The sequence below is a fragment of the Trachinotus anak genome, unplaced genomic scaffold (genome assembly GCF_046630095.1).
Source record: "Trachinotus anak isolate AG129_WGS33_773 ecotype Australia unplaced genomic scaffold, CSIRO_AGI_Tana_v1 ptg000011l, whole genome shotgun sequence".
Lineage (NCBI taxonomy): Eukaryota > Metazoa > Chordata > Actinopteri > Carangiformes > Carangidae > Trachinotus > Trachinotus anak.
The window spans coordinates 22,425,714-22,486,661 of record NW_027273862.1 but is presented as its reverse complement, the minus strand read 5'-3'; the positions used below and the strand labels follow the sequence as shown (position 1 = coordinate 22,486,661).

Below are 60,948 nucleotides of genomic sequence, written 5' to 3'. Positions count from 1 at the left end.
TACTTAATACTTCTAAAATAATGTACATTTTACTTAGTTTGTTTTACACCCATAGTTACTTATTTTTCAGATTAAGATTTTACATAAAACACATACTGAACGATGAGTTTATCAAGTAAAACAATTTGTTAAAAGATTTTACCAGTTTTCACGACTGTTTCTCACGACCCTTTAGAGCAGCCTTAAGTTGGGAAACACTGGACTAAACTAACAAACTCACTGTATATGTACTGTATAAGTAGTTAAAACTAGCTCCACCTTGACCAGCTAAAACAGGACGACACACTGGTGAACCCATATTCACTCTGTTATGTAATATAATGTTCAAATCAAATTTTTCCGTGGAACCAATAGGCTACTTTTACTTTTGATGCAGGACACAATATTTTTGTTGTTTGACTTAAGCAGGATTTTGAATGCAGAACTTGTACTTTTAATTGCGTTTTTTCACATGGTTGTGTTGGTACTTTTACTTTATTAAACGGTCGAAATGCTTCTCCCACCACTGGCATTTATCTGTGTTTTGAGCTGTTCAACCGAAGTTAATGTCCCTAAGAGTGTTTTAAATAATTAAAGGCCTGAAGAAAAAAAATGAAGTTTGAGCAAAAGAAATATTTTTTTTCCCTTGATCATCTCAGTTGGGATCCACTGGTCTATCCTCCCCACTGTGCGGTTAATCTGTTCAGCGGTTTGATAGCTCACTGTATAGACTATCTGGCGTCACCTAGTGAGAGAAAGAGGAATGATAAACAATTTCCCCAAGACCAACTTCATCTGGAGTTTATCAAAGGAAACAATCTTGCTTTGGTCTTACCACGTTTTATTGCCAAAAAGCTAAAAATAGATTTTGTTTTTCATTTATTTATTTATTTATTTATTGTACATATTAATTAAGTGCTAAGCAAACATGAAGTCAGAAAATACAGCTTGTACCACTGGCAAAGTTACACAACACACATGGATCTTTAACCCAGTGCCAAAACAAAGTACTTAAAACACCTGCTCAATAAATGATAACAGTGCACAATAAAAAAAATATGCAAATATTATACTTTCGATAAATGCATCGGCAAACACTGACAAAATAACAAAATGACATGGCATCAAACAACAAATGGTAGCTGTCTCTGTAGTTTCACTCCTGCAGGATAAACTCCTGCACTGGCAGCTTGCTGACAACAACACACACACACACACATACACACATACACACATACACACATACACACATACACACATACACACATACACACACACACACACACACACACAGGACATCAGTATTTAGACCATTTCAAACTGATGATAAAGTTTATGCTCAAAAAGTGTTTTTTCACACCAGAGCTGTTATTGTCCCACAACTCAGTCTGTTTACACATTCCCGATCATGTCTGTACAACCCTATTGTATAGACAGATACGCGCATAGAATGCATGCGCACACACACACACACACACACACACACACACACACACTTGATTCCAAGGGATCATGAGGCACTACGTATATCTCTAGCAATCCAGTCTTCCCAGCAGTCTGAGGTGTTGCTGGTTCAGTGTACCTGCATGACACTGTGTTAAGTCTAAGTGTAGTAGATGATCTCTGGGATCTGTCCGTCCTCCACTGATGTACCATTGTTATTTCCAGGTGAACTGAAAAAGAGAAATGTCGTCTTGGTCCCTGTTGCTGATTCCTGGGTCACTTTCTTCAACCCTTTTGTGCCATAATGTGAGTCTGAGCCCTGAGTTGTGAAATAAAAAAAAAAACAGGTGCTTTGTTAATTCTACTCATGGGTAAAACAGATCGTTTTCATTCATCTGATTTAGGACTTTTGAAATAAAGCAACTTCACACTGACCTTTAAGGTGGCACATGCAGTGTAGCTGACACTGGGCAGGATTTCCACAGGCTCCTTGAACATCACTCTGAATGTGTTGGCTGTGCCGTCACAGCTGAAACCTGTGTCGTTCTGGCCCAGTGTAATGCGTTTGTCACTCTCTATGATCTACACAATGGGAAGGTGCAAAGGAAAAATCAATCTTTATAACAACTTTAAATTGTTAAAACACAGCTGGCAGGATACTTTGCGTTTCTGAGTTCATCTGTTTGGCTGTGTGTTTTCCTGGTTTGTAAGTAGAACTACTGGCTGTACACAAAAATCATTTATTATCCATTATATATTCTACTGTGTCAGTTTTTAGTGTTTCCAGTTTTAGTTGACTCAAATTGTAGCAAATGCAATATAAAAAATAGTGAAAATTATGTTGTGAAATCATTCCCATGTTCACTCATTTTAGTATTTTCTTGAGCATCTATTTTGAATTGGGTTAGTGTTCTGATTTAATTGTATAGTGAAAAGTAAGCATATTAAAAATGTTTAACAATTTCAGGAGCCTTTAGCTCTACCACTGCAATTTGATTTAAGTTTGGTAGTATTTTTTCCAGTTGAGGTCTTGGTATGGTGAATAAATCATGATGTACATGAAACATGTGACTACAAGTCCACTGAGGAAACAAAAATAGCAGCAGATGAAAACATCACATCTGTGTGGGGCCATGAGGAGATGGTAGTGCTCCATATATTATTAGAAGAAACAAACATAAACGCCATATTTCCATCCTGTTTTCTACATTTTTTTTTAACAATTTGAGGTCTTATTGGCACTTTTTTATTATCTTGTTGCACCCTCTTCTTCTACAATGGTTTAACAGCACATCACTGGAGAATTAGCACCACCAGCTCCTGATATTTGCAAAACGGTTGTGGATGAAAATACACAGTAATTAGCATGTTCTTTCGCTGATTTTCTCACAATTCTATACGCTACAACTTAAAAGAAACCCAACGAAAAAACGTGCTGTTTTGCTCTGTCTGCAGTTCCTCTCCTCATCGTCACTCATGCAACAAGTTTGAACTTTTGGCCTGACAATTTAGTTGTGGGAAATTTAACTGAAGATGAATTACATGATACACAGGATGAGTGAAAAGTGGATTTATCAGAAAATAGAGCTGGGACTCAAACCTCAATAGTTGTTTGAGTTGTCCAGTATCAGCACTGGTATAAAATGCTTGCTCAAAGTTGTACTTTTATGTACTGGTATTTAAAAAAAAAAAAAAAAATCAGCCTCCGATTTAAAATATAATTTTGTTAAAAATTATATGGGTTTTGCAACTGGTTTATTTTATTGGTATTAATAATTTTTTTTATTAAAGATACCCAACGCTACAAAAAAGTGTATTATTCACTCTCCATCATAAACACACTTATGATATTAGCAGTGTAATAGTTTTTGCTTCCATCATCATTATGCCATATCAAGTTACCTGTATGTTGACTTGATAGTCAGTGGGTCCGTGTATTGAACCATACAAGCCAAACCCCACTATGGATATTCTTCTGCTGACATTGAATCTTTAGAGGGAGAAAGACAGAGACAAAGAAAGTGAGAAAAAACATTTACTTCAAATCAGTTTGCTCAGATTAAATAATTAATTATTAACCGCCCACCGATGTTCATCATCTCACCTGATTCTGTCGCTGGTACCACTGTACCCCCATCGACTCTCAACCTGCTGGAATCTATTAATGCTGCACTCCTCCCCCCTGAGACAGCAGCGGGGCCTGTCAATGTAGTCGACCCGTGGTTTGGGGTTTACTGTAAAGTGTAAAAACAGATTTACCACCTCCCGATCGAACAATATTCCAGACTGGGCAGGCCCTGTTGCACAAGAAAGAATATTAAACTGGTTTCTGTGGGTTGAGTTGTATGGACACATTAGGAACATAATGTATATGTTTAATAATGGCTGAGTTGGTCAGTAGTGTTGAAAAACCATTGCAGCATGAGAAACAAGTTCTGTTTCTGTGATATGCTTACCTGCAGCAAACTCCTCAACAGTCATGAGTGGGAAGCGGATGAGCGGGAGGGCTTTCCCCAGAACCTTCTGCTTGTTCTCCGAGGTCAGGGGAAGCTGTTGTCTGTAACACTCAGCCTCTGCCCAGCGTACCACTGCCCCAAACAGACGGTTCTCCCTTATGCTGAGCGTGTCTCTTTCTAGCACTGCACATAAGGTGTCTACGCATACACATACACATACACATACACAGAATATTCATTAGTTACAATCGGTAAAGCTGCAGAAAAGGAAATATGAGGAGGGTAGAACTCACATACCAAGGTCAATATCTGTGAACCCCTCTGCGTTTATTGCGTCTGCAGTGCTTTTATCTATGGTGTCTAAGCAGAGACTGGCAAGTTGAGGCTCATCAAATAACCTTGCCTGTAATGAAAACACAAAAGAAGCCATATGAACATCTTTTAGTCAATTCAGTACCAAAGAAGAAAAAGGTATGAAAAAAGTCAAGGCCTTCTTTATTTACCAAAAGATGTTTAGTGAAATCAAATGTTAACTTTCATGAAAACACTGTAAGCTGATTTTTTTTCCCCCATATTTTGTATTTTTACAAAATAGCCTTCAAACACTTTAAAATGTTAATGTAATTCAAATGAGTAGACAAGCAATGACACTGGTAATTAATAGTGCAGCTGGGGATGTGTCTTTTGATTTAGGTGGTTTATAGACAACTGTTCTTTCTGTTGCCGTGTTGGTCGAGGAAAAAAGGAGTGAGTTTTGATCAGAAAGTAACTGAGCGTGCACACTGAAAGCATAGCAGGGAGCACCAGAACAAAATCCTGAACCCAAACAAACACCAGCACAAACTAAAAATAGAACAGCTGATGTCGTAAAACTGCAGCCATCGATGGCTCTAAGATGGTCCTGACGGTCCTGAAAAATTGCTTTATCTTGCATGATAAGGGCTGTTGTCGGACAGTTTGCAGCAGATGGAAAAAGCAATGCAAAATTGTTATTAAATCATTTCATACATTGCCCCAGGAAACACTTTTAAAAATCAGATAAACTTTTATTGAAACCTTCTATTAGTGCCAAGCTCTAAAATGCTGTTATTTTGGTGCCTTATGTCTTTAAGGATGAGTTCACCTAAAACACTACGAAAATATTTTCTCACTTTCTCCTGGTGGTGTCTGGCCAACCAGAGTTTCAGTTTCTGAGTATTAAATTACACTGAATTTGTGCTGCTCAAAGCATCAAAGTATCACATATGGAAAACTGAACAGCAATGTGTGATTCCAGAAAGTCACAGTGAACAGTCACCAGCTAACAGTTCTTTCAGACACTACTTGTTCAGTAGAAAGTAGATCAAGATGTGTTGCTGTCAAATGTAAATTTTCAAGGCTTTGAGCACTACAAATGGAATTCAAGAATCTCACAGACAAATAACTCAAAATCTCTTCCCATGAAAACCAAAAGCACCTGATGTGTATGTGTATATATCTCTATCTATTTTGGTTACTAAAGAGATAAATACGAACTTCATAATTTGGGTAAAGTGACATTTAAGGTGGCAAACCAAAGGTGCACTTCCAAGTTGTTTAATGCCAGACAGAAGAAATGTCAAGCACAGACTATACAGTAAATGTGAGTGACAATAACCTGAGTGAGCAGCATGAATGCATTGTCAGCTCTGAGGTGCTTGGTGAGGAACTCCACACAGTGACTCTCCAGGGCAGGGACCGCATACTTCTTAGCTGTATACAGCGTTGTCATCACAGTCTCCGGACCAATATGGACCTCGTCAGAATACAGGAACCTGTACAGAAGAAACAGGTGTTCATGTTGTTGTCCGTAATATAAATTCAGAAAGGTTTAGCCATCACATTTAAAGTCTAATAGTCTTTCTGTTTTTGATTTAGGAATTTTCGCCTACTCCTCTATGTCAGTACATTGTGAATCCCTCTTTGCCAACTGTTAAATATGCAAACCTGCATACACCTTTGTATTGTGATTTAATACTAGAAAATTATAACCGTCCCTGAACAGATTTTTTTGTTAAAAAAAGAAATAAAAGAAATAAATAAATAAAACTTCAATAAACCAAACATAATGTTAGATTGAATAATGTAAATCTTGAGGGCAAGCCTGTTGGGATAAACCAGGAGTTGTGTTTTGCATACAGAACACATATGTCTACAATGATAAGAGGGTTATATTGATAAAATTACAGACTGTAACTGTTATGATGTTCCCATTTAGCTATTCACAGGGTGTGTTGTAATAACTACATCACATTCTCCTTCAAATGCAACTGAGGCTAGAGGTTGCTGCACGGCCAGATGAACTACTGGCTCGGTGGGCCTTAACTTGTCCAGTGATCACCTGTCCTACCTGAGCAGGGCGAGAAAGGCTGCCGGCTCCACATCAGGCAGCTCTATTTCAGCAGAGGTGGTGGCCATCCCTCCGTTAAACATGGCATCAAAAACGGCACTGCCAGCGGCCAGGACAAATTTATGGGCCGGTATCCTCTGGGCCTGCCTGCCCTTCCCCACTATGAACCTGACGTCGCTGAGCAGCTCGTTGTTGAAGAGGAAGGCGAAGCGCTCCTTCAGGGAGCTCTTCGTCGCCTGCCAGTTGTACATGGGCTCCCGGTGAAGGCCGAGGACAGACGGGGAGGCTGACGGTGCAGTACCGGAGGCTGGCAAGCTGGAAATCGCCGCTGCGGCTGCAGACTGAGCCGAGTTGGATGCTGCCTCCTGACCGTCATGGTTTGACGCCAAGCCGCCGCCGACAGTACCGCCGCTCCCGGTCGCCATAACAACACACTTCTATGTTTTTTTTATTTTTTATTCTACTTGCACAATGTACCGCTAACGACACACGAACATACACCGACCGTACCGTGTGTGTTGTTGTTTATTTACGTGGTATCCATCGCTGCAGACGCCATCGCTCCAGGGTAGCAGCTACCTGCTAGCCTGCGTCTCTCCAGATATGACGCAGACGTACACTTCCTGGAAAACACTTTTTTTTCCCCCATAAAACTTTATTGCTCAATTCAAGAGCGACAAACAAACAAGTAATTACATTGAACAGAAATTTAGGTATATATTCGATTTTTTTTGTGATTATAAAATCTTTTCACTTTCTTATTTATTATTTACAATAAACAGCAACGTTTGCTTTAATGTCTGAATTAGCATTTGTGAAAGTTTTCCATCATAAGAATTAAATTTATCTGGAAAACTTCTTCACATCTTCACTGGTGGAATGTCTCTTCACACCACTTCCTACTTCTACTTCTCCTAGGGAAATTGTTAAATTACATAAACTACCCAGCAGTAAATAACAAATGCCAAAAATGTTCATGGTTCCAGCTTCTCAGATTATAAACATGAACATATTTATATTACATTTGCATACGGAATTTGTTTTGTGTTTGATATTGCCCTGTAAATGCACATTATTTGTTATTAATTTTGTAAAAACATTTCCTGCTGCCTGCTTGACGTTTTCCATATGACTCCTAGCTGCACTGTTAAGTCCTTACGGTTTCCATTTGTACCATGGGCGGGGCTCATGCATTTAATTATCTATTCTACTGCCTCCTTATAATGGTAATAGAGTAAGAATAACTAACAATGGCCTATTATTATCTTGTTGGATTTTGACTTGTCCCTCGTCTATTGAGTCTTTGAAGTGGAATTCATGGCTCAAAGTAATTTGTCTGACATTCACCACAACCTCGCAGAGCAAGCTTAAGGGTGTAGGCTGAGCCCTAAAAACTGGTTTGAGGAGAAGTGTCCTTGTAAACAACACAAAACTGTGTGTGTGTGTGTGTGTGTGTGTGTGTGTGTGTGTGTGTGTAGGTGGGAGGTAGAGAGGTGGTGAGAGAGGGAGTGGAGGCGAGGAAGAACAAGTAAGAGCCTGCTCTCCGGAGCCAGTGTTTTTCATTGTCTTTTAAAAATATGACCCGCAGACTAAACAAAGTTATTTGCGGATGAATTATTTTCAATTCTCAATCCTCGGAGGTTAATCAGTCCTGCTCCACAATGAGCGCGTCTGCTGGGACGGGGGTGTTTGTGCTCTCTCTGATGTCCATCCCCATCTGCTACTTGTTCAATTCCCTCATTTACAACAACAGGTGAGTGAGAATAGGCCTGAATCTTTTAATTCTATGAATGGTTCCTCTAATTTCTCTGCTGATCAAAAATACTGTTACCACCAATGGAGTAGGCTAATGACTAGCATCATTTGAAAACTATTTATCAGCTTTTTAAAAATATGTTTTTTTTTTTTTTTTGTTTTTTTTTTTACCTTGCATGTAGTGCTGAAGCTTTCCTCTTCGCTGGGTGTATGACAGTCCTTATCCTGGCCATTTCAGCCCGTTTTATGATCAAGAAGAAGGCTCCAGCAGATCCTCTTTTCTACGGTATGAATTTTCAAATGCATGTTTCTTCTTGTGGCCAAAACATTTTTAATATTTGTAGTATTCATACAAAGCCATGAGCTAGGAATCATAGGATTCTGTTTAACTTTTGTGATGTGTGTATATTTGTGGTCTTTAGATGAGTATGAGTGTGTGCTGTTTTATAGATAAAATCTTGTACAGTTAAATATTAAAAAGTAATACAAACAGCACATTATTTTTGCATGGTGTCCACTTCAGGTAGCAATGTGTAACTCCGGACTTCGGAGCCAGTGAGCTCCAATTTGTCAGACAATTGAAATAAATGAAATGCATCCCACTATCTGTGCAGTGTTTGCAGTGTATGCATTCTTCAGTGTGGGGAATCTGATCATTGGGCTGGAGCAGGACAACATCATTGATGGATTTGTGACATTTTACCTCAAAGAGGCAAGTGTTGTGCTGCGTGTCCTGCTTGTGAGTGACCTATATGTTTCTCCACACATTCCTACTGATAAATCTACCCTGTGCTTCAGGCAGATCCACATATTAATACAGCACATGGGCACATGATCTCCTATTGGGATGGCTGTGTGCACTATCTTATGTATCTTCTCATGATTGCTGCAATTACTTGGGGGTAAGTGCTGCAATGTTGACAAGGCTATTTACCACAGCTGTATCACCAATGCCCCACACCCCCTTACTATTAATAGTTGAATTTCCCCATATTCATGCTAAGTCTGAACAAAGGAGAGTGTTTTTTATCTTTAAGTATAGGCTACTAAAGTTAAAACCTAAGTCAAAGTGTGAGTCTTTGGAAGTATAATGTGTTCATCTGGCCTTAACAATGGCAGTGTTACGTGGTTTGCACAGGGACAGTTACCGAGCCATTGGACTCTACTGGGTGGGATCTTTTCTCATGCGTGCCATAGTCTACATTCTTGGGAATGCTGTGGGTAAGTACACTAAAAATAATGGGATGCTTTTAGATGGCTAGTGTAGGGTAGGGTAGATGGCTCCCTGCACATACTCCCCCTGAGAATACTACAACGGTCCAAACTTTGCTTATTTTTGTAGACTAGAAATGAAACAGGCGCACATTTTTCTGTGAATACTGCCACATTTGGTGTTTTGCCCTGTGTCTTTCCCACAGTGAGTTATAACCTTGGTCTGTCTTTTCCCAGGGAAATATGGGACCCAAATTGGTCCTCTGTTCCTCCTCCACATGCTGTATATCTCAGTGTCTGTCTGGGCTTGTTTCCGCATCTTCAGCCAGCCCCCCACACAAGACATTCAGCTGGCAGTAAGTCAGGATCAAAACTGGCAGTTACATAATAACATAGCATTTCCATCGCTTTTAATTGACTGTTATATATGAGGAAATACAACATGTGCAGAGCAGTTTTGAAATATGAGACATCACAATTTGACCATCTTTTTTTCAAAATTCTATTTTGAGAACATTTCAATAATCAAACATCAAAGTGAAGCAAAACAATTTTGCTCTCTCTCCGTCAGAGCAGCCAGGAGGCTGAAAGAAAAAGTTTACTCCACAGACCTCTGGACCTACTGTTCATTATATACCTCATCCCTGCTTTGGCTTTCTGTGTGTTCAGAGGCCTGGTAAGAAACCCTAAACTGATCAACTTCCCAGTGCACACAAATTCTTTATGCAGAGTGCCTCTCCACTTCAAGCTGTCTATATTTTAGGTTGTTCTGGACTGTTCCAGCAAATCTTGTCAAGACTACACCCAGCAGTACGAGCCTTACCTGAAAGACCCTTCAGCCTATCCTAAAATTCAGGTAACTTAGTGACGTTAAACATGCCAAAACTTCATCCTAACACTGTAACTGCACAAATCTCTGACGCAGTGAATTGTATCCATGTTCGTCAGATGCTGGTGAGCATGCTGTACTCCGGCCCATACTACATCATTTCCCTCTATGGGCTGTTGGTCCCAGGATGTGAGTGGATGGCAGACCTGACACTTGTACACTCAGGCGCACTGGCCCAGGTATGTACAGCCTGTTATTCCTATCTCTTGGCCGGTGACCAGGCCTTTGTTGTTCAAGACCCTGCACACCCACACAGGTGTTTTCACTTGTTCGGGCTGATTAGTGTGTTATTTCATCTTTAAAATCATTGTCACTTTATCATTATTTATACTTCTCTGTAGTATAAACATGGAAGGAAAGCACTTATTTTTCATTTCTATTAACTGAATTTCTTCACATTTGAACCACACTGGGGTGGTTTTCATCCTTTACAGTCACACTAAGGTCTTCAGTATGGAAGAGGTCTGTGCAAAATATTTTCTTCTCCTGAATGACATCATCATTTCAGGTAGATTCCAGGTAGATTAGATTGACTAGGCAGCAAGTCTAGACTGCTCCCTAACTTTCTCTTCTATATAGTGGTTGGAGATTGGTCTCTGTTTTGGCCATTCGTCTGAGCAGTCAAACATCAGTGGCTCTGCATGAACAGATATATACAATCTGTTTACATCTAAAGATGGAAACTCTGAAGAGTGGTGGGAGCGGCTAGTGTGTCAATCACATCTCTACAACACAAAGCAGCTATTGTGTTGCAGGCCGACGCATCACTCATCGGCAGGATAAGGGCAGAGGCTGACTTCAGACCAGGAGGAATGGTGGTACTGGTGGTATTCACTTAAATGTCAGCTGTTCAGAAACAGGCTATAAATAGGATGGCTGATGCTCCGACAGCCGTGGTTGCTATGAGACACGTCATGTGTCTCTTTTCAGTGGCTTTCTATGAAAAGATAACTGGCAGGTGTCTGTTAGATTGAAAAATATTTGAGGATGAGTGGCAATACTAGAATTTGTCTAGACTTTATGGGTCACCAGTCCATTAAAGGAGCAATCCACCCTAAAACAATTGTCACCTAAGCTTATTTTATTGTTTTACTTGTGGTTTCTTCTACTGTTAAATGTAGACAATGTGATATCTTGTCAAGATATTTCAAACAGTGCTCAAAAGGGATTCAATAGCATTTTTTTTTAATAGAGGATTTGGTATCAAAGACTTTCCTTATAGATTCACAGTTAGGCTCGGATGTTTAACACAATAAATCAGAGATAAACTGTTCTGTATAAGATAGCAAACTCCACAAATGATCTCATTAGACCAGAATACAATGCGGCTACATGACACAATACGTTTTGAATAAGGGTAATAATGGTAGTTCTGGGAAACCAAAATGAAGTGTGATGACATTAAGGGTGTATCAGGGATTGTGTTTTTTCTTAATGCAAATGGGATCCTCATAGGAAATTCCAGTAAGACTTTATTTACTGTAAAAATAATTGTTAATACAATATTTAGAAAACCTAAAAATCAATTTAAACTTTTGTATGATAAAAAGGAGTTTGTTGACTCTGATATCAATGAGACCATCATCTCATGTAGTTGTTACATCAGGAGCACAAGCTATCACCAAAAAATATGTGAAATCTTTATGAGCGAGTGATGGAAGAAAACAATGTTCTTGTTAGTGTTAATATACTAACTATGAAGCTTTTAGTCATGGCCTTCATTTTTCTCATATTTATCTCTTTGCTTTAATTCACAGGCCCAGTTCTCTCATATCGGTGCATCTCTTCACACACGGACGCCGTTTTCCTACAGAGTGCCTGCTGACAGCCAGCTGGTCTTCTTGCTGGTCAATGTCCTGTACACTCTGGTGCCTCAGGCTCTGTGCTACCGCTGCTGCACCAGGCCTGCATTCTTTCGTAGGCCAATCCCTGAAAAGAAAAGTGAATGACACAGAGTGTCAAGGTGAGAGAGAGTGCCGGGGATGACAAAGATGCCTAAATAAAAGGCTGAAGTATTTGCAAAGTACTACTGTTTATTAGCAGTTGCTATTTTTGGAGATGGAGCTGCCACCTGTAACCTTAATGAGGGCTAAGCAGGAAACATGACAAAAAACTCCAGTGTCAACCGAGTTTGTGTCATCTGGTATTCATATTGTACTGCCTATTTTGAAAATGTGACAATCAAATGTAAAAAAATTGTGTTTGTGTATTTATAGGAACAGCAAGCACAAGAGGACACACAGTGTCACAGATAACAGACTTGTGTATGGGTTTAAAACAACTTAACAATACTTATGGTTCTTATATTTTTGCAAGGATTTTTGGTTACAAAAACTGCTTTGTCGTTGACATTGAGGTGTCTGTGCAGGGCCTTTTAGACAATGGTTTGGCAAATAAAGAACTCATTCATGTGTCTGTGTGTTTCATAGTATGCAGTATTATTTACATAATATATACGTAGATAGATATTCATCCATTTAAGGTCTGTCATCATCATATCACAAATTATTCTAAATTACAGATTTTCAAGGTACTTGTCACACTGAGAGAATATGCATTTCATTCATTTTTTTTTACGTCTCGGAGTTTTTTTTTCATTGGGACTATATCTTATTATTAGGTCTATGGGAAAGTGTTAGAATTAATATGTACAGCTTCACTAACATTCAGAGATGCTTTAAACTTTACAATTCTTATAGCAAAATATGGTGTTTATCTATAACTTACACAGTGAAAAACAAGTTTTACTATATCAAGTATAAGTACCAGTTCAAATTATTACATTGAATTTATCCCCCAAACCAAGGGCTGGAAAGATGTAGAAATCACATAAACTACATAAACTATGTATACGTGCCAATACTTTTTCATGTCCCTCTGAAAATTGCATTTTTATTCAGTACCACTGTACCACTTTACACAATCACTTATGCAAATGTATGTATTTCATTTATAGTTATCGATTAAACCCTTGCTAGATATATTTGGTTTAATTTCAATAGAGAGAGGCAGTTCTTTTCAATTCCTCTGTTAAACCCTTTTAGGACATAAAATATATTCAATATCTAAATTTCTCAAAATTAAAAAAACGAGGTAAAGACACAGAGAAAAAAATACCGGGGTTTGAACCGGAAGTACTTCATATTAACTCCGCCTCTTCCGCTGCCTCTCTGACCCAAACAACTACGCATTCAGCTAGCTAACATTTCCAATAAACAGAAAGTTTTTGGTTATGTCGCTGCCTTGATGAACCAAATCCACGCCGGAAATCACTCGTCCAGTCAGACAATATTTGGTCGTATTTAATTTTTTTAACTAAACGCCGATGAGAAGAAATTACTGACAAAAATACGCCTTCGTGCTAACTGTGTAGCTACGGTTAGCTGTGATGGCAGCATCCACTCCACTGAGCTCTGCTCCTGTTTTAAGGTCTGTGTCTCTTTCTTTAGCGTAAGGTTTTTATTCAGAGTACAGACAGAGCATTGAATATTTTGATAATTTTGAATCCACATTGCTCTTTGTACATGTTTTGCATTTAAAACCCGATTAGTGGATTAGTTGACCGACAGAAAATGAACCGGCAACAGTTTTGATAATCGATTCATCTATAAATTGGTATATTTTAGAAAACAAGAAGGTTCCAGCCTCTAACTAAATTACCAATATTCTGTGGCTTTCTTTATTAAATTGAATATCTGCGTTAGTTAGTGAATCAAACATGTCACTGGACACTATAGGCTCCTTACTGTACACTGCAACTGCTTCGACACTATTATATTTTATTATATCAGATGTTGACACGGAAGTTGATCTATTGACCTATTGTTCATTTTAGCATCACTTACTGTGAAAGGATGTCAAGACATAGTTAAAGCTTTAACACTGTTTAAAACCCACTTTTGGACGATGTATTTAAAGTAAAATTATTTCACTTCTTTCTCCATCCAGACAACAATAGAGCAGGTATATCTTAAAAATCCCAGCCCTTACAATATTTTTCATTTGGTGTTTGCTAAATGAACATCACCAGTTTAGTCTTTTTTCCCCTCGTACAGTTTGCATGTTTCCCCCGAGGTTCATAAGATTTATAAAGATTTTTCACAGCTGCTCTGTTCTGACAATAATTGCAATACAGCAATTTGTGATGTTAGTATTTACACCACAGTACTAGACTGTACAGGTGTTAATGTGGTTGTGTCCATGTTGTGTGTGGACGATTTGCTGGATACACTCAGAGGGCAGCACATGACACTGTGTCACCGGTCATCTTTTTCATTTTAGTCAAAAGAAACGCAGAGCTGCTCAGAGGAAAGAGAGAAGAAAACGGAAACGCCAAGCTCTCGCCCAAGCCAGAGAATGTGGTACGGAGATACGTAGTGTCTCGTTGGTGTCGTTCTTAAATGTGAGGGGTTGTTGCATCATTTGCCAGATTAATTACAACATTTGCTCTGTTATAGGTTTAAAAAATGGCACAGGTGATACACATGGAGAAGACGAAGAAATAAATGATGAAGATGATGAGGATAATGATATTGCTGAGGAGGAAAGGTAGGTCAATATTAATGTCATTCTGTCTGCTGTCCTGTAGCTGCACGTTGAGTGATGAATAGCATAGACACCTTGATTGCACTGCTTTCATTTATCTTCATTGTGTTTGATTTCTGCCCCATGTGTTTTCTCAGATTGCGGCTACATGAAGAGTGGCTGGAAAGAGAGAGGCTTGCTCAGGAGGAATTCAGGCTGAGGTCTGAGAGGGAGGAAGCTGCACGGAAAAGAAAAGAGGAGGAGGAGGTAATCTACTGTTTGTATCCATCATAGAAAACATGTACAATTCAAGGAACTCAACATTTTTTAAAACATATTTGTGTTCACAAAGTTGAAGTACTGTAGAGGTTTGCTGCTTTGGAAGGTTATTACCGAGGTGGGTTGTCTGGGCAGGACACAGACACTGAGCTTGGTTTTATAAAGCTTTACTGAAGACAGAGCAGAACATTCAAGAGATATTCTTTTGTATGTTTTCCAGTTGTCAACAAATTCCATGGAAAGACCAAAACCTACAATGAAATGATCTTACAGAGTTATATCTTCTGTGTAGCCTCTGTGCCATAGTTGTTGTGGATAATTACTATTAAAAACACATTAATGAGTCACACTAGGTGACATCTTCCTTCATTACAAAGAACGTGCACACTGTGGTTAAGTTTGAATTAGTCCCACGTACACCACCCTGCTGCTGTAAATACTCACTGCAGCACCAACTGTGTGTTAATCTGTGAGTGAATATAATCCCCAACAAATGCACAGTTCATTTCCTGTTTGCGCAATGCTTTCTAACAAAACTACAGTACCCAGCTGTTCTAGGAGATTACTGAGCCTTTTTTTTTACTTTTTACATAATGTAAACTTTATATTGTGAGCCATTTATAAAGATTTTCAGCTTTGCCAGGAACAAACAGGGTTTGGGTCTGAGTACCACAGACAGGGTAAGGAGATAACAAATTGTTGGTTTTGGTCTTTTCGTGGAAAATATTGACAATGAAATGTAGAATGACTCCATTAAGACATTAGGTACCAAGGCACCGATTTGTTACAGTCCTTCACTCATATCAGTCTAACACAAGGCGTGGGTGTGTGTGGGGTCCAAATACAGGAAAGTAATCCTCATCATTACAATTTACTCCCAGAGAATATGACTAATTGGAGAATGACACAGGGGACTGGACAGCCTGTTTGACCAATTATTCTAAAACGCATTTTAATATTGACTGGCTATATGTCTTTTTGTGTTCACAGCGGATGATAAAGGAGGAATGGGAGGCCCAGCAGAGGAGAGAACAAGAAGAAAAAGAGCAGAAGCAGCAGGAGAAACGAGAGAGAGAGGTGAAACGGGCCCCAGGAGGATAGAAACAAAAAGAAATATATCCTCTTCTACTTTTTCATGAATATTTACACTGTCCGCCCAGAAGTGAAGATGAAGACAGTCATACGGTTAAACATATCTAAGTGTCATATTATAGTGTTTCTTTTGTGAAATGTGTTTTTTGCTTTGTGCATGGTTCTTTAAAAAATGTTTCCTTGACTGAGTGGCACAAGCAACCATCCGGCTCCTTAACTAATCCTTACAGCACCTTCAGCTCTCCCAACAAGGATGTATCTTTTACTTTGTCTGACAACTGTCTGTGAAATTGCTTTACAGAAGTTCAGAAATCTGGATTTGGTCCATCTTAAATGCCAGTCTTGTTTTGTGCCTACGAGTCCATGTGAATGTGGTCTTAACCCACGAAAACAGACATGCTGCAGTATGTTGACCTCTACACATTTTCACCAGCCGTGTCTTTACACCATTTGTAGGAGGCTGTTCAGAAAATGTTGGATGAAGCTGAAAATCAGGTAGAAGCACATAGAACGGGATCACACAGATATCTATATATTTGATTTCCTCCCAATTCATATGATACATGGGTAAAATGTTAAAAGACTAAAAGCTAAAAGTTACATCAAAAGTTTTTTTCCACATCTCATTCTTGTTTAAAGTCAAACTACACAGTACATAGACTACTTTGTTTACATTCTCACATCTAGCTTGATAATGGGGGACCGTGGATGAATCCTGAGGCTCCAGTGACAGAAAAATCGAGAATCGAGAACTTTGGGACAGAGAGCGACGTAGCAAACTGTCCGTTCTTCCTCAAGACCGGAGCGTGTCGATTTGGAGACAGGTACGATCTGTCTCCTTCTATTTTCTTTTTTGATGTGACTCGCTACATTCAATTCATAAACCTGCTATTTGATGGCGTTTGAATGGATGTACATTCACATTTTCCCCATATCTTTGTATATTCTCCTCTTCTCTGTCTGTGTGAGTCCAGATGTTCTCGGAAGCACATTTATCCCACAACCAGCCCGACTCTGATGATCCGTGGTATGTTTACGACGTTTGGCATGGAGCAGTCACGCCGCGATGATTACGACATAGACGCATGTTTGGAACACAGCGAGGAGGAGTTACAAGAGTCTTTCCTTGAGTTCTACCATGATGTCCTGCCAGAGTTCAAGAGTGTCGGCAAGGTGGTTCAATTCAAGGTAAGGTTGAGATCAAGACAGTCAGTTTGTTTACAGTAAGCTTTCTGCAGAAATCTGATTTCTTTAAGTCATCTTCTCTTGTAAATGAGAAATGTGGTTTCAAGACCCAAATTCTAGGTCATGGGCAGCTGGGCTCACTCTGCCTGTCTTAAAATCATTTCACCATTCTTCTATTTACTCATTTGTATTTCAGTATAAAGTAAGATTTTTTTTTTTACCTTGGAAATGAAATAAAATGACTGTGAAAAATCATTATCAAGTAGAACTACAAAATCAGAACTGTAGTAACTATTAAATAGTCTTCATAGTGTGTCACTAGATCTCTTACGGTGGCAGGAATGTCAAAAGCACCCTTAAACTGCACTTGAATGAATGACCAATGAATGAATGAATGAATGACAAAATTATTACCTTTAAAAAAACACACTTGGTTTGATATTTTTTTTTTTCTCAGGTCAGCTGTAATTATGAACCACACCTGAGAGGAAATGTTTACATCCAGTTTGACACGTAAGTTGTCACACTATCCCTTTATGACTTTTCCCAAATAAATGTTCTGCACAGTGTTTGAATTCTTGGATAAAACTCTTTGTCCTCTTGACTACCTGCTGTCTGTCCAGAGAGGAGCAGTGTAAGGAAGCCTTCATCAAGTTCAATGGGAGGTGGTATGCAGGCCGGCAGCTTCATTGTGAGATATGTCCTGTTACACGGTGGAAGAACGCTATTTGTGGTAGGTAACTTCATCATACTGATTTCCAAGAGCAGTTTCACTTGGTAATATTACCATAGAGATACAAGATTCAGCTGAGTGTATTTACTGTCTTGCTTGTGTTGGTTTTTCCTGTCTCAGGATTGTTTGACAGACAGAAGTGCCCCAAAGGGAAGCACTGTAACTTCCTGCATGTATTTCGAAACCCTGGCAACGAATTCTGGGAGGCTGACAGGGACCTGCACATGTCACCAGACCGCAGCGTCAGGGGGAGTCGCAGAGACGGATGGCATTCAGAGCGATATAGGGACCGATCGTGGAGGCAGCATCACTGCAGCCGTAGCCCTTTAAGGTCGGAGAGATCCCACAGCCGACGAGAAGACTCCAGACGGAGGAGCAGGAGTCGAGAGAGGAGGGTATCCCACCAGGATAAAGAAGACAAATGGTCGTCCAGGTCCAGACACAGCGACAGCAGGAAAGATAGGTATCTGAGCAGAGACAGGTCAAGGAGTAGAAGTAGAGACAGAGAGCGAGACAGGCTAAGAACCAGGAGTAAAGATGAAGACAGGCAGCTTAAGTATAGGAACAGAAGTGAAGAGAGAGACAATAGAGACAAAGATGAAGACACCCACAGAGATTCGAGAGAAAGATCAAGAAGCACAAGCACAGAGAGGAAAAGAAACAAGCAAAGTAGAGAAAGGAGTCCCGAGAAAGCAGACAGAAGTAAGAAAACACCAGGTGATGATACCAACACACAGCGCCGCCACAAACACTCCAAAAAGAGCAAGAAAAAGAGCAAGAAGAAGCATAAGAAGAAAAGCCATTTGCCTGAAGGGACAACCTCATCAGAGTCAGAAAAGGAGGAGTCAGAGGAAGAGACAGGGAACCATTCTGCAACGGGTCCCAGCGAAGAGGGAAATAAAACTAATGAGCTAATTCTGAAAAACAGTGACATAGATGAGAGTGTTGACACTGAGAAGTTTAGTCCTGAAAGTAAAAGTGAACAGTCTAACACAGAAATCAATGAGCCTGCTGGAAACGGTGACATGAGCACCTCTTAGTGGCCTCCGTACCTTAATCATTGTGGTCTGTGACACAGCACCCGTCAGCAATATCTTCATATGTGAATATTAAACTGGACCTGTGGCTCTACGTGGTCATTGTTAATGAGTAAAAACAATATACAACAAAAGATCAACACACGGGTTTTTCTTTTTGAATACATTTATTGTTAATAACTTTCAAATATAAGAAAACAATGTTGGCAAATGTGTTGGCAGTGTTTAATACAAAAGTAAGTGATTTTGTTTGCACAAATCAAAGATGAACTTCTTTAATAATTGCTTACTGATGTTCAGCAAAAACACCTGTGGTTTAAAGAGTGCAGATAAAAAAAAAAAAAAAGGACTGCCATAGAGTTTGGAATGAGCATCTGTTCATAGCTTGTTGACTTGTTGACTTGCAGCTTACCGTCAAGTGAACAAGTGATTAATGTTAATGATGTACCCTGATATGTGCAGTTCATCTTGCTATGTTCCTAGTCCATAAAGAAACTCAGGATATGCCTGTCTTTACATGGACTGGAATAATTACATAATACTGATATTGTGGCCAAATAATCCCACATACTTTTCTTTTTCTCAAACATCCTGCCATCCTGAATCCCTTTTCTGCCATGTTAGCCTTCCATAGACACCATTGAGTAGGTAAAACACAGTGTTCTTTGGTCATAGGTTAGTATTTAAGAGTAAGCCAAAGTATCATAGTATGTGAAATAATATTTCTTGTATTTGGGTCACTATCCTATTCTTACCTAAGACTAAGGGAGAGACTGACCTAAGATTTATTTTCAGAGGCCATGACAAACTTGAATGATAAAGCCTTTGTTAGGAAAATAAGTCAAATGTCAGAAAGACGAGACAAGAAAAACATTTTGAACAAACATGACTCTACATACACAAAAACAGCTGGTGCGTAAAAGTAAACATTTAGTCTTTAAATGGAAATGTGTAAAGGTTCATTTCTGGAGAGGAATCGCCAAACAAACCTACTGAATGTTTACACTGATATTATAGGTATTTGTTTAATTTCACTTCATTTGTGGGTTGAATTTACCCATGTAGAAGTGACTGTAAGAGTGTCAGTGATTCCTACAATAGCACTAGCCACAGTTGGTGCATCTAATGTATTACCATTACTTTTGAATCACAGAGCTGAGCATCAGATCTTGATCATCTTGAAAAAAAAAAAACCCAGAAGACCATTTAGCAACACTTCCTACTATTCAGAAGGTACGTGTAGAGTCCTCACAGACTCTTTTACCCATCTGGATGGGAAAAATATTCTGTCCACTCCACATTAAAGATTCTTGCTCCATGCTCAATTTGAACGCAGGCCAAACTTAAAACATTTATTATTAGCTACTATCCGCAAAATAATGCAGTAATATTTTGCTGTTTAGCAAAAAGACCAAGGACATGTCTTTTACACTTACTCTTAAGAATTGAAAGTGGAAATACCAGAACAACTTTTGCTGAATGACCATGGTTTTTCAGAGCTCGCTGCGTATTCATTCTTTCATGAAAGAAGATGCTTAGCTCTGTGCCTCGAGCGGTTCCACCAACTGCGGCTACAACAGCACCTTAAAAAGTCCTTGAAGCCAAACAGCACATACACACTGAATTCAGTAATGATGGATGATCTTAAAATGATGCTGGAGTTTTCATGTCGTCGCTACATTGTTCTCTGTGGAGTTTTAAGAAGTAAGGGGAGTGAAGTATGCTAATAGTGCTGCAGAATACAGTGAGGGAGCTTGCACATAAGGACACACATTAAAACCACAGTTGGCACCACATTGAAAGGACATTACAGGATAGTACAGTACAGAGTAATACAGTACAGATGGTGATTATACACACACACACACACACACAACACTGACACAGTGAAGGAAAAGACAGGACAGAGACATGGAGGTTGCCAGATCTACATCTGCGATTCATGATTTATGTCAGCCCAATTTCTTCTAAGACGCTCCGTGGTGCCTCGGCCTCCTGCAGATGAAGAAAAGAAAGTGCTTCTTGTTGTACTGTCAGTTTGTTCATCAGTCACACATTCTGTACCACTCGAAGCTATAATTAATAGTTCGAGTCGTACTTACAAGTTACTACATTTCTGGCAGGAACAGGAGCCCTCTCCAGTGAGTTGAACCTTTTACAGGCCTGTACAGTTGGTCAGGCTTTTGTAACAATAGTGCGGCATGCTTTGCTAAAAATAAATCACTGTGCAGTGATTCTGTCGACTGCAAATGGCTACAGCTAGAAAGCAATGCAAACAAGCAGGACTGTGCTTGCTTTAATGAACTGGCACAAGGGAGAGGGGGTATTAATCAAGTGCTGCAGGCTTAAAAATAAACAGGTGACGGCAGGTGCAGATGGTCGTGAGGTAAAAATAAAAAAGGCAATACGTCAACAATTTTGCTCTCCTCTCTTTCTCAATCTGGTGAAATTATTTCTACATTTATGCCAAGTTAAAGGTGCAATGATTACTCGAGTAACAAAATTTGTCTGATAAACAAAGAGTTTTAAGAATTTTTTAAAGCAAATATGCCATAAATGTGCTTATAAAATGTCAAGACCAGCTGCTTTTCTGTAAATATCTTCATCACCTTTGGCACTGAAAACTTGCGATGGGCATTTTTCCAAAATTTAGAACATTTTAGAAACCAAAGAATTAAATCGATTAATCAAGGTTAACTGACAGTGAAGATAATCCTTAGTCACCACTCTACTCCAGGTGCTGTTCACCTGACACCAGCTGGTCTGTCAGATGAGTTCAATTATCTCTCGAAGAGATGTGCTTACCTCCTGCAGCAGGTCAGCCTGTTCGATGGCCTTCAGCACGTTCTTCTTGGACGTCTCCTGTGCCTCTCCGCCCAGCAGGAACTCATCCAGGATGAAGTAGGCCTTCTCAAAGTTGAAGATAATATCCAGCTCACATACCTGTGAGGCCACAATACCACAGAGAGCAACAGATCAGAGGAAATACTGTCCTGACTGAAACCTTTGGATTCCTGCTGCGAATCCCATGTTACATGTCTGATGTTTAACTCACACTGCCAAAATATTTGTCCAGCAGCTCCACATATCTATGGATGATCTCCAGAGTGATCAGCTCATTATCCTGATCCTCTACTGCACAGCAGAAATACAGGCTCGCATATCTGCAGCATGGAGAAAGCAACAGATTGATATTAGTGACATGAGTGTATTAAGAAATCTGTCATCACTGCCAGGTCTGCTAATGTCTAATAAAAGACAGTACTGAGACTTCAGCTGGTCTTTAAAGAAACTAAGTATTTGGTGCTTTTTTGTTTGGCTGAAAGAAATTTTTGGGTACTAGGTAACAAGAAAAACCTTTTTAAGACACATTAAAAATGCCAAAAATAATCACAACTTTATTTTGCACTTTGGCAACAACAAAACAGTTCAGTCAGTTTTAAAACAATCCATCTCTGAACAAAACAGGAACCTTCACACAGATGGAATTTTATTCCAGGGATAATAAATTGTATTGCATTAGATTGTACATGTGTGCAAAATAGCCAGGGGACTCAGTGTATATCATCATGAGACCAGAAAACACCTCTTCCAGCACTGTGTCACTGTGTCCTGGCTGTTTGCTGTTTGTTTTTGTCTATTATAGTGGACACACTAACATGTGCCTTATGTATTTTCATGACTGAGTCATGTGTCCAAATATGACAAATCAGTCATTCTTTACATATTTGTATCATTGTCCTCCATTGTTTAGCAGTTGTTATTAGAGAGTGGGTGTTTCTGGATTTCATAACACACTAGAAGGTGAGATGTAAATGCCAGAAATCTCAGTGCTTGACAAAATAATCAGTGAATCATTGGTTCTCATAAATAAGACCAACCACCGATATAGAGGTGATGTAACAAACCAAACATTAACACATACTGTTACTTCGATTGTGCTCTGAAATACCTGCCATAAGTCAAATGTTTGAAGGTTTAACAAAATAGTCTAAACTCAAAGCCTTCCTTTTATCTATTTCCAACACTTTCAATCACATCTCACAGTCTTCATCATGTTCTATACTTAGATAATATTATGACAACTAAACCATCTCCATGACAACTGAGCAAACTCCATCTGCTTTGAGTTGCAAGCCATGAGTTGCAGATGAAAGGAAAAGGTTGACCTGGATTATTATGATATCCAACTACTGTTTCCATAGTCAGGAACCGACTTTAATACATGTTAAAGGTATAGTACTGTGCAAAAGTTTCAGGCACTTCATATGCTTTCATTCTTAAACATTATGAAACACAATCTGGGAGGTGTGTGATGAGTCCTACATTCATTCTGCAGCATGACAATAAGCCCAAATATCAGCAACAAGAAGAGCAACTGTTAAGTCCTGAACCTCAACATCATGGAGACAGTCTGGGATCATATGAAGACACAGAAGACACTGAGACAGCCTAAACCCACAAAAGGACTGTGGTAAGTTCTTCAAGATGCTTGGAAGAATCTACTTGGCAAGTACCTTGAAAAACTGTGTGCAAGTGCACTGAAGAGAACTGATGCTGTTTTAAAAGATAAAGGGTGGTCACAGCTAATATTGATTTGATTCAGGTTTTTGGGTTTTTTTTCGATTTACTGCATTTTGTGTGATGTCAACTGATAAATAAATAGCATTCATGGCAATATTTTTAAGAGCATGCTTACTTGACATTGATGCCCCAAACTACAACTAGTACAGTACCGCTGCAGTATCTCATGATAAGAATCTGTTTGGCAGCTTTTTCTAGGATTTAGTCATTTGAATGACAAAAATTAAGCCTGCTGCTGTTAATAAGTAACTTTCATAGCAAGTCACGAGTGAAGTAACAATTCTGAAATCAACCTGAGGGATTGAAGAAGAAATCCTGCATATGTGAGCATGTGCTTAGAGTATGTACACTCACTTGTCAGTTTATTACAAACACCAAGCTAAAACTAAGACAGTCTAATCCAATAGTCCAGAAATAGATCATAATCTTCATGGAGGTAGGATTTATTGCAGTACTGTTGAATTAGACTGCATTAGTTTTAGCTAGGTGTACCTACTAAACTGCCAACTGAGTGTATGCATCTAAGTATGAAAGTACATTAACTGTTAAGAATACTGTAGTCACCACCTGGGACAGACAAACTGAGGGACTATAAGGATATCACAGCCCAATAATTCAACTTCTCTTATTCTCATACCTCTTGTACACAATTTTGAGGTCCCTCCACTCCAAGAAGCTGCACATCTTGGGCTTCCTGGCCAGTATGGTCTGGACCAGGTCTCTGGAGATCTTCTTCCTCTCCTTGTCTGACAGAGGCACATACCATTTCTGTAACCGCAGCTTTCCCTGCCGGCTGAACAACAGCATGAACTGCATCTAAGGGAGGAAGTTCAGCTCACAGTCATTGATGGTTGGTTTTGAAAGAGGAACACTTTATCAGGATGTGAGGACGATGAAAAAAGTGGGTCGGAGGTGAGTAATCAGCAGTCGTGTGACATCTATGAAGAACATTATTTTTCCATTAAAAGTAAGTTGATTCGGTACATCTAATGGAATAACAAATAAGAGACGCCCAATACGTGAACACATGCATTATTCTCACGGATAATACGACCTAAGCATGTGATCGAGTTTATTTTACAACTGGTGAATTTTACGTCCAGTGGGCTTTAGCACAAAGTTTCATTTCATTAGCTTATGTTAGCTAACCTTGCTAAATGACCACATATTAACATCAACAACGCGTTATGTGTCATTTGCGCCCCCTCCTGCGACGCTTAGCTAGCTACAGCAGGTACGAGAAGTAAACACGACTCTTTACCTTGCACCGGGCCTTCGGTTCAGTCACTCGGGCGATTGGTAACTTCAGTGAAAATCAAGCGAAACATATAAGCAAAAGAGAGTTAACAGATGTTTCTGTGTTTCCGCGGGTTAGCTTCTCCTCCAGCTTTATGCTAAAGTAGCTAGCGGTTGGTGGTTGCTGGTGAGACAACGATTAAGAGAGCGGCGCTGTGATTGGCTGGACAAGCCACAGCGGTGGAATCGGATTGGTTTAAAGATTCCGTTATCTGTGACGTCGTTCCCAACACGCAGATATGGCTTCTTGTGTCTGAAAGTTTTGGTCGTTTTCACTTCCCTTTTATTCGGTGATCAGGAGTGTAAAAAAAAAAAAGGGTTACACTGCAGTAAACAGTATGTCCATATTATCTCGATCTCTTGTCCTCAGTCAAATGAGCCAATGATTAAGCCATTTTTGTAAATAAATGAGTAAATAAATGAAACCTGGCTTTTTTTAGACCCCAACACAAGTTTGAAGTTATTATTTTGCAATCAATTGTAAGTAGGATAGTAGTAGTAGTAGTAGCATTAATGAATATTGTCAGTCAGTGATATTTTGTATAATGAATCAAGAATAAAATGCTCACAAACATTGTCAAAATAATTAAATATTGCAACAAACTAGCCTATTAAACATTGCCACACTGTAAAAAACAAAACAAAAGTTTCTCACATAAATTGTACAAGTATTTCAAAATGAAATGACAGGAAAATCATATTCAAATTACAAGAATAAACAGTTTATTTAAATGGTTCGTGTGATTTAAAAAGATGATTTTGCACAAATAGAAAACATCCAATATTTTTTTTTAGCAGCTTTGAAATGACAAATCATCTTTATTGTCTGGTCATGCTGGAATATTGGCTTTATGATAAGGTGCCATATATAAAGAGATTATACGATATAATATAATAAGCTCCATGAATGGTTAATAAATCACCCAGTCGTGTAGCATTTAACAGTGTTAACAATGACATGCATACTTTTGGGGAAAATTGGGAATTGTGCCTTGAAACCTACTAGAAACCTTGCAAAGGCAAAAATATAAGTCATTTAGCGCCTCCCGCCGTCAAATAATCAAACAACAGGGACATGAAGTATTTTTCCCGGTGGATCGTTGTGGATGTACAGTTGCAATCCGACGTACTGACACCTTAACGTGTCCTTATCCGCAAGTCCTGACTCTGCATATCAAGCACTTTGACCGGGACATTTCTCTCTCTGTGTGTGTGTGTGTGTGTGTGTTAATACAGGCTGCGAGCTTAATGTTAAATGTCGTTAAAAACAGCTGGATGCTACTCGGCTAGCAAGCTTTAGCAGAGATCAGCCTCTGCAGATCCAATCCCCGCTGCAGGACCGGAGGGATGGGTCACTGCGTGGTAGGTTACCGCCGTGTTTATCATGTAGCATATGTACAGACAACCCCGTTTTTTAGTGCTGTGTAGTTGCCCATACATAATTTGTTGTGTCGTGTGTGCAGTGAGCAGTGAGGATGAGGAGCCGCAGTAACTCAGGAGTGAGGCTGGATGGCTATGCCAGGCTGGTCCAAGAGACCATCCTGTGCCATCAGGTGAGTTATAGCAGGCAATGCAGGGCTACCACCCACCCAGGTTTACCACATATTATTTGGGTCCACATTATTTGATTAGTCACTAATTTATTTGAAAATTTCTCCACTGAAGTAGGACATCCTCAGGTCTTCAGTATTGGGGACCCAGTCTTGTAGAGACACTGTGTCATAATCAAACTTTAAGACCTAATTATTTTAGTTAATGCTTGTTAATGCTTCAATTTTTTGCATGTCAAGTAATTAACACATACAAACCCTTAGGCAAGGCAGTATTATAACATCATAGAAGAATGGTTAGGCTGCAACCAACAGTTATTTTCATTATCTATGCGTCTGACAATTATTTTCCCTAATAACTGATGGATTGTTCAACGTATAAAATGTTAGGAAAAAAGTAGAAAATGGCCCATCATTATTTCCTGAAGCCTGATTGAGCATTGTATTCTCTAAGAAACAGTCAAAAATCTTAAGATGTTGAGTTTACTGTCATAAAACACTTGGATACTAGCAAAAACTCACATTTGAGAAGCTGGTGTCGGTGAATGTTTGGATTTCTTTTTTGCATAAAAATGACTTAATCAACTAATTAACTGGTTGGTTTTTGGGTGCCTTAATGAAAATACAGTGTATAGTAGAGGTCAGTAGGGTCCCACCAACAGATGTTTGACAGTGAGCCCCCCAGGAGGTGAAAACAGCCATGAAAGTAGCAATACCACAGAGTAAAGAAAAAGAATGTATTACATAGCATTCTTCATTTGAGTATAATGTAACTGAATTATAATTATGGAGGCATTACCATGTAAGCAGCTAATGAATAGCTTAATCTATAATAATAGATAACGATTCATTTGTTGGTTATATTTTGTATTTTATTATATTAAAAGAGAGGAAAAAATAAATTGTTTTTGACAATGTCTAAAGCGAGGTCACTTCTGGATGAAGGTCTTTGAATGTATGAGTCATGTATTTGATAAATCAGCTCTTTTAGGAGCCAAACTGTGTGTATTTAGAATTTATGCACCAGACTACATTGTTACCTTGAAGCACTCATTGCTTATTGAGTCTGGACGATAGGTGCACTCATCTGGCAAATTACAGAAACACCTTCTTCAGGAATGTGGACAAAGAAACTTGCTTTTTAAAGACACAAACTTTACTATACTTAAGAACAGTATACTTGAGTTACTTACCACTGCATTTACAAGCATAGAGGCTTTAAACTGTGTCTAGTTTTGTGCGCTTTTTGTGTTTCTGTAATGAAATCCTCCATCTTCTCCTGCAGAAACATGTTAGATATGTCGATGTTATATATGTAGCCTGTATAGATTCAGGTTAGACCAGATTGAGCTGCACTGAAATAAACAAGGCCTGAGCAAAGTTCACCCTCAGGAATGGGCTGAGCACTGGGAAACTATGTACCTTTATCTCTCAGCACTTGAGTTCACAGTCTACAGCTGTCTAAGTTTAACACTGTGACCCACAGGGTTCACAGCTGATAGAAAACAGAGCCAGCAGTCCTTACAAGCCACGCATATATGCTAGGCTGCAGGTTTGGTGTCAGAGGAGGGGGGTGGGCACAATGACGTTTTAGGTGCTTCAATTAAAAACTGAAACTGAAGGAGTGTAAATAATTCACCAACCATCCAAAAATCATTTACTTTGATTGATAGAGACCTGATACTTTGTTCATGTTTTAGTTACAAAAATGCAAAATGTATTGTATGGGAGTTCCAGCTTCTCAGATGTCGCGATTTGCTGCTCTTCAACAGTAAAGTGAATATCTTGGACTGTTGGTCTGACAAAACAAGTAATCTGAAGATGTTACTATAAGCTCTGATCAGCATTTTAAACTTTTACCTTGTATTTTTATAGAAAAAATGATGAATCAGTCAATCAACAAAATAACTGCCAGATAAATGGATAATGACTATTATTAGCCGCAGCTCTATTTATTGTCACATTTTCTACTTCCCCCAACTTAAAGTGGAAATCAAGTAAACCAAGAGAGGGTGGCTTGTCTGCCCCGTCCGTGCTGTGAATGAATGCTGTGTGTGTCTGTGTTTATTTCAGAACCCAGTGACAGGACTTCTGCCCGCTAGTACCCAGAAGAAGGATGCCTGGGTGAGGGATAATGTGTACAGTGTCCTGGCTGTGTGGGGGCTGGGCATGGCCTACCGCAAGAACGCAGACCGCGATGAAGACAAGGCCAAGGCCTACGAACTGGAGCAGGTGTGTTTGTGACACGGAGAGAGAGAGGGTTAATGTGTACACCAGTGTCTGTTTGTACTACCTGTTAGGTTTCATGAAATATTTTGGTGCGTGCCACATCACAAATATCTGATGTTTAAAACACTGATCTGCAGGAGAATATAAAGTAAATTCAACAATTCTTGCTAAACAGTTTCTCATAAAACCTGGTAAAATGATTAAGTCCGTGCTAAAACATGTTCATTAATCAGCTGGTTTATTGAAAGAATTTATACATAACCAAATTTGCCATGTAAGACATTAATGTAATTGAAGCGCTTATAAAGCATTTCCAGGCTACAGATCATATTATTGCAAGTGAACTCATTTGGAATTTTGGCTGTTAGAGTAATTACACAAATTATTCAATTATAGGAGTTATTTTATAGATTTAATGATTAACAGAAAATCAATAACTGTCACACAATTGGATTGTTTACTCTGTAATAAAAATGATTAATTGCAGTAGATGGAATGAATTATTACCGGACTGTAATTTAATAACATTGATTAATCTAGATTATGATTCCACTGAAAGACGCCAACAACACAGTGCATGTAAAAAGAAATCTGAAGACATGGAGATGGAAAGTGTGGAAATAAAAACAGCCACGGAGATTACCGTGGCCGTCTCCAGTTCAGACCTCTTCACAGAATCACAGAATCTCAGTCCACTGATCTAAAAACTGTTTGGATTATAGTGACGTTTTGTTTGATTTTTACATCTGTAGTTTACTGATGAGGTGTCGCTGTTTGTTGGCAGAGCGTGGTGAAACTGATGCAGGGGCTTCTACAGTGCATGATGAGACAGGTAAGGTGCACCTGAGCTCACATTAAGTGTTTACACGTTCATTCGTGTTTGCACACATTAACATCATATTGTGGTTGCAGGAAATCCGATAAGCCAGTGTTCTGGTTCGGAGAAACCAGGTATATGTTATCTGGGTGGCGCATGTTTTATGCAAACAACTGTCGGCTACGATCTGCACAGGCAGGTTGACCTCAGGTTATATAGGTGGTTAGTCAGAAAACCAAACAAACGAATGATTATCAATATGTTTGCGGTCTACATGTGGCTGATAGTGATAGTGAAAGCCTGACTGCAGTAATATTGTGTACTGTTTTTGCTCTCATTTTCCATCACAGGAAATAAGATGAAGATGCCAAATGCGCAGTAGAGTGTTAAAATGCTGCAGTGCTCAGGGAGCCATAAAGCAAAGAGGCGTCATCCTCTGCTGCTGAGATATTGTTGTGGAAATTGCATTACATAAACATCATCATCAGTAGACCTAAAGATATTATTCTTGAGTCTCACTGGGATGTCGAGGAGTCAAAAACAGCAGACATTGATAAGAAACCTTTCTAAAGCTGTAATCACAGATAAAAGGAAATGAGTAACGTGATCAAAAACAGGAAATGGAGAAGAAGCGGGAGTCTGCGTATGTACAGAGATTTATCTAATTGTGAATTAATGTTCATTTTCATTTCTGAAACAATATATAGCCAGAAAACATTGTCAAAGGCTGAGGTAAAATATTTACTTAATTTTAAAGCTGCAACTATTATGAGATTGATTGCTTCGTCGATTTCACCGATCGACAGAAAAATAATCCATTTTGATAAGTGATTAATTGTTTTTGATTAATTTCAGCTTCTCAAATGTGAATGTTTTCTGGTTTCAGTAGAATTCTATTACAGTAAACTTAATATGTTTGGGTTTTGGACTGGTTATCGGTCAAAACAAGACATTTGGGGACATTGGGGAAATTAAAGGAGACATTTTTCTCAGTTTTTCGGACATATTATTGACGATGGAGAATGGAGAAAATAATAAACAGATTAATCAATAGCAAAGATAACTGTGAGTTGCAGCCCTACTGATTTCGCATGAAACTGAAATGGGGCAGTTTGAAAACCTTGAAGGCATCCTGTCAATATAATAACGGCTAAAATGCCCCCAAAATACTTATGATTTAAAAAAAAAGAAAAAAAAAACTCCTATTCAGGATTCTGTGTTTTATAGCCCATCCCACCACATTTCTTTTTTGGTTCCCTCTGGCCCAGACAAACATCACTGAGCTGTCCGCCAGTATTTTACATGTTCATGTGTTTTCAGGTGGCCAAGGTGGAGAAGTTCAAACACACCCAGAGTACAAAGGACTGCTTGCATGCCAAATATGATACTCCCACATGTGCCACGGTGGTCCTGGACGACCAGTGGGGGCATCTCCAGGTGGATGCCACCTCGATTTACCTGCTGATGCTTGCACAGATGACAGCCTCAGGTACAGCAGTGATGCAGCGTGCTGCTCCTATTTGTTGCCTTTTCTGCATGTTGGTGTTCTCACAGTGAATTATTTGGGAACTATTACTGAACTCTTGAACTGAACAGATGTTCATTATGCGATAAACAGCACTGAACATGAGCTGGTCGCTGAGTGTGTGACGTTATCATGCAGGTCTGCGCATCATCTCAAACCTGGATGAAGTAGCCTTTATCCAAAACCTGGTCTTCTACATAGAAGCTGCCTACAAAGTGGCGGTGAGTAACACCTTCAGAGGTTTTGGGAAGGGAGGTTCCTAGAAAGTTGAAGGTGCCTTGGTTTTGGTAATGAAGAAGAATGTGTGGAATAAAAAAGTTGATATCTCTACTTCTGCTGCATAGATTTAGATCAACTCTCCATTATTAATCTGACAGGTGACGTAGTGCAGTGCTAACTCAGTGCAGTACTCTTAAATGTGATGCCCAGAGCAACAGTGCAGTTTAAAAACTGGAGAATGTGCTAAGAAATGACATCATGACCTTTTCCCCCCCTGTAGGATTATGGGATGTGGGAGCGAGGTGATAAGACCAACCAGGGCATCCCTGAGCTCAATGGCAGCTCTGTAGGAATGGCCAAGGTACAGGAGCCACATATTCCATTTATCATTGTCAGCATTTGTGGTGTACAATATATTAAAGGCCAAAGGAAGACAGTGTTGTGTAAAATGTATACTGGTGCATGGGGGGGGGGGGCGGTCTGCAGGCAGCTCTGGAGGCCATAGATGAGCTGGATCTTTTTGGTGCCCATGGAGGACCGAAGTCAGTCATCCATGTTTTGCCAGATGAAGTGGAACATTGTCAGGTACCGGTGGCTTTTCCTCCACCTGTCTCAGCATCGGCTCTGCTCATTGTTTTTTTTTCTGCTCAGCATGTCTGTGTGATCTCCCTCAGTCCATCCTGTGCTCCATGCTGCCAAGAGCTTCAACCTCGAAGGAGATCGACGCTGGTCTCCTGTCTGTCATTTCCTTCCCTGCTTTTGCTGTTGAGGACGCTGACCTGGTGGCCATTACTAAGTCAGAAATCATAAGCAAACTGCAGGTACAGTCTAAGCATGAGAACCACAGATCATTTGTTTAAGATGACTTTGAATAGAAACTACACAACTGAATATTTTACCCTATAATTCTCCCTTGTACATAGATGTAAGTCAGTCGGTATAATTTCAGGGTCGCTTTGGCTGCTGCCGCTTCATCAGGGATGGATATCATTGTCCTAAAGAGGTGAGATATTCTGTATATTGAAAACCTGAAACCTGGTGTTTATATTGTCATTAATTGCTTTTAATTGCTTTTTGATTAATTTTAAGAGAATTGTGTACTGTATAATGTGAGCTGGTAGGTTCAAGTTCCCTGCTGTTGTCTCACTAGGACCCATCTCGGCTGCACTACGACCCTGCGGAGCTCAAACTGTTTGAGAATATCGAGTGTGAATGGCCTGTGTTCTGGACTTATCTTATCCTGGATGGTATCTTTGCTGGAGACCAAGTGCAGGTAATGAAGCCAAGAGTTACTACTGCATCATGGAGTCACGTAGAATGACTTGCGCTGCAGATGAAATATTGAACCAAGTGACTGTGTGCTTTGCACAGGTGCAGGAGTACCGTGAGGCACTGGAGGGCATTTTGATCAGAGGGAAGAACGGCATCAAGCTGGTGCCTGAACTTTATTCTGTACCACACGACAAGGTATCCCCCTCCCAGAAGAAAGACATGACAGATACACCCTCTGTTCTAGACATATTGTAATTGCATGGTCCAACAAACCCACCAAATCAATCCTCTGCAGCGCACTGCTCTCTCTATGAATCTGCAGTGGAGTTGCGCTGCTGCCTGTCACCTGTGGTGATGATATCTGCTGTGAATCTTGATTTATTTAAATCCGTTTTATACAGCCTCACAGAGCAACTGGCATGACTGCAGACTCTCAGCCTTGTTCTTTTAAATATCTACTCTGATGTATCTGGTCTATTTTTGTGTCTAGTTCATCAATTATGTATTATTATAGTACATTGTATATCTATAGTATGGTAGTAATAATAATGGTATGGTAGGGTAATCTGGAAGTCTATCGGTAACAGAATAGTGTCAGGGAAGATAAGACTAAGACCATGTGCCTCTATATCAGGCAACCAAATAAGACTGAGAACATATTTTGCCTCTCACAGGTGGAGGAGGAGTACAGCAATCCTCACTCAGTGGACAGAGTGGCCATGGGGCAGCTGCCGCACATGTGGGGACAGTCACTCTACATCTTGGGCTGTCTTCTGGCCGAGGTATTCACACGGCCCTTCTACACCACCTCAGATGTTGCACCTGTCACAGACAGTGGACAATGTCACAGAAGGCACCGCCACAAGATGCCCATGAAGCCACACACACACACATACACACACACCACATCTCCTTTGTAAACATGAACATACAGTAAAACCTCTCTGCCTCTGCCTCTCTTTTTTCTTTCTGCTATAGGGGTTTTTAGCACCAGGAGAGATAGATCCTCTCAACAGGAGATTCTCCACAAATTTTAAGCCAGATGTTGTGGTACAAGGTTGGTGATAGATGAACAGTTTGGGGGAAAATGTCCTCAAAAAAAAAAAAAAAAAGTTGTTATTTGGAACTATGTGATTGTGTCGCTCAGTGAGGCCCCTGTGAGTCTGAAGTGCTCATCATACACCTGGAGTCATTTGTTGCATGGGTGGTTTCATTTTCATACATGCTTACCACTTGTAGAGCAGTCATATAAAATCTGTCGACAGCCGTGCTCAGCTTGTTGTAGCTGAACAACCTCTGTAAACTGACCTTGTTTACTTGGACTCAACTCCTCATTGTCAGATTGGCTCAACTTTCATCAGCCTCAGTAGTGTCTTTTTAGTCAAGTTTTGTTTATTTGACCGTATGAGAAAAGTGCATAACTCGCACTCAACTTTTTGCTTGTTCTTCTATGTTTATTGTTATGCACCAAAACACCAAAGCAAATTCCTTGTATGTGAAAACCTACTTGGCAATAAACCTGATTCTGATTCTGGTTCAAACATATCAAGGATGTCCAGGATGTATTTTGAATGTTATTCTGATGTTTACATTGTTTTATGTACAGATTTCCTTGATGTATTTCTTTTTATGTGTGTGTGTGTCAGTTTGTGTTCTAGCAGAGTCGGAGGAGATCCAGGAGTTGTTAAGTGATCATGGGATAATGGTCCAGACCATGTCAGAAGTTCTGCCTATCAGAGTCATGCCCGCTCGCATCCTGAGCCACATCTACGTCAGACTGGGTAAACAAGCACAAAGCACTCATTTCCTTAGCCTACAGGCTTGTGTGTGTCTGTGTAATAGCAAGAATACATCTTGTGTCATTGCTACAGGGAACTGCAAGAAACTGAATTTGAGTGGGAGGCCCTACAGACACATCGGAGTTCTGGGAACATCCAAATTCTACGAGATCAGAAATCGCTCCTATGTGTTCACCCCCCAGGTAAAAAAAAAAGCCTGAGTTAAAAACCACAATGACAAAGCTATTTAGAGGGAGGTAGTAATGAATACCAACGGTTAACACCCTGGTTTCTTTCTTGCTGCCTTCTCTTCTGTGCTTTGTGTCCAGTTTTTGGATCAGCACCATTTCTACCTGGCACTGGACAACCAGATGATTGTGGAGATGCTACGAACAGAGCTGGCTTATCTCTCCTCTTGCTGGAGGATGACAGGACGACCCACGCTCACTTTCCCCATCACCCGCAGCATGCTGGGTAATAAGGCTCTTAACCCAAAGCAAATCAGTCCTTTAATTGTTCCATATAGTACACATATAGTGTAGTGTATTTATGGTTAGCATTAAAAAAATGAGCATACAATACTTGTGCCATCGGACGTTAATCAAACTACATCAAACAAGGCTACTGTCAGTTACATTTAACTTTCTTTAAAAAAAATTTTATCGCTAGTTTTTTTTTTTGTTTTCTCAGATGTTTCTGGAGCTGATTAACTACCATCCACAGTCATGGATGTATTATAGGAACTGCTCTCAAAGGCAGCATCCACTCTCTCACCCAGCACATGAGCCAATAAAGTTTTCTTACAGCTTTGCTTCCACACAGTGTTAGACGTTGCATTGGAGTAGAGTCACCCAAATGAAAATAGCTTTTCTAGGCTCAGAGAAAGTCTCACAAATAGATTAAAAATTCATTATAGGAGGAGTTTCCTGTCACAAGTTCTACAAAGGTCTCCGTTGTAATGGTGGGCTATGGGCAAAATGCTTTTTGGGCCACAGGGGATTATTTATTGCAATATCTGAGTCACCACTGGGATTTGGCAGCATGACTGAGTGGCTGAGTGCATCCAGCTCTTTGGATACATCCATGCCCACAGTTCTAATCTATTGGCTTCTCCATGTCCTTTCTATCTGCATTCTGACTGTTTATTTAAGTTTTGATGTGTGAAACCTTCTGGCACTTCATTCTAACTGGCATTTTTCATTCAAAACATGACTGGGGAATCATTTAGATTTGCTAAAGATGAAATAATGAATGTCTAAAAAAAAAATCAGATGTCACATTACTGCATGCTGTGTAATAAGGATACATTTAATATGTGGTATCTATGTCTCCCTCACGGTGTGATGATGAATGTATGTTCTGTATATTTCCATGTCGCCATTTTGTCAAATTATTTCACTTCGCCGCAAAGCATTTATATTCTTTCTGTGTCCAGTTGAAGATGGAGATGCGATTGATCCGTGTATCCTAGCAACACTGAGGAAACTACAGGATGGCTATTTTGCTGGAGCGAGGTCTGTTTCCATCTGTGACACAGGACTTCATACAATTACTGTTAAGAGAATAATGATGTTTTTACAAGTGCATTGTGGGTATTTTGTGTGGGTGTTACCTCAGGGTGCAGATGTCAGACCTCTCCAGTTTCCAGACCACTTCATTCCACACTCGTCTCAGCTTCCTGGAAGAAGAGAGCGATGACAATTTACTGGGGGATGAGGATGAGGAGGATAATGACGACTATGGGGAGGAGTATAACAATTGTGGGCCCTCAGGTAGTTCATGACGAACAAAGAGTGTGTGTGTAACAGTGTGTGTGTAACTCTCAGTCATATTTGATTAGTTTAGTTGAACTGTAAGTAAATGTGGAGTGTTATGTATTTGACTGCAGAGGGCTCAGAAGACATGTTTGACCAGCACCTGACGCAGCTGCTCCACAGCACCAACACCAAGAGCCACCTTCCTCCCATTCAGAGGGGGCAGCACCATGTCTTCAGTGCTGAACACACCACAAGAGACATTCTGTCTTTCATGGCCCAGGTCCAGGGCCTGAACATGCCCAGTGAGTGTGATGAATTTAATGAATTATCTTAGGTACAGGGTCGGGGTGGGTGTTGCTTTAAAATTTTTAATTCTAGTGCTCATACCATACCTGAGATTTGGTACTGATATCAAAACGATACTTATTTAATACCTTCCATTGAGTAATATAGACATGTTTTCAAGTTCTCAAATGTTTAAGGCTGTCAAAACAAAAGGTGCAGTACAGGAGGTTAAGTAGTAGTTGTAAGTTCAAAGTTTGTTTGCAGCTTTATTATCCTCTAAAACATACAGATAACAGATAAAACATACAACCTTTATCTAGCCCCATTTTTACATTCAACACACAAGAACTTGTATCTTGTCAAAGTGTTGTGAAAAGGCTTCCTGGAAAGGTAGAAACCCACACACAAATGTAATATATGTACATATATTGAATTTCCATATATGAGATTGCAGTACAGGCTGATTGTCTGCCTGCTGGGGATTTCTGCCTGCCACACCTCCGGCGGTGGCTTAGGGTGACCCTCCGGCATGTTCTCCTCCTCCTGGAAGACCAGGCAATGCCACAGGTGTTTCAATGGGCGCTGAAATATATATATGCATATAAAATAAAAACATATATGGAAAATGTTATATGAAACCTATGAGAAAACTGTCTCATATATTGACACTTATGTCTAGCCCATATAAATATGTATGTTTATGTATGTATGCTTTTATTGTAGACACGTTACATAAATATATATCTATCCCAAAGCTTGTCAATATATGTTGATGTTATTACAGTAGGGTCCAAAAGTCTGAAACCATTTTCCCAAAATGGGTATGTGTGTTGTTTTAATAAACTTGCATTTATAAATAAAATATATGTTGTTAACACAAACATGGTTTACCACATAAAAAATCGTCATATAAATGTTGTTAATATATGTACGTATGCAAATTTTACTTTGGGTATTTCATATATGGTATAAACATATCTTCGTGTATCCAGAGGATGTATATATGTGAAAATAATATATCCCCTTATAGGTGATATTCATGGAAACATAATTCTTGATATAGGGACACATATGTCATATATGACATTTCTGTATGGGAAATCATTATAGGTAACTGAAGAAGAAATGTTAAGTAAAATCAAAACTATTCCTGTAGTTTTTTTTGTGATACATTGTTTTAATTAGCGTGTATGTTTCAGAGTCCTCCATGTATCTCCCTGTGGCTCCCATCATGAACAAGCACCGCAGATCTCTTAACCTTCTTGAAGTTCCTCATCCTCAGCACGGCCCACATGCAAAGCAGCACAAGGTAGGCACAGCTGATCCTTCCACGAGCAACCTTGTTTCTCTTGTGCTGTCAGTAATCCTCTGAAATAGATTTGTCTGACACTGACATCCCCCCAGAAGCCTCACAGTGCTGCTGATCTGCACCTGCCTCGAGACTCTCAGGGCAACACAGACTTTGCGACGTTGGTGAGGCAGCTGAAAGAGTGTCCCACTCTGCAGGACCAGGCCGACATCCTCTACGTTCTCTACGTGATGAAGTATGGACATGGAGACGACTACAAACACGCACTCACACACAGCTCGTTGGCAGCTTTGGCCCACTAATAAGTAAACAATGTGGTTTTCTTCTCATGACCAGAGGAGCTGATTGGCAGGTGGAGTTGTCAGGTCCTGGGCAGGGCGGGGTCACCGTGCGTTCACTGTTGGAGGAGCTGTATGTACAAGCTGGAGCCTGCAAAGAGTGGGGTCTCATCAGATACATCTCTGGAATACTACGCAAGAGAGTGGAGGTCCTCGCTGAGGTCAGTGACAAATCATAGTCATTTTATCTCAAAAGACAAGACCTGATACTAAACTGTGCTGTGGAAAACCAATTCAAGCAGGATGTGCATTTATAGAATTTAAAACAAAAGAACTTATCTGACAGGGATACAAGGATAGTTAGATCCAATCCAGACTAAAGTTTGCCTGAACTAAATAGAGACAGAACACTTACGTTGGCAGCAGCATGATGCTCCGATTATTAACACGTAGCTGCCAGCATTTGGCAGTTCATACTCTCTGTCTTACCTGAAAATACACCTTTTGTCCTGTGATGATTATGAGGCACCATGTAAGAAGAGCTGATAGCGAGTCCCCTCTGATCCACTAGAGTATTAGACATATCAACTATCAAAGCTGAGACTCCAACCATCAAGTGAGACTTAATGTAATTTGGATCAACTCAGGTCTAGGATTAAATCTCAGTTACAAGGATCTGAGCGGACCCATGAAGACCTCTACTTGACTCTCTTATCTTTGATGTCACCCACAGAGGTTTGACCCCCAACGTGGCTCAGTGTTGATGCTGGAGTAAGAGGTGTTGAGGCAAATATTCAATCCAGCATACTTCTCTTTAGTCCTTAACAGCATCCTATTGAACAATGTTTTAAGCTTTTTCTTAGCGATACCATCTGAAGCAGCAAATCCCATATTCTGTAATTCTAAAAGCCAAGCATGTTAGTTTTGCTGGTGATGGAAAGAAAGATTCAAAAAAGTTATACAAAGCCTTCCCAACTATTTCCATAAGTAGCAAAACAAGTCGCTTATAACTCAGCCACTCATCATATTTACATGTTTAAATCAAGTTTTTAAAGAGAGTTGAATATATAAAGAGCAATTCCAGAAAGAAAAAATGTTTTGTCTTCTTTTCATTTTTCATTTTTCTCTTGCTATCTCTTTCCCACACAGTACACTTTCAGACAAAATATAAAACTGACACACACTCACATCCAAACCACCTTTATAGAATCTGTCCTGATCTAAAAAATAAGGTCCCAAATATGGGATAAGAAACTTACACAATTCATGGTTAGAAACACTCGAAGTCATTCTCAAATCACGTTCTTGGCATCTTCCATTGCGTTTAATTACTGGACAAAAACTCACATATTAAAATAGACAGAGACTCTAACACCATCTACTGGCCATTAGAAAAACCAACTCAAAACACACTAACTTCAGTACCCAGCCATGATATGACACACTGAGCACCGGCTGAATAACTCGTGTAGTCAAACTGGGGGAAAAGCACAAAGTGTCTCCTCCACAGAATCACGTTATTTGTCTGCTCCTCAGGCCTGCACAGATCTTATTTCCCATCACAAGCAGCTGACTGTGGGTCTACCTCCTGAGCCCAGGGAAAGAGTCATCACAGTGTAAGTCGAAGTAACAGGCGTGGTTGTGCTCACATTAAGGCTTTGTTGAGTTAATAACGACATAATGATCAGCTCCTCCTCCTCACTGTTTTTTTTTTTTCAGGCCACTTCCTCCCGAGGAGTTGAACACTCTCATCTATGAAGCCAGTGGTCAGGACATCAGTATAGCTGTACTCACTCAGGTAAGTCTTTAACCGTTCGGACTGCCTCGGGACTTTATACAGACACTAATCTTACAGCTGTGAACCGTGTGTGTGTTTTTCATACAGGAAATCATGGTCTATCTCGCCATGTACGTGCGCTCCCAGCCCGCCCTGTTCGGGGACATGCTCCGACTCAGGATAGGACTCATCATGCAAGTGATGGCCACTGAGCTGGCTCGTAGCCTGCACTGCTCTGGTAGGAGAACCAGGCACCAGCTTACACACAACTGTGAAACATGCACACACCACAATGCACAGTAAAAAAAGAAAAAGAAAAAAACCGTGTTAACACCTTTGTAGGGGAGGAGGCGTCTGAGAGTTTGATGAGCCTGAGTCCGTTCGGCATGAAGAGCCTCCTGCATCACATCCTCAGTGGCAAAGAATTTGGGGTGGAGAGGAGCAGTGAGTTTTTTTTTTCTTTTTCTCTCTTTGTGTCAGTGCTCACGTGTTGGCGTGTGTTGAAACATCAGTTCTGAGGGAGAAGTTTAAGAGAAGAAATAAGGCAATGAAAAAGATGGTCAGTATGAGCCAGAATCAAGTACTACTGAGAAATAACTGGACCAGTTCATTTTTAGTTTTTAGCCACACTAGCAGAATGACTCAAGGGATGGCAGTGGTGGTCGGTCGGTCAGTCCACCACCATATTTCAGTCCAGACTGATTTTCCAATTTCATTAATTGCCTGGATTGCTTTTTTTTTATGGCTCTGACAGAGGGAGATGCCGTCACGATTAAAAATCCCACCTCAGTCTGCTTGATCTGGTTGCTTTCCATCTAGGGAAAGAGCCATCAAGCACAGAGCACAGAGAGGAGGAGAGAAGCAAATCAAGTAGAGGGGCTGAGACCGGCAGAATGTGAATGACGTCATGTTAGTTATTTACAGTGGTTCCACAACAGTTTTCAACTACAGCCCTAATTTCTCACATTGACCATACACACTCCAGCCATATACCAGGTTCTGACCTTGTCTTTTTTTTTGTCTCTGTGCATCAGTGCGGCCAATCCAGTCAACAGCCACTAGTCCTGCCATCTCCATCCATGAACTCGGCCACACTGGAGCCACCAAGACTGAACGCACAGGAATACACAAACTAAAGAGTGAGATAAAACAGGTGGGAAGCACAAGTAAAAAAGTGAATATTAATCAGATTGTAGCTTTTTAAATATGCTGTGACATGTGCTTTGTGTGCTTTTATCTATCTATCTATCTATCTATCTATCTATCTAGAACAGAATAACAGTGTTCTTGCCTTTGGTTGCAGCTGGATGAGTCTCGGCCTCTCAGTGTGGGTTGGATTTGATAATATCTAGCATGTAACCGTTTCTAACCTCGGCTTAAACAGCGGAACTGTCGGCTCTTTCCTGCTCATAACTCACTAGTTGGCTCTGAACATTTTGTGAGCCACAGCATCCTCCATATCTGGAACGCTTTTCACCTCATCGCACATCAGTAGGAGAACATGCTTTGCTACTCTTCCAAGTATCGCACAGCAGTTGTCTTTTATTTTTATTTTTTTGTAGTAGAATATCGCAATGAACATAACGTTTTTACAAATTCATGAGCTCTTGAACCAATTCAGACCTTGATTAAGCTGCTTTTAAGTGGTACACCCTCATAACTCATTGTGTGGAGTGTAATCGTTTGTTTGTTGAATGGTCTTTCTTGTGATCAGTCTTGTAGAATAGTCTGATCAGTGTCAAGTTGAATCACGCTTTTCACTTCACAGATTGTAACATTGTGCCTCTCTGTGCGGCTGCAGTGTCATCGTGACTGCAGTATGAGAACCATGTGAACCATCTCATACTGTTCTCTGTCATCTGTCATCCATATCCATGTGTAGATCTTCAGCGGTGGTCTCTCCTTGAGTAGCAATGTCACTTCTCCTCGCTCCACGGTAAACCATTTCACCTCATCTGCCTCAGATTATCTTGCTTTGTCTTGCCTAATGTTGCTGTAGTTAGAATGCATTTATGTTTGGTTTTTTTTTAATCAAGATTTCATATTTTATGTAATCACTAAAAACTCCATGTGCCTTGCTGCATTTAAGGGTAAGGCTGGTGTTAGTTTCTTTTTTTTTTGTCAACAAATGTCCTAAAGAGACTCAAACCAAAAATAAATTCCATCTACAAACAAGTATTATGCATGTAGTCAAAGTACTGATATAACTCTTCAAAAACATTGATACACACATCATAAAGACATCGAGTAGCACATTGCATTAAACATTTCTCTTTTCTGTTTTGGACATTAAATCGTTAAGGCATGAATTATATTATTGCCTGATTTTTGGTCCGTAATTCTGTAAAACCATGTAAAGCTATAATTTATTATATCAGGCTGTGGCTATACAGACAACTAAACAGCTAGATTGATCTTTTTTTTGTCTTTTTAAAGTAATTAAAAACACTAAAACATAGAATAACACCAGTCTTGTCCTTTAATATGTCTGCTCAGGTGTTTTGTGTAGTGATAGAGCATGATATCGATATGCATGATTGATTGCATGGGTTAAAACTTAGGCGGCAGTCGAAAAGTTTAAAAAAAAAAATCTCCTTTCCTAAGCACTTCTCCTTGACCTCCATGGAAAACATCACGGGGTCAAGGAAAGATGTGAAGGAGAATTCATAAAGACTTAGAGCAGAGAGAATCCGACTGCACACGTGGATGATAAATATTACTTTCCTAACAGGATTGAAATGTTGAAATAAGATAACATGAAAGGAATATACAAGTAGAAAAAACTGCCCAACGAAAGTAATAATTAAGGAAGGGGCCGGAATAAATTATACAGAGAATTCGAACCTATTCCAGGTCATTTCACTTAGTGAAAGCATACAGACTTCTCGACTGCTGCCTTATCGTGTATGTGTGTGAGAGAGTGAGTGAGAGAGAGACAGGGACAGAGAGAGATATGATGGCTATGATCAACCTTATTTACATGAATTGGATAGAAAGTCTCTGTTCACCGTCATCAGCCTCATGATGCAGCCAGGGGCTCAGTGGTAGGACGACTGATTCAAATTCAGCTGTAGGACCCCTGATTATCCTCCTAAAGGGGAACTCCATCAATTTTCTACATCAAAGGCTGCTGGAAAAAAAATCAGACATATTCCCTCAAGTGATTTCACTTGAGTCAGCACTGGTTAGTTAGCTCCAACAGGATGCCAAGTTAAGGGAGAAGTGAAGTGGTGTGAGAAAAAGTTGAAAATCAGTTAAACCATGTTGGGAACATGTTCTAACAGCATCTTTCTGTCCTCGCACCACAGCGGTGCAGCAGTCCCTCCACTCCCAGCGGGATCCTGTCCCCAGTGGGCCCTGGTCCGGCAGACGGGCAGCTGCACTGGGAGGAGAGGCAAGGCCAGTGGCTGAGGAGACGCAGGCTGGATGGAGCTATCAACAGAGTACCGATGGGTTTCTACCAGAAGGTCTGGAAGATCCTGCAGAAGTGCCATGGCCTGTCCATCGATGGATATGTGCTGCCTTCCTCTACCACAAGAGAGGTAGCGTCTGTCAGATTTGCAGCTAAAGCTACCTAGATTTATGACCTCCTGTGTGTGTGTATGTGTGTTTAATTCTGTGTTTTCTGGGTAGATGACAGAGGGAGAGATCAAGTTTGCAGTGCAGGTGGAGTCTGTCTTGAACCACGTCCCTCAGCCAGAGTACCGGCAGCTGCTCGTAGAGACTGTGATGGTTCTCGGCTTGGTGGCTGACGTGGATGTGGACAGCATCGGCGGCATTATCCACGTGGACCGCATCCTGCATTTGGCCAATGACCTCTTCCTCGGTGACCAGGTACTGATGGCGAGAGATACATTTTTGGTTTGTGAGGTTTTCATGTATTTGTGCATGTTCACCCGGCTTCACACTTTTCTCCCTCCCCAGAAATCCAACAGTGCCAGTGATTATTTCCTGGAGAAGGATCCAGCGACCGGAATCTGCAACTTTTTCTACGATAGCGCCCCCAGTGGCAGCTATGGAACCATGACCTATCTGTCAAAGGCGGTGATCACTTATGTCCAGGACTTCCTGCCAAGCTCCAGCTGCCTGATGCAGTGAAAAAAACAGACAAGTGTGTGTTGTTGCTCCTGATGACTCTAATCACCTAAAGAGACACATTATATAACTAAAGGATCGACTGGTCAGAGACAGCAAAGCTTCTCAATGTCAACTCATACAATTCATGTGGTGCTTATAAGTATTCCCTCAATAAATAATCAATAAGCTCTGTAGTTCTCATACACTGATGTGACATCATAGCCTTGGCAGCTTATTACAAACCACTAAATAAGAATGGACTGTGAACTTATTTATTACTTCCTGTAAAATGTATGTTTGCAGGACTTACTAACATGCATCTAATGTCAACTGACATTTGCAAAGATATGAGCAGGTTTCAGTGTCCTTGGTGTTTGTGGGAATATTACATTAACAGTCTGTCTTATAATTGTATTATGTCATATGCCCAGCAGTTATCAGAGTAAACGTTTTGGGAATCTGTGCTCAATAATGTCCCACAAATCAATAATTTATACTTTTATTTTGTTCCTCTATTACCTTTTAGTTTGATTTGTCTTAGTAATATAATAATTTATTATCATATTGTAATGGCTGAACTAAATATGAGGAAACATAATAAAATATTAATTTAAAAACAATTTCTAACCTCAAATGACTTTATTTTCCCCCCACAAATGAAAAATATTACCTCTGATAGCTTCCATGCTATTTATAATTAAGTGCTGATGATACTGAAACTTATGTGCAACTAACTTGCAGTGACTGGACCAATGTTTCCTAAACTCATGGGGATTATTGGGGTGTCCCATTTTCACGTCTTCCTATGGTGTAGTCTTGTATTAATTAATAACCTGTATGGGAACAAGAATCATACTTTTTTTCAAATACCAAGATGTGTCTGTCTTCGTCTTTGTGTATGTGTTATGTGTTTTGTGCAATGTTGAAAATTAAGCTGTCTTTGTGTAAATGTCATCCCAGTGTTATGCTACTGAGTCAACATCTTGCATGGACCTCAACATATGGAAGGTTTGCTCATTCATGGAGAGTGAGGATAAGTGCATTTCTCGTGTGTTAGGGCAGAAGTCAGCTTTAATACCTGTATATGGTAGTGTTTTATATGCTGTATATATACATGGTAGAATATACAGTGTGTATGTCGGGAATGAAATGGCAGTACAGCTAGATTGTGGTACAGTAACAGAGAGGTCCCGAGTATGTTGAATAAGGTCTTTGTAAGTCTGAGAAGAATGTTATTCTGTTTAACCTTTTATCCCTGTGGTTTCATGTTGAAAGCAAAACTACAGGAAACATAGTAAAATGTTGATATATTTTAATGCTAACTCATTTACATAAAAGAAACAGATATATTTACAAATATAATTATTTTTCCTGTTATCATAATAAATTGTGCAGATTACCTACTTAGCATTGAAAGACCTGTTAAGTTATTTTAACAATGCAGTTGTGCCTCATTCCATCAGAAAAATATGTTTATTATGACACTTTCATACCTGTTCATTCAATAATAAAGCTATTTAACCAAAGATGGTAACCTATCATTGATCTTTATATCTATTTGCCACATATAGTTTTGAGTACCAGCTATAGTAAAAGCTCTAATTGATTCCAATTGAATTCCAATCAGAGTTCTATGGGTTGGACCTCATATAATTTTAATTTTGCTAACACATACTTAAAATTAAAAAGAGCTTTATTTAAATTAAAAGGTGGTCATGAATTGGAAATGGTTAATGGTAAACATTCATAAATGAAATAACAAACTTCACAATTCACCAATACACCGCAGCTCTTCAGAGTAAGGAAAATATTATTTGGCAAAGTATCTTTTATAATTTTTTTTGGTTTTTTTTTTTGCATCAAATTTGACAATACATCATTTAAATTTAAGAGAGGCGGTTGTTTCTGGTGCAGTGTGCAGCTCAGCTAGCAGTGTTTGCTGTTGTCCTTGGTAGACATTTCTTCCAGCTGTAGGGGGAGAGGCGATGGGAGTCTGGGCAGGCACATTTGTACCCACCTTTCTGGTTCACACACAAGTGGGAACAACCTCCATTCTTCCGACTGCACTCATTAATGTCTGGAGGAGAAGAGAGAGGAGAGATGGTGCTTTACACACTAATTAATTCCTCACTATTAAACCGATTAAAGTAATGCTCTTATTGTCATAAAACACTGGTGATAATTCACACACAACAGTTGGGACGACATTTCTATCCATATTGACAATCATTCATCGACCTGCAGACTCATACAGATAACTGAGAGTCACAGACACTTGAATGAAAATGTCTCATATACCATACACTATACTGTTATAGATGCGTGTGTGTGAGTGTGCATGACCGCACTGACCCTTGCAGCGTTTCCCATCTCTTTGAAGTGTGTATCCTCTGGGGCAGATGCAGCGGTAAGAGCCTGGCAGGTTGACACACCGCCACTCACACCTTTCCTCATGGCACTCATTTATATCTGCGGACAAAACCAGAAACCTCAGCTTTTTTTTACACATTTCAAGAAATCTATTGATGATTTTTTTAGGAGAAATACAGGGCCATAAATATTATATCTTAGGTTTTTACATTTTTTCCTACCTACACACTCCTCCTTTGGAGCTTGTACAGTTGAATTCTCGGGGGTTGTTAGCTGCTTCCTGTATCCAGGTGGACACTCAGCGATGCAGCTGTGTCCATCTCCAGCCAAGATGCGGCCATACGTGCAGGAGCATCGGTAGGATCCTGGTGAGTTGTGGCATTGCTCCGCACATGGCCCAAGCCCCTGATTGACAGCACACTCATCTATATCTGGATAAGAAAAGGAAGTTTAGGAGACTATGACAGTTTTAGTGTCATATTACCGAAAGTGCAGAGCCACTGGAACAAAGTTACACTCATAAAGACATTTTTTTGCAATATACAGGCTGACCACTCTTCTGAAAGATCAGGATAAATGTCTAAAAAATAAGTCTGATAGACTCTAATTAAAATAGTTAGTTAATAGTTACTTAATGCTGAAATTGAGTACCACTTCTACTTTATGTTTAAAGTAAGAGTAATGTGCATATGGTTTATTGTGCTGGTATTTGGTGTTTGGTCACCAAAGTACTGAACACATTGAAATTTCAACCTGATGATGGCACGGTGATGTGAAAAGTCTGGGAATCTCTTAATTGATTAGTTTATTACAAGGTGGGCATGAATTTGTGTATCGAATTTCATGACAATCCATCCAAGACTTGTTGAGACACTTCACTCAAAACCTTACTCCAATCTCAGGGTGGCGCTGAAGTCAAGTCATTAGGATTCATCAGCTGGGAACCATAAATGTATGTACCAATGAATCTGATAGATGTTGAGATGTTTCAGTCTGGGTCAAAGTGGTGGCCTGACTTATCTACATTGCCATCCCTAGATCACGCTGCTAGCATGGCTAAAAAAAGAGAAGGGCAAGGTTCACAGTAATATTTAGCAAGTGTCCCCCAACCTTGGCAGTGGCTGTCTGCAGTCTGAAGGCTGTAGCCAGCGGGACACTGGCAATGGAAGCTTCCAGGAGTGTTAACACAGCCAAACACACACCCTGTTACAGCTGCAGGCAGCAAGCACTCATCCACATCTGGAAAGATGGAGAGTGATGTAGAAACACACTTTGACATAAATGACATAAACAGACACTAATATATAAATAGACACATACACACACACACACACATACACACACACACCTGGGCAGGAGGTCTGGTCGTGACCTGGCTGATAGCCCTCATCACAGCTGCACTTAAAAGAACCGAATGTGTTGATGCATCTCTGCTGACACTGGTGCTGCCCCTCCACACACTCATCTACATCTACACACATACCAACAGACACACACCACAACAAGAACATCTGAAATAAGTGAAATCAATAATTGTTATTTATATATATATATATATATATATATATATATATATTATATATATATATATATATATATATATATATATATATATATATATATATATATATATATATACATAAAGTACACATATTGCACTGGTTTGAATGACACAAGAGATTAAAGAAGATTAAAATAAACACACACATGCTCTTGTGTACAGTCAATGTAACAAAAACACAAAATCCAGACTGCGCTGAGATGAAAGAAAGGAGCAGTAGATGAAAGGTGCTCCTCTTTCCTGCTGCTCTGAATCAGGCTGCAATCTGAAACATCACTGGTGTGTCTCCATGTTAACTTGTTGTTGTGGCCTGTAATGAGCAAACCATAACACAGATGTTTTCTGACTTCCTGCTCTGCAGACACAGGAAACACGGATGTGTAAGACGGACTCGGCAAGCTTGTGTGTCAGCTCTGCTGTTGTTTTCCTGGTGTAGCCGTGCCATCTAGGAAAGCACCAGTTTCTTGATATACCTGCCTTTTCCGCGTTGATGGTTCAACATATTTCCATTTTCTGACAGGTCTCCACATATAGAAGACAACGTGGACAAAGTGTGGTCAAGAAAGAATGACATCTTTGCAAATGAGGACCAAAACAAATGTGCATGTTCTATCAGACAGGAACGTTTACAAGCCTTATGTCAGTGCAGTGGAATTTTTAGACTAAAACTAAACAATAATCAGCCAAACCCCGATCTCTGGACAGTACCATCTGTCAAAGTTCACACTGATAATAACACTGTTCACAAATTTTATCAACACCATCCGCTGACGGCTTGCGCAAATGATAGGGTGTCTGTGAACAGGCATGTGTAACTTGAGACGATATATACAGTAAATGTCAGGCTTCTGAGTGCTACGAGGTGATCACGCTGCCATAAATTTCACAGCTCACTTATGCTTGTCTGTGAGCCATGAAACATCAAGCTCATAAAACACATGAAGGAGATTCCCCGCTGTGCTGTAACATGCCTCAGTGCACGCTGTGATGTTATTAGGGAGAGCTCAGGGCGTCCACAGAGGATTCAGGAAGAATGTTACAGTCAAAGTGAAGGCTTTGGGGAAAGAGAAAAAAAAAACATTAATATGCTCACCTCGACATGTTTGCCCGTCATCCAGCAGAGTGAATCCAGCTCTGCAGTGGCACTGGGTTCTGGTGTGGGTCTGGTTGGAGCTCTGGTTGAAGTGCTGAGAGTGAGAGCACAGCTGGGAACAGCCTCCGTTGTTCACTGAACATGGCGTCAACTCTGGAAAAAAAGAGTAAGGATGGAGGATGGATCAGTTCTGGGGTAATTACCACAACTGGATTACCATCTGGGCCCGGTAGCCCAGGCCTCCAGCTGTACCAAAAAGTCCAAGCTTTATTTCATGTCATTTGGTTTTACATAATTTGATTAATCAAAAAATAAGTTGGACCCTTAGTCAAAATCTAGTTTTAAGTCCTCGCTTTTTCTGTGTCAAGTCATGTGTAGAGCAAGGTGGGTGTACAATAAGGCTGCAGCTGACAATTATTTAAAATAATTTTTAATAATCAAATGATTTTGAAGTCAATAGAATGTCAGAAAATAGAGAAAAATGCCCACCATTACTCCCAGGAGCCCAAGTGTACATTTCCAACAATCAAAAACCCAATGTTAAGTTCATCATCATCACCATCTCTTTAGGTTGAGGACTATTGACTATTAGGAATGCTCCTGGATCCTGATAACATTAAAAAGAATAACTAAAATAAATTCTGATTTGCATTTGTGGTAGGAAAACAACAACAACAACAACAACAACAAATCAATAAATTAATAAAATACTACTATTGGGCTGAATATTGGCAAATCAGCACCTGTTCCTTCTCAATAAGCACAACTGCAGCATTTTCAAATGAATCAAAGGATCAATAAGTTATCAGACAGGGCTCACCCAGACAAACAGGGGTGTTTCCGCTCCAGGTGCCCCCCTGCTGGCAGTAGCTGTGTATATCTCCATGAGCCAGCGTGTAACCAGGGTAGCAGGCGTACTGTACGTAATACCTGTACAATCTGGGACCTGGATTCTCTACGTTACGAAAGTAGAAGGTCCCATGAGCGGGAACAGGCGGGTACGGGCACACTGGTCCTCTGCTGGGGCTCAGAGGTGGTTTAGAGGTGGCGTTCGTCGTGAGGTTGTGATGTTCGGTCCAGTGAGATCTGCTGGTGGAGGTGGTCGATGGAAGGGTGACGCTGGGCATTTGCATGTTTATACTTGACCTGGTGGTGGAGCTGGGAGATGAGGAAGTTGAGGCAGATAAGGAGGGAAGGGAGGGTGATAAGGAGACTGGAGATGAAGCAGTGGAGGAAGAACTGATAGAAATGGAATAACCAGAAGGAGATGAAGTGTATGTTGAAGTCTCTGTGGGCTCCTCTTTATCTACAGAGCCAGGTTTAGACAAGGAGGGATACTGGAAACCAGTTTCCACCTGTTGGTCTTCTGCTGTTTGTGAAGAGCCTGTTGCAGCTTCAGAGTTCGTCACATAATCCTGGGATGTGACAGGCTCTCCGAATCTGATCACAGCTGGGAGACTTTGCTTGAACACAGTATTTGTGGCAGCAGTGAAAGCAGGTGTATGAGCTGGCAAACGTTTGTGTCTCTGAATTCTTGCCTGAGCCGCGCCTCCCACCTTCTGTTTGCGATCCTCGAGCTTCGTTTGCCTCCTGCAGTCGAGCCTCGTGATGAGCTGTTTGGACTCCATCTTTGACTTTAAACTGAATGAGCTGCTCTAGGTGGACTTCAGGGTTAGTCACTTTAATCCTCTCGCTGTTGGACATTTGTGATGTTGTATGAGACAACAAGCTAAATTTGAGGTGTGCTGCTTTGGCAGCCGTATTTGACAGGATGTCATAGTGGGACTGTTGCTGGGTCTTCAGAACCACAGCGTCCTGAAGGTTCTGGTTTGGCTTTAGCACACTGACGCCTGAAACCGAGCTCATCATGTCAGACTCTAACAAGGAGAAAAGAGGAAAACGGATCAAATGGTAAAGAGCAACTTTCAAACATGAATAAAAAAATTGTAAATACAGTTTCAGTTCAGTTACAGTGTAGGAATATGCTTTCTTTTACCTACCTGCTTTTTGGTGTCAATGCATATAGGAGAATTACAAAAGACAGTTGCTATGACAACATAAAATTTAAAGGAATAGTTATAGAGATTTTGGGAACACTTGTTGAGAGTTAGATGAAATTGATATTACTCTGAAACCAGAAGGCAGCTGACTTAGCTTTGCATTAAGACTGAAAATAAGGGGAAACAGCTAATCTGGCTCTGTAACAGATAACACAATCCTCCTGTCACCTTGAAAGCTAAAAAAATGAAATTACTTCTTGTTTGATTAATCCATACAAAAACTGAAGTGTTAAAATAGCAGTATGCAGTTCTATGGATGTTATCTAGCATAGACCCCAGGATGTCACTGCTTCTGGCCAAAGAAATAGTCCTGATACATTACCCACCCTCAAACAGTAACTTTTTTGTATTTTGGGTTTGTAAACAGATTTTGTTACCTTTGAAGAGACACAAGGTCACTGAGCAGGAAAATGAGCATTCTTTCTAAAATGTGACACTATTGCTTTAAAAAGCTGAGTTTTTTTTTTTTTTTGTCATGCTCACCTTTGCACACAGGCTTTGTGCTATTCCATGTGTGGCCCTTACAGTACAACATTGAGGGTCCAAGTAGCTGAAAGCCACTATTACAGCTGAACACTGCCCAGGAGCCGTCCTCATTCATGCTGCTGGTCCCGTGGGTAAGTGGCCCTGGGCTGGAGCAGCCGGAGCCTAAAAGAGGGGCAGAATACCATGGAAAGACATTCAAAGTTTGAGCCTCTGTTGACTTTGTTGTTGTCTCCCTTCAAATTCCTATCAACTCTCTACTGTAATAAAAGCAAACCAAAAAGTAAAAAAAAATACATACATACATAAAAAAATACATGGACAAATCATCTCAATAAATCTACTGACAAAAAGAGAAAAATAGAAATGCAAAATAAAAAGAAGGCTTGCAGTATTTGATTATGAATGAAACTCCTCACCAACACAGACCGGTGGGTCCCGGGACCAGTGTCCAGACACACAGCTGTTGGTTTTGTATCCATGGAGCTTGTATCCGGGATGGCACCCGAAGGTCACCAGCAGTCCACTGTAGCGGAAAAATGTCCTCCCGTTCTCCAGGTGCCTAAACCCGCTGCATCCCTTGGCGACACACGCTGCAGACAGGCCCACAGTGAAAACACGGCTTCTGTGAACAGCACACAGGGATGCAAATGAACTTGAAGACAATACCTGGAGTGTGGATGAGGAGCAGAGCGACCAGCGCTGCCAGGAGCCCCATCCGAGCTCCTGCTGGAATCTGTGCCCAGGATGACACCACAGAGCTGGGATGCCTCTCGGCAGATGTGGAGGGGAAGGAGTGGGAGGAGAACAAGAAGCACTTTGAGAGTGAAAGGTATATGAGAGGTTGAAAATCGAGGGGTGGGGGGATAGAGAGGAAGGAGGGGTGAGAGGCGCATACACAAAACACTCTGACAGATGGATGAGGAGGAACCAGGGGAGACGCTCTTTGCTTTGCAGTGGCAGCGGTCGCACCAGCAGTTTTACTAGCTGAATTAAGAAATAGTGACATGATACGCTCAGACTTTGACAAAAAAAAAGAAGGTATCTGCCAGGATCTATTCTTTTTATGTGCTTTTTATTTGAGACTAATTAAACTCCATAGGCGCGGGGCTGCACTGCGACTCTCCTTTATGGAAAATAGTTAAGGTTTGTCCCACAAGTCATTAGAGTTGTTGCTAAGTGCTTTATGAAAAAACAAAAAACAAAAGTGGTCTAAGAGCTGGGTGACTCTAGAGTCAGAGTAGCTAAGCTGACAACACCGGAAAGGCAGAGCTGCTAAGCATCAGTCTCCAGGCAGTAGAGCCATCCAATCGCTGTAACCAATCCGACTTTAGCCTGAGGTAGAACCGCCCACCTAATTAACATACAGACCTCCTACATAAATAAATACATGTAGAAATGCACAAATAAATAAATAAATAAATAAATAAATAAATGCTTACATAAATAACCGAATAATGAGTGAATTAATGACTGAATAAATAAATACATTTAAAGATATAGAAATAGCATTTTGTCATGACCATTTTATTTTGCATTTCCTTATGCATTAATTTTTTTTTTTTTTTTTTAATCTCTGCATTTATTTATTATCTTATACTTGTGTCATCTTTGGCCCCTCATAATTTCTATCTCAATGGGATTCGCCTACAGATAAAAGTTAATAACAATACTTATTAGTTATTCATGATCATTGCACATAAAAAAAAAGACGATAGGTATACATGTAATATAATCGCATTGTAATCATATCTAATCACTAAATCCGAAAAGGAGCGACCTAATGCGGTGACACTGGACACGATTAGTTTTAAAACCCCTGACAGGTGGACAGTATGTGTGTGTGTGTGTGTGTGTGTGTGTGTGTGTGTGGGCGTGGAGAGGCGTGTCAAGAAAGGGATAATTGCCCTTCCCCGTAGGCCACTACATAAACTTCATCAATAGCTGCACTGACTGATGTCCGTGTCCGTCCTCCACACCGACAGCTCGGTTAGATTTGGATCCACAAACAGGGACAATGACAGGGAATCACTGGGGATATGGAAAAGAGGACGGTAAGACACGACAGCATCCCCAGCTCCAGGAGGAGTCTGTACTGCTTCTCCATCCATAGTGGAGGCAATCAACCCTCTATACACAGAATAAATGTTTTGCTGTTAATTCGTTTTGCTGGGGGGCATTGCGTGTTTTTATCTAGAGGAGGGACGTAAGAGGGGTTAAAATGGCTGTTAATGCGAGATTAGTGTCGTGCTTAAAGGGATGACTGCTGTAACCTTAACCTGACTTTCCACCACAGTTGTCCTGGGCTCTTGAGTGAAAAACGTTGCATTGCATCAGGGTGAAATATATGCTCAGTGAGCACATCATTACGGACACCTGTACCCCTGCTTATTTCTAATCAGACAATCATGTGGCAGCAGTGCCATGCACTCAATCAAAACAGATACAGGTGTGTTCACATGAAACATCAGAATGGGGGAGAAACATGTGATCTCAGTGACTTTGACTATGGCATCATTGTTGGTGCCATTTGGTCCAGTATTTCTGAAACTGTTGATCTCCTGGGAAAAAAAAAAAAAAAACCATCCTGTGAGCAGCAGATCTGCAGATGGAAACCTTGTTGATAAGAGAGGTCTGACCTGATGAATCTGTATTTCTGCTGCGGCACTGTAACGGTACGATCAGAATTTGGCATCAACAGCATGAATTCATGGACGCAACCTGCCTCATGTCAAATGCAGGCAGCTGCTGGTGGCGTGGGGAATGTTTTCTAGGCATACTTTGGCCCCTACACATCAATATATCATTCTGCGCCCTTTGTGGCCACAATCTTTTTATGGCTGCTACAAGCATGATTGTGCAGCTGACAAATCAGCAGAGATGATGTGATGCAATTATGTCAACATGGACCTCAATCTCAAAGTAGTGTTTCCAACATCTTGTGGAATCCATACCATGAAGAACCGAGGCTGCTTTCAAAGCAAAGGCTCTACCCAGTGCTAATGTGTTCCAAATAAAGTGCTTGGTGAGTGTATGTTTTCAAGACGAGCTGCTCTATTTACCATGTAGCATCATTTAGTTTGGTCACTGAGCAAGACGGTCTTGAGTGATTTCCACTGATTACTTTTTGATTTCAGTTTTATGCTGATGGTCCCACCTGAAGTTGTTCCTTGTGTAAACACACCTTGATCAGTGGTTCACAGTAGTTAAAATGAAATCAGCTGTGTTAAATTAAACTATAGTAATAGTAAAGTAGTATTATGCTTTAAATGAATTAATTTTTTATTTTATTAAGAATTAAGAGAATTAATTTTTTTTTCTTTCCAGGTGACCCAGTGAAATCTTTTTGTTTAAGCTGTGGAGCTGAGAGTGTATGTGCAGTACTGGGTGTATTAAGTCTTAAAATGTCCTGTTTATTTCTTACTGTCTCATATGTCAAGGTCCCTCTGTCTGGCACAAAAACTACCCTGTTGCCCAGGGGAACCGGCAGTCTCCCATTGACATCGTACCTCATCAGGCTTCACATGACCCTGGTCTGGGCCCAATTGTCTTAAGCTACGATCAGTGTACCTCCATCAACATCGCCAATAATGGACACTCTGTAGTTGTAGAGTTTGAGGACTCGGATGACCGTTCAGGTAAGAAAAGGGTGGTCTTGACTTGTTTCCTTGTTATGTCAGTTTCTAGGATTCAAAGGTACTCTTTAATTTATTAATTTATTTTTTTGTTTGGAAAGAAAGCAACGAAGCAAGTCTCAAAGTTTCAAACAAACCAAACAACCAGTTCAAACATGCTCTGGTTTTAGATCTGCACAATTCACGTCAGACTTAGATCTATCTGAAAAGAAACAGAACTGTGACTGAGCACAGTGTGCATTGTTTATGACATTACCTATGATTGTATTAATAGATCGACTGCCGTGAAATTATTGACAGAGGTCACAGTTCAGGGATATTCCCAGCTCTGATATCTTTTGTCAGCCTGCAGTGGAAGTCTGTGCTCAAAGTTAACTTTTAAGAAACACAGACTTGAAAGTTGGGATTACCTTGATTTTCAGAAAGTGCAAACTATGTGCATAACTGCCAGTAATCAAAGGTTGAAAGTAAACCCCTGATTATGCTGCAGGAAAGTGCATCCAGCAGTTAGGTGTATGAGTATCTGTCTGCTGGACAGGAGATATAATAACCGTAGGTGTTCTCAGTGGTTATTATGACCCTACTTGCTTTTATCACTGGGTGGATCCACCCCATTATTACCATGAATGATAAGCTCAGAAATGTGGGGCTGTTTGGCTCAGTTTCCACAGAGCAAGCAAGCAGCTATCACTGAAAATAATTAAGGACAGAGGAGACCTGCAGGGAAACTAATGCACTTCCTCAGCATTTTTTCCATAGTTCAAATGAGGTGCACAAATCCTCTAAACCTGCTGTTGTCAGTTTGTGGTGCGTGGCTGGGTCTTGGTAGACACAGTGCGTATATATTCTCAAATGACAGTGTTCTGTATCACTGTTGTTTTTCATAAGAAAATAAGGATAGGCTAACATAAAGAAAAGTTCCTTTAACACAGGTGTACACTAGACTGATGACAATATGTGATGTGGTGATGTCATATTAATAACCTGGCTCTTAATGTTAATCTTAAGATTAATAAGCATAACATGACTTGAGACCAGCTGTGATTGGAATTCATGCATTTATTTCCTTAGGCAGTCATTAATGTCACCATTACCAGGGTCAGGATTTATCCTTTTTTCAATTTTTTTTTTTAATCACTTTTCTCTTTATTTATAAGTGGCCATCTACTAATCACCTCAATGACAATAAATAGTCTAGCATGTCTAAATACAGCCACCATTTTTTTTTTCTTTTTTTTTTTTCTTCAAAAGATCACATTGTTCTTGTGCTTGTGCTTGTCCTACATTTACGTTGCGAGATGAGTGCTTTGCTTTTTGTGTCATTCCTGCCTAGTTAATCTGACCTGGGCTAGTGTGCCCTGTTTGTCAGAAAGATGTCAGCCGCATCACAATGAATAACAATCAGATTAGCCTGGTGTAGAAGTCCCTCCCCAGCAGTCAATATCACAGGCTCAGAAAGCAGTCCGCACTCTAAGAATGGACTAAATTTCATTAAGACATACATTAAAGTTTCTATTAATACTTGTTCGCCAATGGACCTGAATAGAAAGTTAGATAAAACATAAGTAGCTTTGGCGTAGTTTTATATGGCAGAGGACTGGCTATTTGCATCTCAAACTACAGCCTGCTCCTCTCAGCTCTAATGATAGATTTGCTGGTGAAGCAGACAGTCTGCGTGTTGGTGCTCATGTCTCGGCTTTGAGTGAGAAATTTGATTTTTAAAAGTCTGCTGGGTGTTACCAGGTTGACTCATCCTGTGGTGTGTGTGTGTGTGTGTGTGTGTGTGTGTGTGTGTGTGTGTGTGTGTGTGTGTGTGTGTGTGAGTGAGAGTGTGTTCTGCAGTGGTACCAAGCTGTTTGGATGATGCATCACACAGGATGCTGTGTGCAGTTGTCTGCTGGAATCCAGTTTATCCAACACCCACAGAGAGTGTGTGTGTGTGTGTGTGTGTGTGTGTGTGAATGCCTAACATTTTTTTTTTTTTTTATAACGTCTCATCTTCTGCAGTGATGCAGGGAGGCCCTCTTGACAACCCCTACAGACTGAAACAGTTTCACTTCCACTGGGGCGGAAAGGGCTGCCATGGCTCTGAGCACACTGTTGCAGGAAATAGCTACGCGTCTGAGGTGAGTGTTTTGGGATTTATTACTTCAGTGTGTCTGATAAACAAACAAAACTCAGACTAACCCACTTTTGGCTGAGGTGTGCAGTAAGGTGTATGTGCTAAGAATGAATCAAATTCCAAGAGATATTTGAGCTTTTTTGTCAATTGTACCTCAAAAAGAGAAGAAAGAACAGGATGTAGATATGCTCAAGTGGAAAATATCGGCACAGGATTATGTTGTCAGTACAGAGGGATGTCTATAATTAAAAAGTATGCACAACTTAAATTAATAAAAGCCTGTTTTATTTCTGTTTGTCTTCCTTTCCTCCTGTTTCTGCCCTCCAGCTTCACTTAGTTCACTGGAATGCTGTCAAGTACAAGACTTTTGGGGAGGCGGCAACGGCACCCGACGGCCTCGCTGTCCTCGGCATCTTTTTAGAAGTAAGATATTTCTCTTAGGTGTCCCCGCGTGCCCTTTCCTCTCCGTTTTTGTATCAGTGTAGCAGGTGTTTTTAAGTCTACAGAGAAAATAATGTGATTTATTTTTTTAGATTATACCAAGTGTGTGTATACAAAAAGATTTGACGAGGACTGTCTCCAAAAGTCACAGATCAAATTCAAAAACAATCTGTCTGTTGTGAAAGACAGGTGACGACCACAGATGGCTCCACATGATAACAGACCCTCTGTACATGGTCAAATTTAAGGTCAGTACTAGTATTGATTGATGCTGGATTTTATTACGTCATTTTTATGACCTGCTCTCAGCATTATTGGGGTAATATAAAAGCTGCTGCCTTTGTGTTTCCATGACAGGGTAGCGTCACAGATTTCAAAGGTTTCAACCCCAAGTGCCTCCTACCCAGCAGCCTCCACTACTGGACCTACCTGGGATCACTGACCACGCCCCCTCTACACGAGAGCGTCATCTGGATTGTCTTGAAGGAGCCAATCATTGTGTCTGAAAAACAGGTGCACGTTGCAAGCATGTTCCTTTGATCACAATATATGTCAGTTACTTCCATCACTCAACACACAAAACTAACTTCTGTAGTAGTTATTTACTGTTTTGATAATGTGGCACAACCATTGACACACACCATTAACCCTGATCCAGCCATCTTGGCTGCAAGCCAGTAGTGGGGAAACCCTTCTGGCACAAGATCTATATTTGCCTTGACTAAGACAAGATCTACCATCAGTGCTTAAAAATAGGAAATCACAGCACCAGAAGTGTGCAAGCCAAACATCTCTCATTAATAATGGATAAAAAAACAGGGAAAAGTCATCACTCAAATAGATATTCCCATCTAAAATAACAGTGATTTCTCAGAGGGAATGTGCAGTTTTCAGATTTAAAGGAGGATGTCAGAAATTACTTTTTGGCTGTTGCATCTAGTTACACTTGGAGTCAGAAATGTCATGTTTTATCTGTAAGTGAGTGGAGCTTAAGACGCCGATGCTGCAGTTGATCATTCAAGTGTGAAATCAATTGTGAAAATGTTTCCTGTCCTGTGTAATGTTAATGGCTATGCTCCTTTACAGTCTGGGGATCCACCACATCCTTTGTTGTCAAACCACAGTTCAGCATCACTGGATCAGTATGCCAACGTTTTAGTAGATGTAGGGGTGCGTTGTGGTGGGGTTTACCTCTGTGCTGTTGCATTCCCAGAAATGTCTGGCCAAAGACTATATTTAGAGGCCACAACAAGGGGCGGAACATCATTCATGGGGTGTTCCCTGTTAGGGTAGTCTTGTTTTTTATCCACCCCACTGAACTTAATCAGAAAGTTTAGGTCTGATAACCCCAGGTTGTTGACAAGTTAAGCTGACTAACTGTACGTCTGCAGCACATGCCTTCCAGGTCTCCCTGTGAGCCGGCCATGTGGCGACCATGCCAGCCTTTGGATTATACTCTCACACTTTGTTGATCTTTTCTGTCTAGTTTCTCCATTTTTAACTCCAGGACTGCACATGAGAAACCAGGAGTTCTAATGACGGCGGCACCTTGGCTGTAGTCGTGAACGATTTGTCTGTAGCTTAGCTGGGGGTGAAGTGTAAGCTAGGCAACTGGCCACACAGCCTGTGTCTCCAGGCCTCAAGCCTTTGATCCCCTCCAGCTGATTATCCTGATGGATGGATGACTGCATGGGGACAGGGCTTTAATTGAGAATTGCTTGCATGAAGACCAAACAGGGAAAAGCCCTTATGTAACAGGATATTTTGTTTTTCATAACTTCATATAATAAAAGAGCTGAAAGGGAAATACAGAAAGGAGCGTGAAGTCCGTGGGTAGATAAAGTTAAGTGAACATAACAAAAATGAATTGTTCCTATTAACATGTATTGTCTGGATAGCCAAAGCCTGATATAGCTTATTTCGCTGTGCCCTAAAGCTCTGCTGTCGTCCAAAACTATTAAAAACACATCAGGGAGTTACTCCCGCTCTAAGACATGTTTTGTCATGACAAAGAAAACAGGCACTGAAGTTTGTTCTGAGTCGATCGTGTATGCACCATCCTGCTGCCATAAATACTCACTAGAGCAACAAAACTGCTGCTGAAAATATAACCCCCAACAAATGCACTATTTACTCCTGTTTTTCAAAAACTACAGATCCCAGTTGGTTTTTGAAATTATTGAACTTTTTTTTTTTTTTTTTTTTAATTTAAGCATCATTTTGTGATTTATTTTTTAAATTTGAATTTTGAATTAAATTTGAATTATTTAAATGGAAAGAGAGCATGGAAGTCAGAAAGTCCTCAGATGTCTTGTTGGTTTTGGTCTTTTAATGTGATTTGTTGACAGTAAGTTCACCAGTCTTATCCTGTTAATGTGCTTAAAGGGACTCCTGTGTAAAGTTGTGCACAGAACCTGTGTTTTAACTTCAAAAAAATTCTGTGCAAAAATATAAAGGAAAGTTGTTTTTTTTTTTTTTTTTTTTTTTTGTGTCTCTTTCAATGCAGCTGGGCAAGTTTAGGATGCTGCTGTTCACTGGAGAGGAAGAGGATCAAAGGATACGCATGGAGAACAACTTCAGGCCTCCCCAGCCTCTCAAAGGCAGGAAAGTGCGCTCCTCCAATTAATGTGACCTCAGGGGATCTGAAATCATAGATAACAAAGGCTCTTTTAGACAACGGTGAATGCATTAATTTGAGTGTAATGTTTTCCTCCTGGTAGCTTGTCCTGTGGAGGATTTCTGATTTACTTTTGTACAGAAGGAAAAAGTTCAGAGAGTAATTCTCATCACTGTCGGCACATTGAGATGCATGTTTCCCTCTGCTGGTCAGAAGCTTCACCAGCAGAGGGCGGAATCAGATTGTGAATGATTTTAGGGAAAAATAAAAGGGAAAAATAAAGTGGATGTTATGAAGCAATATAATATTAGCATCAGCGGGTCCATTATTTGACTACCACTATGTGCTATTTCGTGACATTGTTATTATAATCATACTTAAATGAAGATTCAAAGGTTGAATGTGTATTTATTTGGACCCTTCTAAGCTGTTCAAGGCAACAAGGTGCTACATGAACTAGCAGCAAGCTCTTTTAAGGTGCTATTATATGTATGTAACTGGTAAATCCATACACCAGACTGTCGGTGTTTGCAGGCTGGTGTTGCACCATTCTGCCATCTGCAGATTCACAGCGTTGGCCTCCATATTGATCCAACTGATCCCTCGGTGATCCGGCCTGTTGCTGGTGGATTCCCAGTCCTTCTGGACACAGAGCCCTTCCAGTCCAGCAATCCCAACTGGTGGAGGTGGGATTGGATTAGTGCTGTATGATGTAAGGCATGAAAGTCTCAAGTCCTTTCAGGGCTCAAGAGATATTCGCCCTCAGCAGGCTGATTTTATTATTTTTAGCATGCTCTGCAGATTTACAAAAATGTGTTCACAACTATTTTCCATGTAGGATTTATTAAACTCCAGCAGCCC

At 40.2% G+C, this 60,948-nt stretch overlaps 7 protein-coding genes across 22 annotated transcripts in view; 4 read left to right on the top strand and 3 right to left on the bottom strand.

Annotated features, from left to right (window-relative positions):
• Window positions 1-803: 803 nt before the first annotated feature.
• On the bottom strand, window positions 804-6,851 carry LOC139627852 (BTB/POZ domain-containing protein 1-like). 2 transcript variants are annotated; one of them, XM_071488999.1, is made up of 8 exons: window positions 6,247-6,851; window positions 5,515-5,671; window positions 4,176-4,281; window positions 3,879-4,076; window positions 3,527-3,656; window positions 3,325-3,412; window positions 1,858-2,004; window positions 804-1,741 (listed from the first exon to the last, which is right to left on the bottom strand). In XM_071488999.1, the coding sequence occupies exons 1-8, from the start codon at window positions 6,669-6,671 to the stop codon at window positions 1,583-1,585; spliced, it is 1,410 nt and encodes a 469-aa protein (XP_071345100.1). In that variant the 5' UTR covers window positions 6,672-6,851; the 3' UTR covers window positions 804-1,582. The 2 variants fall into 2 exon arrangements, with proteins under 2 accessions (XP_071345100.1, XP_071345099.1); XM_071488998.1 differs by having other exon boundaries at window positions 1,440-1,741; window positions 3,527-3,719; window positions 6,247-6,812.
• Window positions 6,852-7,679: 828 nt separating this feature from the next.
• LOC139627853 (transmembrane 6 superfamily member 1-like) lies at window positions 7,680-12,227 on the top strand. Of its 9 annotated transcripts, XM_071489002.1 has the most exons (11): window positions 7,680-7,774; window positions 7,887-7,999; window positions 8,184-8,287; window positions 8,616-8,717; window positions 8,804-8,903; window positions 9,140-9,222; window positions 9,451-9,569; window positions 9,785-9,889; window positions 9,977-10,069; window positions 10,162-10,281; window positions 11,860-12,227. In XM_071489002.1, the coding sequence occupies exons 2-11, from the start codon at window positions 7,908-7,910 to the stop codon at window positions 12,049-12,051; spliced, it is 1,110 nt and encodes a 369-aa protein (XP_071345103.1). In that variant the 5' UTR covers window positions 7,680-7,774; window positions 7,887-7,907; the 3' UTR covers window positions 12,052-12,227. The 9 variants fall into 9 exon arrangements, with proteins under 9 accessions (XP_071345103.1, XP_071345102.1, XP_071345104.1 ...); XM_071489001.1 differs by having other exon boundaries at window positions 7,740-7,999; XM_071489003.1 differs by having other exon boundaries at window positions 7,756-7,999; window positions 8,616-8,713.
• A 1,025-nt stretch (window positions 12,228-13,252) lies between these two features.
• On the top strand, window positions 13,253-19,092 carry zrsr2 (zinc finger (CCCH type), RNA-binding motif and serine/arginine rich 2). The gene is made up of 11 exons (XM_071488995.1): window positions 13,253-13,531; window positions 14,384-14,463; window positions 14,560-14,650; window positions 14,785-14,893; window positions 15,896-15,982; window positions 16,454-16,492; window positions 16,685-16,821; window positions 16,972-17,185; window positions 17,640-17,695; window positions 17,806-17,915; window positions 18,036-19,092. Exons 1-11 carry the CDS (start codon window positions 13,491-13,493, stop codon window positions 18,953-18,955), a joined length of 1,884 nt encoding a protein of 627 aa, XP_071345096.1. The 5' UTR covers window positions 13,253-13,490; the 3' UTR covers window positions 18,956-19,092.
• Window positions 19,093-19,100: 8 nt separating this feature from the next.
• Window positions 19,101-25,089, bottom strand: LOC139627855 (AP-1 complex subunit sigma-2-like). The gene is made up of 5 exons (XM_071489010.1): window positions 24,798-25,089; window positions 24,174-24,352; window positions 22,008-22,116; window positions 21,758-21,895; window positions 19,101-20,947 (listed from the first exon to the last, which is right to left on the bottom strand). Exons 2-5 carry the CDS (start codon window positions 24,350-24,352, stop codon window positions 20,900-20,902), a joined length of 474 nt encoding a protein of 157 aa, XP_071345111.1. The 5' UTR covers window positions 24,798-25,089; the 3' UTR covers window positions 19,101-20,899.
• On the top strand, window positions 24,321-44,573 carry phka2 (phosphorylase kinase, alpha 2 (liver)). Of its 6 annotated transcripts, none has more exons than XM_071488992.1 (34): window positions 24,321-24,448; window positions 26,069-26,194; window positions 26,296-26,385; window positions 28,456-28,614; window positions 29,396-29,443; window positions 30,749-30,917; window positions 31,092-31,174; window positions 31,453-31,533; window positions 31,659-31,757; window positions 31,847-31,993; window positions 32,122-32,175; window positions 32,323-32,445; window positions 32,544-32,639; window positions 33,119-33,226; window positions 33,423-33,501; window positions 34,091-34,225; window positions 34,316-34,425; window positions 34,552-34,696; window positions 35,658-35,736; window positions 35,840-35,994; window positions 36,111-36,281; window positions 37,464-37,573; window positions 37,672-37,808; window positions 37,910-38,072; window positions 39,388-39,467; window positions 39,571-39,649; window positions 39,737-39,866; window positions 39,971-40,072; window positions 40,663-40,781; window positions 40,932-40,955; window positions 41,511-41,564; window positions 42,937-43,170; window positions 43,262-43,462; window positions 43,553-44,573. In XM_071488992.1, exons 3-34 carry the CDS (start codon window positions 26,308-26,310, stop codon window positions 43,724-43,726), a joined length of 3,726 nt encoding a protein of 1,241 aa, XP_071345093.1. In that variant the 5' UTR covers window positions 24,321-24,448; window positions 26,069-26,194; window positions 26,296-26,307; the 3' UTR covers window positions 43,727-44,573. The 6 variants fall into 6 exon arrangements, with proteins under 6 accessions (XP_071345093.1, XP_071345089.1, XP_071345095.1 ...); XM_071488988.1 differs by having other exon boundaries at window positions 37,669-37,808; XM_071488989.1 differs by having other exon boundaries at window positions 24,356-24,448; window positions 26,104-26,194; window positions 37,669-37,808.
• A 916-nt stretch (window positions 44,574-45,489) lies between these two features.
• Window positions 45,490-51,865, bottom strand: LOC139627851 (matrilin-2). Of its 2 annotated transcripts, XM_071488996.1 has the most exons (8): window positions 51,692-51,865; window positions 51,273-51,437; window positions 49,550-50,606; window positions 48,730-48,882; window positions 47,186-47,314; window positions 46,297-46,506; window positions 46,058-46,174; window positions 45,490-45,782 (listed from the first exon to the last, which is right to left on the bottom strand). In XM_071488996.1, exons 3-8 carry the CDS (start codon window positions 50,355-50,357, stop codon window positions 45,628-45,630), a joined length of 1,572 nt encoding a protein of 523 aa, XP_071345097.1. In that variant the 5' UTR covers window positions 50,358-50,606; window positions 51,273-51,437; window positions 51,692-51,865; the 3' UTR covers window positions 45,490-45,627. The 2 variants fall into 2 exon arrangements, with proteins under 2 accessions (XP_071345097.1, XP_071345098.1); XM_071488997.1 differs by lacking the exons at window positions 51,273-51,437; window positions 51,692-51,865 and adding an exon at window positions 47,424-47,546 and having other exon boundaries at window positions 49,550-50,003.
• A 1,304-nt stretch (window positions 51,866-53,169) lies between these two features.
• ca7 (carbonic anhydrase VII) overlaps window positions 53,170-60,948 on the top strand; it is an 8,331-nt gene continuing 552 nt past the window's right edge. Inside the window, exons 1-7 of the mRNA XM_071489890.1 lie at window positions 53,170-53,326; window positions 54,713-54,910; window positions 56,915-57,033; window positions 57,357-57,452; window positions 57,656-57,718; window positions 57,828-57,983; window positions 59,977-60,948. The exon at window positions 59,977-60,948 is cut by the window's right edge and continues 552 nt beyond it. Of these exons, the coding sequence (XP_071345991.1) occupies window positions 53,290-53,326; window positions 54,713-54,910; window positions 56,915-57,033; window positions 57,357-57,452; window positions 57,656-57,718; window positions 57,828-57,983; window positions 59,977-60,096 (789 nt within the window). The 5' untranslated portion in view covers window positions 53,170-53,289 and the 3' untranslated portion in view covers window positions 60,097-60,948. The remainder of the gene's footprint in view (window positions 53,327-54,712; window positions 54,911-56,914; window positions 57,034-57,356; window positions 57,453-57,655; window positions 57,719-57,827; window positions 57,984-59,976) is intronic.

Excerpts from the sequence above, each read along its gene's own strand:
- LOC139627852 (XM_071488998.1), bottom strand. The coding sequence starts at position 6,671 with ATGGCGACCGGGAGCGGCGGTACTGTCGGCGGCGGCTTGGCGTCAAAC. Across the intron at positions 5,672-6,246 it reads GCCTTTCTCGCCCTGCTCAG|GTTCCTGTATTCTGACGAGG; the intron begins GTAGGACAGGTG and ends TCTTCTGTACAG. Across the intron at positions 3,720-3,878 it reads TGTTGAGGAGTTTGCTGCAG|GGCCTGCCCAGTCTGGAATA; the intron begins GTAAGCATATCA and ends CTTGTGCAACAG.
- LOC139627853 (XM_071489002.1), top strand. The coding sequence starts at position 7,908 with ATGAGCGCGTCTGCTGGGACGGGGGTGTTTGTGCTCTCTCTGATGTCC. Across the intron at positions 8,718-8,803 it reads ATTTTACCTCAAAGAGGCAA|ATCCACATATTAATACAGCA; the intron begins GTGTTGTGCTGC and ends TGCTTCAGGCAG. Across the intron at positions 9,570-9,784 it reads CACAAGACATTCAGCTGGCA|AGCAGCCAGGAGGCTGAAAG; the intron begins GTAAGTCAGGAT and ends TCTCTCCGTCAG.
- zrsr2 (XM_071488995.1), top strand. The coding sequence starts at position 13,491 with ATGGCAGCATCCACTCCACTGAGCTCTGCTCCTGTTTTAAG. Across the intron at positions 14,651-14,784 it reads GATATTGCTGAGGAGGAAAG|ATTGCGGCTACATGAAGAGT; the intron begins GTAGGTCAATAT and ends GTGTTTTCTCAG. Across the intron at positions 16,493-16,684 it reads TGGATGAAGCTGAAAATCAG|CTTGATAATGGGGGACCGTG; the intron begins GTAGAAGCACAT and ends TCTCACATCTAG.
- LOC139627855 (XM_071489010.1), bottom strand. The coding sequence starts at position 24,352 with ATGCAGTTCATGCTGTTGTTCAGCCGGCAGGGAAAGCTGCGGTTACAG. Across the intron at positions 22,117-24,173 it reads CTCAAAATTGTGTACAAGAG|ATATGCGAGCCTGTATTTCT; the intron begins GTATGAGAATAA and ends TCCATGCTGCAG. Across the intron at positions 21,896-22,007 it reads TGGACAAATATTTTGGCAGT|GTATGTGAGCTGGATATTAT; the intron begins GTGAGTTAAACA and ends GTGGCCTCACAG.
- phka2 (XM_071488988.1), top strand. The coding sequence starts at position 26,308 with ATGAGGAGCCGCAGTAACTCAGGAGTGAGGCTGGATGGCTATGCCAGG. Across the intron at positions 32,640-33,118 it reads ATTCTGTACCACACGACAAG|GTGGAGGAGGAGTACAGCAA; the intron begins GTATCCCCCTCC and ends TGCCTCTCACAG. Across the intron at positions 35,737-35,839 it reads GGCTATTTTGCTGGAGCGAG|GGTGCAGATGTCAGACCTCT; the intron begins GTCTGTTTCCAT and ends GTGTTACCTCAG.
- LOC139627851 (XM_071488996.1), bottom strand. The coding sequence starts at position 50,357 with ATGGAGTCCAAACAGCTCATCACGAGGCTCGACTGCAGGAGGCAAACG. Across the intron at positions 48,883-49,549 it reads AAACACCCCTGTTTGTCTGG|AGTTGACGCCATGTTCAGTG; the intron begins GTGAGCCCTGTC and ends CTTTTTTTCCAG. Across the intron at positions 46,175-46,296 it reads TCCAAAGGAGGAGTGTGTAG|ATATAAATGAGTGCCATGAG; the intron begins GTAGGAAAAAAT and ends TTTTGTCCGCAG.